Source organism: Cyprinodon tularosa, unplaced genomic scaffold (assembly GCF_016077235.1).
Source record: "Cyprinodon tularosa strain WSP-4 unplaced genomic scaffold, ASM1607723v1 ctg483, whole genome shotgun sequence".
In the NCBI taxonomy this organism is placed as follows: domain Eukaryota; kingdom Metazoa; phylum Chordata; class Actinopteri; order Cyprinodontiformes; family Cyprinodontidae; genus Cyprinodon; species Cyprinodon tularosa.
This window is the reverse complement of record NW_024039211.1, coordinates 365,824-436,315: the sequence shown is the minus strand read 5'-3', so window position 1 is coordinate 436,315 and position 70,492 is coordinate 365,824. Positions and strand designations below refer to the sequence as shown.

The window sequence follows — 70,492 nt, the reverse complement described above, 5'->3', positions numbered from 1 at the left end:
CATACAAGAGATGTGATGGTTTATGTTTTTAATGATGTTAAAAAGATATAAAAAAATGAAAAAATGAGGGTGAACTTCCCCTGCTGCAGCTCCTCCTGTAGGGGAGCATCACCTAGGAAACACCAATCAGGTTAGAGAACAGGAACCAGGAAGGCATGAAATGACACCAGGAAACTTTGACTATGAGAGCGTTGATGCTTTTTACTGAAATGTTTCCGCCAGATGTTTTTTTTCTGTTCCAACAGTTACTGAGACACATTGTTTCACTTCCATTTAACAAACCTCCCATAACCTACTTTGAATGAACCAGTAATTACATGAAATATCACTGTATTATTTATCAAATAAAGTATATTTTATGTTAAACTGTAAAACAGGTTTTAACATTTACAAAAAAATATATTTTTTAGTAATTTTGTACAAAGATTTTCCAGCACTAAGAAGATTTAAATTTCCAAAAGCAATAAATATTTCTAAACTAGTGTAAAGATTTTTCAATTTATAATAATTTGAGACAATATTTAAAGTAATACATGTTTAATAACTAAACATAAATCATTAACCTCTCGATAATACAAAAAAATCTCAACAGTTCAATGATCCAACAGAGTATAGCAGGATATTCCTGCCAGATGTCGTTTTGCTCCAATAGTCACTTCTTCTCTTAATGTTTCACTTCCCTTCATGAAGCTTCTCATGCATATCAGGCCAATTATAATCTACCACCTTAAATATTTCATTAACATTTTAATCATACATGTATTTATTTATTATTTATTGTAAAAACTTAATAGATGATATATATATCATCTATATATATATTGCCTAACTCATGGCAAAGCTTGAGAAGTTTTCAATTGTGAAAAAGGCCTATGTTAATTTAATTTCTAAAGCTTTTTAAACCGCTGCTAAGAAAGACTTTTAAAAATTGCCCACTAATATATATATACCGTATATATATATATATATGTAAAAATGTTTGTCAAGATTGTGATTATGGAAATAAAATAGTCTAATTTTTCTAATTTAGTCTTTTTAAACACTGAATTTAAAACATTATATATTTTTTAGACATATTAACTGATTCCAATGGGACTATTTTACTTCCACATGTAATGCTTCACAAACATATTAATGAACACCAATAAAATTAGGAAAACATTCTAAAAGCTGTTTTTCTTTAAACATATTATGGAATATCTATGTATCTAGTTATGATATGTGTAGATGTTGCTTCTAATTACTTTTGACACACAAATGGAACCCCATTTTATTATTGTTATTGTTAATTATTATTTTGTTGCAGAGCAGCAGTAAGAGTTTTATTGAATGGCAAAGAGGGCAATTCAAAATCCTATTAGTTTTACAGTAAAACAAGTAAATCGGAGGGAAAGAGTGTTATTAAGGAAGATTTGATGGAAAAATGGCCAAAAAAAAAAAAAAAAGGGATGGAGAAAAAACAATAAGGTGGTTTTATAAAATTCAGAAGATAGAAGGAAAAAGAAGAGATGGAAGACGAAATAGAAAGGAGGAGAGAGTGATAACAAGGTTAAGATTTGGGCATACAGGACTTAATTTAACACTTTTCAAAATTCAAAAGCATACTAGTGGCAAATGGGATTACTGTGGAAAATATGAAACAATTTATACTGGAATGTCATAAATATGAAAGCGAGAGAAGATAAATTAGGAGAGAGTTTGAGTGTATTAAGGAAAAGATTCATTTATTAGGAATTTTAAGGAACAATTTGGGGAGTAACCATATATAAATACTTGATTTTTAAAGAAAACTAAATTATTTCATAGAATTTGATTATAGAGAGGGTGAATGTGTATATGATATAGACGAGTAGAATACAAAGTTAGAATACAAAGTTAAAGTTTCCTTTTGTTCCTTAGAAATTATATGTTTATTAGTAGATGGTCCATCAAGAACCACAGTAATGCTACTAAATGTTTGTTGCCAAGCGCCAATAAATCCAAGAAGAAGAAGAAGAAGAAGAGTTTTACTGTAAACATAATGAAGTTGGGGTTAAAACTAGCATATATATTATACAATTGTATTATAGTTATTTAGAAATTTTTACAGTTGGTTCAAAAAATTCAAAGGGAAATGTGGAAATAGGCATATTCATTCCAGAGTTTAATTTATGTATATGTAAAAGATTAACAGACCTTTTATCTATATATACAGCAGAAATGGTAGCAATTATTATTAGTTTACAGTGAGTGGAGGAGGTCAGACCAGACAGGGTGTTGATTTGCACAGATTCTAAAGCTGCAATAGAAAGCATTCATTCAGGAGGAAATAATAGGAAAGACCTTGTATTAGAAATTCATTGGAGTTTGTTTAGGTTATTTGGGTATGGAATAGATGTTCGGTTCTGCTAAAAAGGCTTTAAGAACGAAGAATATAGACCAGATTCCATTTGGGAAGGGGGAAGGTAAATCAAAAATAAATAAAAAAAAGAAACAGAGTTATGGCAAATAATATGGGATGAAGATGAGAAAGGAAGAAGATTATATAGGGTTAAAAAATCTGTAATTGTTAGAAATTATGGAGAAAGAAGAAAAGGGAAGAGATAATTTATACTGGATTAAGAACTTGACATTTCTACTTGAATGACGTTTTGTTTGTACTAGGGAAGAGAAATAATTATATATATGAGGGTTGTGAAAGAAAAGAAAATGTCGATCATGTTTTGATGGATGGCAATAAATATGCCACTGAAAGAGAGAGGATGAGGAAAGTGGAAAAGGGAGAGATTGGAGTATTAAAGGAATTTTAGGGACAGATGGAAATAGGGAGGAAAATTTGGTTATTAATAAAGCATTGTTTTTATTTTTACATAACACAAAAATAAAAAATAAAATATAGTAGGTTCAACTATAGAGCTACACACTAATGTAAAGTAGGTGGCGGTATGCATTTATAAGCTGTTTGCAATCCGCCAATCTGACAAAGAAGAGTTTTATTGTGAAAATCTTCACCCGGAAAAGGTTTTAAACAGTTCCGCTTCTTGTTATGATGGTAGTTTAAACTCGTCTGAAGTAAATTTGTTAGTTTTTAGGGATTCGAACCATTTTGCCTTCACGCCGAACCGAGAAGTGACGGTTAGCTGGAATGCTAACGAGGAAAACATCTTTTGGAAATCGCCTGAAGTCAAGACAAACTGACTGTCTGGACGAATTTGAAGGAAATTTGGAGGTTGGGATAAAAACATTTGTGACTAGATTATAATGGCAGCTCAGGCAGTAGATGATGATATGGATAGTTATTATAAAGTTATTATAAAGCTATGGGTAGCTAGTGGCCGAGGAAGAGGACAATTTGAAGGGAACCAGGTTGTAAAAAAATTATTGAAATAGTTGGAAGGATGGAAACAAGAGTGTAGGTAAAGAGAATTTGAAGGAAGTAAAAAAAATAAAAATAAACATTAACTCAAGAAAGAAGAGAACATTAATCTGAGCCCAATATTAGTATCAGAAGAACTAAAAATGAAAATACAGGATATGAAATGGATGTGAAATGGCTAAAACATTGAGAGACAAACATCCAGGTTCGAGTGACTTTGCAGCGTGTTGCTGATGCAATGGAACGCTAGAAGTTTGTTAGGAAATGGATAAGAGTAAAAAAGGATTCATACAAAAGTTAAAAATAAAACCTGAAATTATATGTATTCATGAAAGATGGTTAAAGCCTACATCAGACTTAATTAATGAGTATCAGTATTTGAATAGATAGAAAGAAGGATAATGTATTTTTGATTCTTTTAAAGAGATGGTTGCAGTATAGAAGGAAAAACATTTGAGTATATTGGTATTGAATTATGGACAAAAGAAAGTAAGATTAAGATGATGCATTTTTATAATCCAAGTAAGAATTTATTAGTAAAATTACTGGGTGAGGTAATATTACAGTATAGTCAAAGGGTGGTATGGTATGGTGACTTCAATGCTCACATAGGACAGATGAGAATACACTGGTTATTGAGGAGGTAATGGAGTCTTAATATATTGTGCATTAATAACAGAGACAGGATGAGGTCTAACATAACAGGTGCAGAAAATGATATTGTTTTAACTTTAGTTTTTGATTCATTGTCTGGTCTGTGCAGTGGGAATGTGATAAAACCCGCAACTATTGGAAGTGAAAATTTCTATTATGATTGAAGTGGGATTAAATTGGAGTGAGGATGATTCTACCGGGTTGTTTCCTTGGTCTTTTAATAGAGCTGTTTGGACTTTAATAATTGAAGAAATGCATATGAGTGTTGACTTTGGTTCATTAAGTTGTACTTTCTGAAATTCTGTTATAGAAGCTGTTTAACATTCAATTCCAAAGAAAGGTGGGAAGAACAAGAGGAGGATTGTACCATGAAGGACCATGGAATGTGATCAGGTTATTAAATCTCTGAATAAAGATTTTGCATTTTTGAAAAGGAATTAGAATTACCTGAATCTTTTTGATTATAAGAAGAAATAAGCTTAGGTAAGAAAGGTTATAAGAAATACAAAAAAAATGTATAGGAAAAAAATATTGTAATTCATTAGGAAGAGAAACAGAAATGGGGAAAAAAGAAGAGAAGAGACTATGGTTATTAGGGCTGGGCGATAATTTAATAACGATATATATCGATCGATAGACGTGTGGCGCAATAGAAAAAAACAGTGTCGATAAAAGTTCGATAAAGAAACGCAGTTTTCCTTCCTTCTCATTGTAGCCTATCATGTAGGTTTATGCTAGTCACTACTTCCTCCCAACCAATCGCAATCGCGGACCCAGACACGCCGTCACAAAGCGCCGCCCTCTCAAACCACAACACAGAGCACATGAAGATGTCGCAGCAAGGAGAGGCGGAGGAAACTGTTCCAAAGAAGGTTTTTGTAGTTCGCCAGTTTGGCAGTATTTCGGTCATGGCAAGTCGGACAAAAAACAAACCACAGTCATCTGTAAAATGTGTAGGGAACCAGTGAAAACGAAGTCTGATAACACAACCAACTTTTTTTTTTATCATCTCAGCCGCTCACAGCCGCACGACTCCAACCTCTGCTTTACAGGTAGGGGTTGGTGAAACTCCATTCGCATTATGAAGGATTCAGCTTTCATTAAAATACTGTGTTAGTACAGGGACATAGTCAGAACTATGTGGTGATTAATCAATCATTGAAATAATTGTCAACTCATTTAGTAATCGATTAATCACTAAATGGAGTATAGAGACACTAAAATATGCCTTTAGCTGACAGAGCAACTCACTTAGAGCAGTAATGACATGAAAATTGTAAAAATATATACAAACATTTTGCATTTAAAATAAAAATAATTTTTTTTCTTCAATATGCTCTATCCAGAACTCCTCAACTGGAAAAGTTTAAATTTCACTTGGAGTAATTCTCTATAAAATGATCTTTTTAAAAAAAAAAAAAAAAAAACCTGCCCGCTCCAATTTAAAAAAACCGGCTCGTGCACACTCTGTTTAAGAGTTGCTGTTCTCGGAGACACTTGTTCTCACCGTGGTGAGAAAGGTGAGCTCCAATGACTGTCTGAAACTGTTGCTCACTGCAGATATATGAGGCTGAAAGTGCGCATAGTGAGAATGGCCTAATGCAGGGGTGTCAAACTGGTTCCAGAAAGGGCCGTGTGGCTGCAGGTTTTCTCTCCAACCAAGCAACAGCTCACCAGACTCCAGTAAACTCATCAAGGGAGTCCAATCTGAACATGATGACTTGATGAGATGAATGGAGTCTGGGTTGCTATTGTTTGGTTAGAAAGAAAACCTGCAGCAACATGGCCCTTTTTGGAATCAGTTTGACACCCCTGGCCTAATGTAAACATACCACCAGAATGATTGACAATTAGGAGGACCACTTATTTTGATGTTCCACCCAGAAATAAAATCCTCCACTATACCTTTAAGGAATCTTTGGCTATCTATATTGATTAATCGAAAAAATAATGGACAGATTATTAAATTTTCAGTATATTCATTAGTTGCAGCCAACCAATTATGCTGGGAGAAGGAAAGAGCAGACGATAAATCATTTGGTTGGTTAATTTTACCAATGGCTACAGAGTTGGAAATAAATCATTTAAAATTCAGTCCAACTTTGCCTTTAGTAATATCACCACCCTGGATTTTATCTGATGCTGTTGTAGACCTAACTATACTACAAAGACAACATAAAGATAAAACTTTTAAATGGAATTCAATAACACAAGAGTATATCAAATATTTTCATAACCACGTTTAAATTCATACAGATGCGTCCCAGAATGCATCTGTTCAAACAGGGGCAGCAGCTGTAGTTCCAGAAATCAAAAATCAATATGGGGAGGAAGCTAGATAAAGGCTTATCTATATATGCGGCAGAGATGATTGTAATAATGATGGCAGTAGAATGGATTGAGGAGATCAGACCGGGATTTGCTTAGATTTGAATTCATCATTAATCAGTCTATGAATAAATAATTCAGAAATTGACTTTTAGAGATTGAGCAAATACCCTATCGCATTCAGATGATGGGATTAATGATAGTTTTTGTTTGTTTGTTTGTTTTTTTAGGTTCTTTGGGTTCCTTCACATATATAGGGACAAAGTAAAATTAAATGGCTAATAAGGAAGCAAAAAAAAAAAAAACTCAAACTGAGTCAAGATGATATTAGAGTTGTAGTTAATAAGTCAGAGGTTTAGAGTATTATCAAAAGGAAAATTTAACAGAAATGGCAAGAAATGTAGGAAGATGATATTAAAGGAAGGTGGTTCTATAAAATATGAGGGAAGGTTTGAAAATTAGGAGAAATACTGGAACAGTATTCAGGAAAGGATCATAACTACATTAAGTTTGGGGCACACAGGACTTAAATCAACATTACATATAATTGAAAAACAGGAAGATGTGAATTCTGTGGGAGAAATTAGACAATAGAAGATGTAATGTATTAGTAGGAAATAGCAGAGGTAAGGTTTTTCTCATTTTTGTATGAGAAGTTTATTTACAAGTTCATATTTAACATAGGTGTTAAGATAACATAAGCCTAGTTTTGCTGGTAGATTTTTAAATATCTGTATTAACAGTTTTTTTAAGTTTATTTAGTTGTTGTTGTTTTTGTTTTTTTTGCCTAACAAATAGAGGGGTAGTTTTCCAAAATATAGCTTTAAACTTGAACTGCTGGGATTTAAAAGTAATGATTTTGGAACATGCAAGGTATTAATCCATTTCTGTGACAAAAATCAACATATTTGAAGAGAAGCACTATCATAAATCTCCTCAGAGCTTCAAAACTGCCAGTTTTTGATGTAGATAAACCCATTCAAGCATAAACTCAGCGTTTCTCACAATGTTTCTTTTTGTTTTAGCCATCCTGCAGTTGTTTGAAGTAAAACCTCCTCCTGATCGGCAGATGACGAGTTCTGGGCTGGACCAGGAGGAGAAGCTGCTTTCTCCTTGGAGACAAACTGAAGCAGACGCAGATGAGCTAACCTTCAGCCACAATGAGGAATTTGAACTGGCAAGGGAAGACTTTAAAAGGGATTTTAAAAACTGTGACTCTGTGCCGCAGGATTTTAAAAGTCTAATAAAAGGAGAGGTGAGTGATTTGGAGAGGCATCCAGACATGCTTCAGCTCAGCTGTTTTTTCTGTGCAGCGGAATTTACAACAGGAGGTCTGCTGACCATACACACATCAGGTCACACAGGAGAGAAGCTGCTAACCTGCCTTATCTGCAAGAAAACCTTCACCTCTGACTCAGAACTTGTTAACCACGAGTGCAGGTCTCTTAAACATCCTCAAAGTCGACCAGAAGAGCCGATTCCAGCTGATAAACTCTGCTGCTCTCAGTGTGGTGAAGAGTTCTCCACAAGCAAAGACTTAAACCTTCACCTCGGACTACATTTAGGAAGAAAACAGTTCAGCTGTTCCATCTGCAACACCAGCTGTATCGACCAAGATGCGCTAATTCTGCACATGAGGCTCCACACCAGACAAACCCAGTTCACCTGCCATGTCTGTGGGAAAGACTTTGCTTGGAGGAGGCACCTGACCAAACATATGGAGGTGCATAGGAAAAGGAAGAAGGTCTTCAGATGTAGATTGTGTGGTGCTGAATTTAATACCTATTATAGGCTGTCTAAACATAAGGCTGTTCATCAGACATCAGAGCTTCCTCAGGGTCAGATGGAGACTAATGGAGAGAAGGAGGCAGCTGATGGAGACGAACCGGCAAAATCAGAATCTGATTTGATAAAAGAGACAAACATGAAGGTTTCAGTATCTTTTGAAACTGAAAATGACTCTTTGACAGACTGTAGACAACTTCTGCTAGATTCCACCTCTAGCAGACCTAATTATGATCCTAAGACTGATGAGAACACATTTCTAATTGGACAGATACAGGAGGAGGTGAAGCAGGAGGATTCCAAGCCTCCACAGATAAAAGTAGAGGAGGAGGAGACAGAAATCGTCAGGTTCTCCTTAAGTCCTGGATCGATGAAGACTGAAGAAGACGAGAAGAAGCTGCTACCCCGTCCCAAGAACGAGGAGCAGAATATCCCTTTGGAAGGAGAACTTTCCGACTCCGACACAGACGACAGCGATTGTTGGAAGCCGAAAACAGGCTCAAACTCTGAAAGCGATTCTGGCAAAAATCCGTCCGGCTTCTCTGAAAACAAACCGTCAGAGTCTCTGGAACCCGAGAGCGACGACAGCGTCGACTTCTGGAAGGACTCCCAGAAGCCACGGTCGAACTCAAACCCGGTGAGACAAGAACCTTCGGAGAAGGGAGTGAAATATGTGACGGACTTAAAGCCGTACAGCTGCCCTCAGTGCAGCAAAGTGTTCCGCTACAACTCCTATCTGAAGATTCACATGCAGCAGCACACAGACAGGTACGTCTGTTCTATCTGTGGACACAGATCCACCTCAAGTTCAAACCTGAAGGTTCACGTTAGAATGCACAGTGGAGAGAAACCGTTCAGCTGCTCGGTTTGCAATAAGAAATACAGCAACAAGGCCAGCATGCTGTCCCACATGTCTGTCCACGATGCAGAGAGGAAGTACAACTGCGATAAGTGCAAGAAAAGCTTTGCGTGGTTCACGGAGCTCAAATACCATCAGTGTGTCGACGAGTCGCCAGGAGAACAAACGCATGAGGAGGATGCAAGCATCAATCTGAAACGACACACTTTATACATCTGAAATGGTTCATCTGTGGACGAATTGTTGCTTTATTTAAAGTATTTATAGATTTCAATTCTTTCATTTAAGATACATTTGTTAAAGAACAGAACAGAAGGGATAATGAAAAATGAAGATATTTAACATTTTTATGGCCTTTTTTTTTATTCTTGTGATAAGCAAGCTTTTGTTTGCAAAATTGTTAATCTTGGAAAAAAATTACTTTGTTGCCCTCACAAAGAAGCCAAAAGTTTGCATTAAAACTTGATGACTTGAGTTATTCTTTATTTATTGTGTTTTATTCACAACTGATCACAACTTTGTTTCTTAGTTTGAAAATTTGGCAAATTCAGCAACATATATTTGAAAAACACATTCAATAGTTACCCTTTGGTAAACAGAATGTAGTTCACACCGTAGCCTCTAGGTGGCAGTAACAACACTCTGAGTAGTGTTTGAAAACTGCTGCAGCGGTTCTGCTCTCATCTGGTCCCAACAAAAGTTATTTTATTGTTTGGAGAGCTGCTGATGAGCTAGAGCCTCCTCCATTTTCAACATAACAGTTCTAGAAAGGTAAACAAATAACATAATAATTTAGGTTTAACAAACGTATTTTTCTCATTCTATGCATACAGATGCATCAATTAGCTCCCCTTATATTCAAAAATATTTTGGATCAAACAATAGTTTTATGCATTCATGTGCGGACCAGCTGGCACGTTTTATATTTTCCAAACCTATCCAAATCATTTCCTTTATCTGCCCCAAGTCCCTGTCTGTCTTACATCCTCTACTATTGGTGCTCCAAAAATCAGCCATAAGCTGCAGCAGCAATTATCCACCCTGTTGCCCTGAAGGTTTGCAGACCTTTTCACCAACTAGCCAAAATAGTTAAGATTAAAGTGCACTACATTATTCTCACATGTCATTTGTGTATATATAACTGATTTTTTAATTTTAGTTTAGTTTAATATGGGAAAAAAGTCAGAATTCTGTCTTTAATCTCAGAATTCTGACTTTAATCTTAGAATTTCTGACTTTTTTCTCAGAATTTTTTTTACTTTTTTCTCAGAATTCTAAATTTAATCTCAGAATTTCTGACTTTTTTTCTCAGAATTCTAAATTTAATCTCAGAATTCTTTTTTTCTCAGAATTCTAACTTTAATCTCAGAATTCTGACTTTAAACTCAGAATTCTGACATTTTAATAAAATAAAAATCAGTTTTCAGTGGCCCTAATCCTCTTCTGAATAACCTGCCCCACAGACTGTTTTGAAGCTACTTTATGCATGAGATGAGCTGGTTTGCTTTTAAATAAAGATGGACCATTTTGCATATGTGGATATTTACTGATCATATCTGTTTTGTAAAATGGTGTGAGATTCATTTTTTTTTCTCTCTGTTGATAAATATTATTATGGGACTGCAGAAAATTGGTTTAAATTAATTGCTTCTAATGAATCCTCCTGAATGTATTGCTTCAACTGGAAAATTATGATAGAAGAAAACGCAAGTCCCTTCATGTTAAAAAAAAGCATAAGTGTCTGTATTTGTTTAGATTATTTGTTGTTAAAAAAGACAATAGACAAGTGATAATTTTCAGCCCATAAAATCACACTTTTTTCCCTCGGATATATGGGATTTTTAAGGCTTAAATGATGGAAAGTCACTTGCAGGGTGTTGGTGGTTAAAATGAACATAAATATCTCAATAAATACTAGGGAGGGTTAAGCTTCCCTGTAAAATTCTTAAAATCATTGACAATATAATATTTTTTGTCAAACTGGTACATAAAAACATCACATATTAAAATATTTAAAAAGACCACTAAAACATCTTAAGTGTACTGTGGGTTCAATAAACAATATGTTTAACACCTTACTAGGAACTCTTAAAGCAAAAAAAAAAAAAAAGCCTCACTAGAGTACATAATTTGAATACGGCTATGAGAAATTATTAGTCATATCTTCTCTGGTTCTTCTTTTGAAACCTGCTACACCATGTTGGTGTTTAAAAAAAAAATAAAAGTCTTTGTGAATAAATGAAAATAGCCACTCAAAATATGTCCAAGGTACACTAACAGATGCCGATGGAGATGACTTCCTGTTATCATCAGCTGTGAGTTTTATTTTGAAGGACTTGAGCTCTACCGGAAGTAGCTAATACTGCCTAAATAAAGCTAGGCTCATGTAGCGTCTGTCGGGTGATTGAACCAATCTTCGGCATTTTTAAAAGATGCTCTAGTGTGCACTGTGCACTGTTCATTTTTCATCATATCTGTAAAGCTTAATTTGAAATGACTTTTCCTCCTGGAAGTCTCAGAGCGTCGTGTGTTAGCTTAGCCTGTTAGCTGTGCTCAGACTGTATCACTTTTGATGGATCAGAGACACTTGAATGGAGATCAGACTGTTTCTCTTTTAGGCCAGAGAGATTCTTGTTGAGATTGCGTGAAAACCTGAGAAAGTTGAAGAAAGGATAACTAACAGATGGAGGAACCGACGCGCAGTGAGCAGATGGGCTCTGGTATTCACCCACAGCTCCTCAGACGTTTGCATGCAATCAAAGGCTGCAATAATAAATACATACAAATCAGTCAAAAATAACTGTTCAGTTGATGTAAAGACATAGGTAAAAAAGAAAACTTTCCTTTGTGAAAAGAGGGATGCTAACAGGAAAGTCACATTCTAAGGTTGGCTGCATGAAAGTTGAAGGATTTATAAATTGTATTTATAAAGGTGTGAATACAGGGTAGAGATTTCTCTGATATAAATCCAAGTAACTGCAAAGAAATGTTATAGGCTTGTCTAAAATTAGATCCCACACTTAAACACTGTAAGGAAAATAAAATTATGTGCAATTTACTATTTTATACTTTCTTTGTATTTGGCATAAATATATATTTCACATATATATAAATACCCATATAAACACCCTGTGCAATAACCCTTTATAATTATTCTACTATATATGTATATAAACTGTCATATGTGGACTCACTGTATATACTGTATATATATATAAAGCGCACCTTTTTCGTCCTTTGGCACCTTCTTCTTGATGTAACGAGTACATTTCTCCACTGTGAGATTAATAAAGTCAATCATCAATCAGTTGACTTAAGAAAATCGGTCATAAGTAAACTATTTCTTAAAGGCCTATTATTCTTAAAAACCTACATCTTAAATAATTCAAATCACGAGCAGATTGGTATGAAAGTCGTTTTCTTTCAAAAGATTTTCTATCAATCTGCATTTATTTGGTATTCTCAAGTGAACAAAAAATAATAAAGATTGACCAAACTTAAGATTTTTTATTCCACTTTTATAGTGAATATTGTTTTAATGACATGTCAGAAATCATCAGCTCCAAGTCCTTGAGGTAGGGAGATATCCTTGACTTCATTCCAGTCTTTTGATCCACCCACAGATTCTCTATCAAAATTGAAGTTGAGTCTGTGGTTGGGCTGCTCCGACGCATCATTTCCAGTCAGCAAAAAAATAAAATAAATAACATTTAGATTTAAATTTACAAAATGTATGACTTTAGGCTTGATTATAATTTAAACTAAAGAAACAATGCAGAAGCAGTCTATTTTATTAATGAAGAAAAGCTAATTAACAAAGTAAAATGAGCCATGATGAAAAATATTCCCTTTTTATGCTTAAAGGAATAGTACACCCAAAACATGATTAGCCTTCATTTTCTACTCACCCCCATGCTGAACAACACTCTGGAGTACTTTTTTGATATCTCAAATGCATCTGGAGATCTGGGAGGCTTCTTGCTGTCTGCTGACATTCAAATAATGGAGGTCTATGGTGCCCGAGGCAGAAAGGTCCATAAAAGTCCACAAAAAACGTGTCAATATTCCTCCATACGCGCCTGCGAGTTCACGACGCTACGGAAACCGCGGCAGACCAAACCAGATGAAAGTGCGCATTCAGTGTCTGCTCTTGATAATGCAAGCGTAGAAGAAGAAATTTGCTGCGAAGTTGAGGAAGAGCATGAGTTCTTTGCCGAGCTGAATGCACACTTTCATCTGGTTTGGTCTGCCGTGGTTTCCGTAGACTCGTGAACTCGCTTTTAGGAAATCCTATACACTACTGTTTATGCTCTAAAAACATTCTAAATGACTTCGTTTCAAGTAAATTATGGACGCTACCCACTCAGGACACTTGGAATACATTGGACGAGCAGTATGGAGGAATATTGACACGTTTTTTGTGGACTTTTATGGACCTTTCTGCCTCGGGCACCATAGACCTCCATTATTTGAATTTCAGCAGACAGCAAGAAGCCTCCCAGATCTCCAGATGCATTTGAGATATCAAAAAAGTACTCCAGGGTGTTGTTCAGCATGGGGGTGAGTAGAAAATGAAGGCTAATCATGTTTTGGGTGTACTATTCCTTTAAGAAACTTAAATTTAGATACATTCTGGAATCATTATGTTATTGATATGTTGTTTTTCTTGAGAGCTGTTTTTGCTGTAACATGTTTGTGTTTCCTGCAGACGTCCAGATGCTGTTGGTGATCAAAGAGGAGCAGAGCTGGAGTCCCACACCAGATCAGGAGGACCAGAAACCCCCACAGGTTAAACAGGAGGAGGAGGACACTGAGATCACCAAATTCATATTCGATCCTGTCCGTGTGAAAAGTAAAGATGATGAAGAGAAACCGCTGCTCACAGAGCTTCATCTCAGTCAAAAGGAGGAGAAAAGAGACTCTGATCTGGGTGAATGCTTAGAACAATATCCACAGGACAAAACTTCTGACTCAGAGACGGATGTCAGTGATGGAAACTGGGAGGAGAGCGTTCAGACGGCGTCGCGTTTAGACTCTGTGACCAATAAGGAGACCCCTGTTGGCTTTAACTGCTCTGAATGCGGCAAAACCTTCACCAGAAGACAATATTTGTCAGAACACTACAGAATCCACACAGGAGTAAAACCTTTCGTCTGCTCCATCTGCAGCAAAGCTTTTACATGGAAAAACGGGTTAGTGCGACACATGAGAGCTCACAGTGGAGAAAAACCTTTCAGCTGCTCATTCTGTGACAAAACTTTCTCCTCCAAAAAGAATTTAATGGAACACACAAAAGTCCATACAGGGGAAAGACCTTACAGCTGCTCCTTCTGCAAGGCAGCATTTAAACGAAGTCACACTTTAAAGGAACACACAAGAACCCACACTGGAGAGAGACCTCACAAGTGCTCGATCTGTGGCCTAAGCTTCAGATACAGGTCATATCTAGTTGTTCACGTAAGAGCTCACGCTGAAGTTAAACCTTTCAGCTGTTCTATCTGCAATGGAACGTTTAAAAGGAAGCTCTCCTTAGAGGAACACATAAGATCCCACACTGGAGAAAAACCTTTCAGCTGCTCAATATGTAATAAGAGTTACTCCCGCCAGTTAGGTCTGTCACGCCACATGAGATGTCACACAGGAGAGAGACCTTACAGCTGCACCATCTGTCAGGCCACATTCAGATGGAGATACGCATTTGTGAACCACACAAAGATCCATACAGGGGAATCATCTTAGCTGCTCAGACTGTTTTCAAAGCATCATTTGGTCTCTGATAGCTGAGTTTAAGCTGTTGTGGTTTCAACTATGATTTGCTAATTGTTAAACTGGATGTGAGAGCAAAGCATACAAGCGACTGCTCCCTCCTCTCATATATGGCGTATCATTTAGGGACAGAAGATAAATATCCAAACACTATTAAGAAGAAAACGGAAAACATTCAGAATCTTATAATAAAATAAGACCCAGAAAAAAGGAGGCACAGGCCTTTTCTTTTTGAAATTAAAACATATGATTTATTTTTAAGGTTAAAAAGAAAAAAGACACAAAACTAAAGTCAAATCTGGATATATGTGCTCTATTTTTTTTACCCAATTTTAGAGCATTTTCTATGAACTTCTATCAATTTAATTTAAAGAAAAACATTATTTTTATTATAAAAGAAAATAGGGATAGAATGCATTAAAATTGTTCAAATGAGTGGTACCCATCTTTTTCTTAGACTTAAACTTTATCGTCATTTTGTTCACACAGAGTATACAAAATGAATTGTTATTTATACAGATTCAAGCAGTGAATGAGCAGCAGCTTAGCAATGTAAAGGAACATTTCCATTCATAAAGTGCAGCAGTGATCAAATGTAAACAGTGTGGAAGAGACATGGTGCAACAAGGCATTGATGTCTAATAGAATTATCTAATATAATGATTTGACATTAACCTTGAGTCCTGAGGTGACAAGACATAAAAGGTAATATTTTTTGTTTACCAAAAGTGTTTTATTTGGAAGTGTCTTGACAAATCCCAAGCAAATCTCAAGCAAGCTGCTGACGTCTGTTTACCTGCATGAATTTTCAGTTAAAGTTGGTGAACCCATGAAACCTTTGAGGGGGGTGCCAGTGAGGCAGTTTTAGACACATAAGCAGGATTTTAACATAATTCCTGGGGGATTTATATAAAACTGACTTAGTTCAAAAACCAGGCTTAGCTGGTCATGTCTGGCTTATTCTGCTGTTTTTCTGGGTTTCATAATCCTGCCTCGTTCTGAGTCTGACTCTGTTTTTTGCAGACAAGCAGAGTGGCACAGTGGAAGTGTGCTGGGCTCATTAGCCAGACGTCAGTGGACCTAAACCACCATAAAAGTGACTTTAGGGGAGGCGGCCCAGTGGTTAGGGCATTGAGCTTGGAATCCTGAGGTTCTGAGTTCAAGCCCCACTCCCACAGTCTGCCACTCTGGGTCTCTGAGCAAGATCCTCAACCCCACACTGATCCCCGGGCCCTGCACAATAGCAGTCCACTGCTCCCCAAGGGGATGGGTTAAATGCAGAGTTAAATTTTTCCAATGTGAGATATAATAAAGTTCTATTATTTATTATACCCAGTAACTTAGCCAGGTCGGGACCAGGATTAGACTGATTCTGATTGGTTTAACTTCAGTCAGAATAAGCCGTCCATGTCTGTCTCTGAGTGAGTTTTATGAAGTACCTCTCAGATCTATTTACCATGTCTGATTCAAAGGTGTCCCATGTATGGATGTATGATATTTATAGAGAAATATAATAAACATTAATATGCAGAACTTATAGTGTTATTCTTTTTTTCTTTCCAAGAACAACTCACCCTGTTCACATTCAGCTCTCACACATCTTAAACATTTCTACTTCGTTCTTTTACAAAAGTTTTTCCATCCATCCATTTTCTGACACGCTAAAGGGGAACACCATTTTTTTTTTTACATTGGGCCCTTGATTTTACGATATTACATCATGTTCTACTCACCCATATTAGTTTTGTGTCATTTGGAGCTGTTCCGAAGATATTCGGTTTTGTAATCCAAGTAACGTCTTCCTATGGGCAACGAGTTGAAGGCACAAACTAAACCGTTCATAATTTATTCTTTATGGTACACAAGCAGTTATATTTTTTATATCTATATTTTTTTTAAACAAAGCGGAGTGTGTGGCAAAGAGATGACTTTTTTAATTGTCTCATTGCATGTGTATCATCTTTAAAGTGGCCCAAATTATGATACTCTGACCTCTGTCATTTAAAGGGCATACATGCCCTAAAAAATAGTTAATGTATCAGCAAAACTGCTGCATTGTGTGGGAGGCGTGGCTTTTAGGAGAAGGTGAGAAAGATAAAATATCTCTACCCTCTCTAAAGAAAATGTATACAATATATTTGTAATAAAAAAACAAAAAGAGAAAATTATTCACACTACTAGGTTTTGTTTCAGCAATAAATACTGATGTAAACTGATGTTATGGATATATATATATATATATATATATATATATATATATATATATATATATATATATATATATATATATATATATATATATACATATATATATATATAATTTCGTACAACTTTTTTGTTTTATATATATATATATATATATATATATATATATATATATATATATATATATATATATATATATATATATATATATATATATATATATATATATATATATATATATAAAATCGGAATTTGTGATCATTTTGATTAACACGTTTTTAAAATCAGCCATTTCATTTACATTTAAGAAAATCAGCTTATCTATAAAGGCACCCTGACTGCAATAAATGCAACAAAACGTTAGCGTTAGAGGACTTATTTCGTATGTTGTCAACGTTATCGTATTTACTTTTATTCTGAAGAACCGGATTTATACCGGAAGTGACGGAAGCTTTATAAACAAAGCCCGAGTCGATTGAGCGTCTGTTGTGAATCGGGGTTGAGGAAATCTCTGGCAGTCCCCAAAAATTACTTAATGGGATCACATTTTAATCCTCCTGGCGATATTTTTTTGAAATTACGTTTCTTCTTCGGAGGGTGAGGGTGTCGAGTGTTAGCCTAGCCTGTTAGCTGATGGAGATCAGACTGTTTCTGAAGGCAGAGAGATCATTCTCTGAAAACCTCAGAAGTTTGGAGAAAGGATAACTAACAGAGATGGACAGGTCGACACAAAGTGATGGTAAGAGTTGAACCTGCTTCATTTATTTCACCTCTCTAACCAGATGTATGTGAGTGTTGTAAAATCTGATTTCCTAATGTAAACATTAAAATGACTGGACTTTTAGAGGACTGTTCTGTTTTAATTGAGCACAACTAGGGCTTTAAACTAGAGCCACATCCACCCAATTACACTTAGGCATCAGGTGGGTGGGTGCCTTGCTCAGCGACACAGGGCTCGTAGCAAAAGAAAGCTGAGTTTGAATCCACAACTTTAGTGTAATTTTTATGGAGAACCAACTCTGCCATATTTAAAAATAAATAGTGATAAATAAATGCTCAATAAATAAATAAGCATACAATTAATTGCCCCTAAAAGTACAATACACAAAAAAATTTAGGTAGAAATGAAATTAAACGGTGAGACATAAATGTATGTATCTCTTTTAATTAGCTTCTTTATTTATTCGCCTTTGAATTTTTTTTTTTTTATTTATTTATTGTCAGTTATAATCTTCAACTTTATTTATTTATTACTGGTATTTATATAGATACATGTGATAATATTTTTGTCAGTTTTATTCTTCCGTTGTATTTTTTTTACCCTAATATTTCTTCAACGCTATTTATCTCTGCCATAAACCTTTTTTTTTTTTTTTTTACGAAACTTTAAACCTAAATTCTGAAATTGTCTTTAAATGTAAGCAATTTAAATGAACAGATACCATAAATATGAATAAAATAAGCTTCCCGAAATACCTCAAAATATAGCTGATGGTTACAAAAGAGGGATGTGATCAAAATGTAACTAGCTCATTCAGTTTAATATAAATTATTAAGGTTAATGCAGATATTCAAACTTGAATGGATTTCTGAAAATCCACAATAAATTAAACTTTTAACTCAGAGTCTTTTTCTTAAAAAAAAATCCTTAAAAAAAAACAATTAAAATAGCTGTTAATGTGATATTTATCTCTATGGCAGTATTATGTGGCAAAGTGTGAGTTCTGGTTAGTTGTCTTTTGCTTTATTATTTATTTATGATCATGTTGGTTTTGTTATTTTCAGACAGAGGTGTTTTTTTTGGGGGGGGGGGGGTGAAATAATATCCTGGAATGAGTGTTGCTGCTTGTTAATATCAACCTGAGCATGTTACCAAGGACTGATCTGTGTTTCTGTTTCCTGCAGACATCCAGCAGCTGCAGGTTTTAAAAAATGAGGCGCCGCAGGTTAAAGAGGAACAGGATGAGGCTGAGATAACCGAGTTTGTATTTAATCCTGTGAAAAACGAAGGTGATGAAGACTTAGCTCAGACTTTGGAGCTTCAACAATCCTGGTGTGAGGAGAACACGGTAGGATCTGAGTCAAATAATGACCAACTTCCAAAAGCTTCAGAGATAAAAGTCACTGATGAAACCTGTGAGAAGATCAAAGGACCCTTATTAGGTGATATAGATGCAAAGAAGCTGTACAGCTGCTCTGAATGTGGGAAAACATTCAATAGTAGGCCGTGTCTTGCGAGACACAACAGAATCCACTCGGAAGAAAAGCCCTTCAGCTGCTCCTTCTGTGATCAGAAGTTTAGCAGGAGGGAAAGTGTGACTCGACACATAAGATGCCACACTGAGGAAAAACCTTTCAGCTGCTCACTTTGTGAGCAAAGGTTCAGCAGGAAGGAAAGCCTGACCTATCACATGACCTACCACACCAAAGAAAAACCTCACAGCTGCTCCATCTGTAACAAAGCCTTCACTTCCAAAAGAAATCTGATGGAGCATGGGCGAATCCACACGGACGAAAGACCGTTTAGCTGTTCCATCTGTAAGGCCACTTTCAAGCGGAAATACACGCTAGTGGAACACACCAGAAGTCACACTGGACAGAAGCCATACAGCTGCTCAGTCTGCGGTCAAAGCTTCAGTCACGGCATAAGCCTGACTCGTCACATGAGATGTCACACAGGACAAAAACCTTACAGTTGCCTCATCTGTAAGGCTGCCTTCAAACTGAAAAACGCGCTAATGGAGCACACAAGAATTCACACAGGAGAGAAACCTTTCAGCTGCTCAGTTTGTAAGGCAGCGTTCAGGAGGAACCAGGATGTTGTGAAGCACACCAAGATCCATGCAGGTAAATATTAACTGAGGCAAACTGATTAATAAAGAGCATTACAGTAACAAGGCAATTTAAAGTGCTTTACGTGGAAAAACACAGAGAAAAGTAGATGATGGCATGGATGGAGAGGAAAAAAAACATTACATTATTATCAATTTATGGTAATAAATAACATAGATAATTAAAGTGATGCAATTATAACAAATTAATAATAAAAATGAAAGAAAATCGGATAAAAAACACTTAAACTAATAATGCTTAGATAGCACAGGCTTAGTTCACTTTAAACTAACAGGTTTTAAACTTCATTCAAAGCAACATTGGGTTTTAGCACATTTACAGTTTCTGGTAGTTTGTTTCAGACTAGTTAAGCATATGAGCTAAAAGCTGCTTCCCCATGCATGCATGTACTAATTGACTTTTTAGTTAGACCTGTGAAGACACCATTATAATTACCAATTCTTACAAAGATCAATGCAAGGCAAGTTTATTTGTCTAGAGCAATTCAGTACATGGACAAATGAAAGTGCTTAAAGGTCTGAATCCATCAGATTTCAGCCACAATCAGTGGTTTCTAGCTTTAATAGCTGAAGCTGTGAGCTAACCCTGGCTCTCTCTTCCTTCGATTCAAATATTTTGTCCTCAGTTTTGTGTTTATTCAGATGGAGAACATTATAGCGCATGTTGATCTGTTCTAAGCATCTAGTCTACGCTCTGATGGCTTCATGGACACCTGGAAAAACTAATCCATGTGTTTAGTTTTAGTCGAATTGATTACTGCAACAGTGTTTTCACAGGTCTGCCTAAAAAGTGGATCAGATTGCTGCAGGTGATCCAGAACGCTGCTGCCCATGTCCTCACTAAGACTAAGAAAGTAGAGCACATCACAACAGTTCTAAAATCCTTCCACTGGCTCCCTGTATCTCAGAGAATAGACTTTAAAATACTTCTGTTAGTCTATAAATCTCCAGCCTGCTCTGCATACCTAGAACCAGAACTAAACATGGAGAAGCAGCATTTAGTTCCTATGCTCCACTTATCTGGAACAAACTTCCAGAAAACTGTAAAAGTGTGGAAAGCCTGAGTTCCTTCAAATCAAGACTAAAAACACATTTGTTTAGGATTGCCTTCAACTGTTCTAGTTAAACAGTTCAACTGAAACATCATTAGTTTAACTTTTTTATTTTCTTTAGTCCAATTGTTTTTAATGTTCTTTTTTGTTTCTGCATTTTTTTCCCTACTTGCTTTGATTCTGTTTTATTTTCCTATATTTTAATCATGTAAAGCACTTTGCATTGTCTTTGTACTGAATTGTGCTATACAAATAAATTTGCCTTGCCTTGCTTTGTAAATTATTCATTTTTCAAGGTCCTGTTGAAATATTAATCCTTTAATCCTGGAAATGATCTTTAGTTGATAGAAGGCGAATTTGTTATTGTGTTTGTGAGCGTCTGAGTCCAGTCCTACCACCAGATTATGAGCCTCTTGGGGTTTTTTTTAGCTGTTATAGGTTAAGCAGTTTGCTAGTTTAAAAAAGCTCTTCCTTCTTTCCAATAGGTTTTTAGTTTAGTTTGGATTCAGCGGAAGAAAATGAAGACACATCTATTAAAGGATTTCCTCAGTACATCAACTGTGAGCTTGATTGGGTTCATAGTTACCTTAAAGTATGCAATAGCTATGGTAACTTATGCTGTTATTTAAGGCTGAAACAATTAAATGAAATAAATAAATTATTGAAATTATTGTCAATTAGTTTAGTTGTTGATTAATCGTTAAATGTAGTGTAGATGCTCTAAAACACATCTTTAGCTGACAGATAATAAATACTTTGCATTCAAGATTAAAAAAAAAATGGTTGCCTGCAAAATGCTCGATCAAGAACTCCTCAAGTGGAAAAAATACCTTTCAAACACCGCTAATGGATCTTATGATGACCAAACTATGCAGTCTGTTAATTTTAATGGTTTATTCAATGAAACACAATGTATTTATGCTAATAAAATAAGTCAATATCTTTTCTTGAATTTGATCAAATGAAGACGAACTACATATAGTTTAGTTGACAAACAAATTATTGCCTCTTTATTCTCATTCTGTTGAGGAAGCGCTGTGCAAGAGATTAAATATTTCACTTGATGAAACTTACCCCAGTCGGCCTCGGGAGATGGCCGCTCACACTAAGCCTGGTTCTGCTGGAGGTTTCTTCCTGTTAAAAGGGAGTTTTTCCTCTCCACTGTCGCTACAAGCATGCTTAGTGTGAGGGATTGCATCTGAGTCAATGAGTCGATGCAATCAACTGGTTTTCCTTTGATAGAGAACTTTCAATCAATTTGACTGTATTATCTGGTTGAACTGTAAAGTGCCTTGAGATGACGTGTTGTAAATTGGCACTATATAAATAAACTGAATTGAAATGAACTTGATCTCATTATGAACATGAAACTCTTCCATATTTATTGTCTGCAGGTGTCCAGCAGGTGTTGGTGATCAAGGTGGAGCCTTCTTTAGAGGAGACCTACTGGATTCCTAGACCAGAACATGAAGTCTCTGTGATGAACAATGATAATAAAAAGGAACCTCAGTCTTCAGCACTTCTTCACAAACAAACCTTGGAGAGCAGAGAATTATTGACCCTGGAGCCAAATCGGGATCTAAAGAACGACCCTGCTAGTGAAACACCATGTGAGAGAGATAAAAAGTCACACAGCTGCTCTGAGTGCAATAAAACGTTTAAACACCGGGCGGATCTATTGAGACACAATCGGGTCCACACAGGAGAGCGACCCTTCAAATGTTCTGTTTGCAATGCAGCTTTTAGAAGAAAATACACATTGGCCGAACACACAAGGACCCACACTGGAGAGAAGCCATACAACTGCCCCCTTTGTGAACAAAGCTTTGGTCGCAAGTCAAGTCTGACCTGCCACATGAGCTATCACACGGGAGAAAAACCTCTGCTGTTCGGTTTGTAAGGCGGAGTTTAGGGATCAATTGGATTTTGTTGAACAAACTCTATGTGTTAGTTTGGTTTAGTATTTCACTTCATGCATTCAGTTTCACAAAGGCGAACCAATTTGAGTTTGTTGTCAAAAACCACTTAGGAAAGACACCAGAGATACGGATGGGTAATTTTTGGACTATTTATTGTAAGTGGGGAAAAATTAATCCTGATGTGTTTCCTGTGTTCCTGTGAAAACAATTAACTATAATTTATATTATATTTAATGATTGTAGAAATCAGTATTTCTTCAAAATATGATTAAATAAATGTATTACTTTCTGATTAGTGAAACAATTACACCAACAAATGTATGTTTCTTTCTTTCTCTCAATTCTTTAAAGACAAGGCTGAGAACTGAACCTTATTCTTGAACAGCCTTTGTGCTAAAATTACTGCAGGGTGGAGTCCAAACAAGCAGGCTGCTCTGTGCTCAGAGGAAAACGGTAAATGGCGCCTAGCGGTGGTGAATATTGTAACTGCAGTTTATTATAATACAAGTATGTGAATAGTTCTGTCTGTAATTAATAGTCGGTAGACATTTAAGCAAAGATTCCAATATGTCTGCAGTGTGGGGACTGCAAATCTGATATTCATGACTACAGCGTTGCTGCTGAAGCTCCTCAGAAATGTTATTAGCACCAAGAACAGTAGTGAGAAGTTTGGTCTGCTAGGTGACAGAGCGCACGGGACGTGAATGCCAGAGAAGGCTGGACCTGTGCGAATCCATAGCTAAAACTCTTCTGGCCTCTTTATTTTCACAGCCCTCGAAGGATCCAGTCCAGGTAGCCCGGGTCCTTGGAGGATGCAGCCTCGGAAATCTAACACACCCAGTGAATCATGGGATACCGAAGGCTATGTAGGATACACCAGACCGTCCTTCCAGACGAACAAAAAGAAGGCTGCGTTTGCCGCATAACAGTTAGTCTTCCATTCCGAACAGGCTTTGGCGCCGCGCTATGAATTAATCGGCCGATGAATCGGGCCTTTGGAGGACGCAGCCCCTGAATTCGATCGCAGCAATGATGTTGTGACTAAACACCAGATGCTCCGTGCTCAGAGGAAAATGGTAAATGGTGCCTAACAGTGGTGAATATTGTAAGTGCAGTTTATTATAAATTGATGAAAATAGTTATTTTAATGGTCATTGAGTCAGATATGTGGCGGATAATGTTTGGTTTATTGAAAGGCTATTGGAAATGGGTTTGGCTGACGTCTGAGCTCAGATTCTAAAATATCTGCAGTGTGTGGACTATAAATATGATACTGTACTGCTGCTAAAATGCCTCGATAATGTTATTGGCACCCAGAACAGTAGTGAGAAATTTGGTTCTTTGCTTGATTTTAATGTTAACTGTCACTGTTGCGAGGCAAAAATGCTTTACGGTCGGTGAATGACGAAGAAGGCTGGACCTGTTTGAATCCACAGCCAAAACTCTTCCAGCCTCCCTATTTTGATGGACTTCGAAGGATCCAGTCCTGGTAGACCGGGTCCTTGGAGGATGCAGCCTTTGAAATCAAACACGTCCATAGTTCTCTGGTCTTCTTCTTTTGGACTAATTTTCTGGGGTACGGATCGGGCTGAGCTAACACTGCACTTAATAAATATACACAAGTACACACACACAAACAAAAACTTGACTGATCTCAACTAAGCCCTGACATAGAGCCCTGTGCTGTTTAAAAGGACACTGATACCCTTGCTTGTAAACCCCTACCCGAAATTATTCTTCAAAGGAAACTTTTTCACGTGCTTTTATCACGTACGTTTACCGTCATTTTGACTTTCAAATCAGTACAGTTATAGCCTTCATATTGACACCCACTATAGAATCCGTATTTCTTCTAAAAAAAGAGTAGTTTTGGCACATAAAGGGTGCTCACTAAGAATCCTTCATGTAACTAATGGAAATAAATTAAAGCACTTGACGGGAACTGGATTTTATCATCTGCTTACAGTGCAGAGTGGTGTGTTTCTTTTATCTCAACGGACACATAGATCTCAATTAGACCAACAACTCCAAAGGGTTCATAGAGTATAATATTTCCTCTGAGGTATGTTTGATCTTCTTTGACTCTACTTAACCAGTAAAGCTGCACATTTTAGGGAGAAGGTAACATTGCAGCCTTTTCTTAGATTTGGAGATACATCAACATTGTATGGAAAAGGACCAGCAGTAAGTTTATGATCATTAAGGAAAAGAGTAAACTGGTCCCTACATGTTTGCGAAAAAAAATATTTCTTATACAAAAAGTCAGAGAGACCTTGTTATCATTTAATACAACTTTATGTTTCTTTAATTAAAACTTTGATGGAAAATCTTCCTGGTGAGATACATCCTAACAGTGCTTTGATCATCAATATATTAAGGAGATATCAGCTGGGCTGATGCCATCAACAGCTTTGATTATAAATGATAAGAGTTGGGCCTGTTTTTCAGTGCTTAGTCCTGTTTCGCTCTAAGACATCACTATGGGCTCAGAGCCCATCTGTAAACTGTTTCTCTCCTTGACAGAGCCACCTATGGAGCTTGTTAAAGTTACCTCTTCTACAGTAATATAGAAAGTATCTATAGATCAGTGCTTCTATGTTCGTTTTTTTTGACTACTTCTATCTCCTTGAACCTCAGTCAACCTCGGCAGAAGGCCACTTACACTAAGTCTGTTGCTGCCTGAGGTTCCTTCCTGTTGAAAGGTAATTTTTCCTCTCGGTTTTTCCTGAATGCATGTATGTTGTGAGGAATTACTGAAGAATCAGTGACAAAATGCAAGTAAATGTTTCCTGTTGCCACACGCTCATACAGGAGGAGTGAATCCTGCAAAGTCAATAACTTGATGCAATCAGCTGTTTTTCATTAGATAGAAAACTTTTTACAGATCAGTCTGTATGATGGTATCCAACCTGTAAATTGCCTTAAGGTGACATGTGCTTAAAATTGGCACAAAACAAACTGAATTGAATCCTTTCAATTCAATTTAATTTCCCTTTAGGACTAATAAAGTATTTTTAAATGGAATCACACTCATGTTTATGTCTATTTCCATTTACTTTATTTTTTTTAAGTAAAATTTTTTTGTTGTGCATTAATGCTTGTCTGCCCAAGTCTGTCTCCGAGATTGACTTATGATCTTTTCCATGGTGGACGCTGTCTTGGTTTTCTATTTTTTTAAATAATTTTTACAACCTCAACAAGGTGTTTACAGGCTTTGTGTGTTGAATTTCCAGGAAAGAGATTAATCACTGAAATGAGGCTTGTATTTCAGAGAAACCTGTTTTCACACATAACTGAAAACAGCCCTGTGAACACTTGTATGCACTGTATCTCAGAGGACGTCTGATGAATGCAGTGTTAATATCACTGCCTCTAAATTTGTATTTCATAATCAGATGAATAAACCTCTAACAATGTCACGTCTTATTGTATTTGTATTACTTGAATGATGCAGGTTTACAGTTGCTAAGATCACCGTTCGCCTTGAAATTTTTATTTATGCATTAGTGGTTAACCTTACGGAAGAGGATTAGGGCCACTGAAAAAATTAAAAAGTAAACTGATTTTTATATTTTATTTCTGTATAATATAAGAAAAAAGCCAGGATTCTGAGATTAGTCAGAATTCTGAGATTAAAGTCAGTGAGAAAAAATTCAGAAATTTTAAGAAAAAAGTCAGAATTCTGAGAAAAAGTCAAAATTCTGAGATTAAAGTCATAAAGCTGAGATTAATATCAGAATTCTGAGAAAAAAGTCAGAATTTGCTCAGAATTCTGACTTTTTTCCCCATATTAAACTGAAGTAAAATGTAAAAAATCTGTTTGGCCCTAATCTTTTTCCATATAACCTAAACTCATTCCCCTGTACAGTTGTGAGGGGATTAAGATGTGTTTATATTAAAACAATTTAAACACTCATGAGAATCAGACATGCAGTTTATTTCAGATAACAGCAGTGAGTCAAAAAACTTAAACCCAGTAACAGTGATGTTATACTGTTTCCACAGAGATTCTTTGCAAAAGCAACCCAGAAATGTTCACTTTTTCTATTTCGAACCAAATAATCCGAGTTTTTATGATTTTTAAAATATACAAATATATTAGATTACAAATACACAATTTCACATAGTGTCAATATTTAACTTTCAGCAGATTCTCACACGTCTGAATTATGACTGGGACACTGACAACTGACCCCATGCTTTTAATAAATCCATAACCTCATACTTCTGGGCTGAGTTACAATCATTTAACCAAGTATAAAACATACTTTTCAGGAAATCCACATTTCTGTTTTACATGTGTTTTAATTGTTCTTATGTAATGTAATTTTAAATATTGTGTTCTCATGAACTGAAAGCTGAAAAATATCCAAATTAAGAATTAAACAGTCTATAATTAAACTTTATTGTTTCACCATGGTAATTGAGTTACCAAATTCAATTCACTTAGAATAGAGTTCAACTTTTAAATTTTATTGTTTCAAGTACAAATCAATGAAATGTAGTTCACATTTATCCAGAAGTGCTATACAGGATATAAATATTTATTTGAGCAATATTCTAGCTTAAAGAATGGATCAATGTCCCGACACAGGTTTGGCCAGTATTTAGCTCGATCCATCCTCATATCATTTCTGACCCACTTCCTGGCCTTTTGTCAAAATACCAATTCCTCCCAAAACCTAAGAACTGATCATGTTGCCCACTGTGAATTCAACTGCAATTAAGTGATAGCGATTAAATAATATAGCAAAGGTCTCACCGTCCTTCATGCAATTATCGACTAGTTTGTGTTGGTTAAATGAAAACCCAATAATAAGCAGAAGCTGCAGCATCTTTACTTTACTAGTTATTCACCAGTGTGGTTTTTCACGTGTTTTACACAAGCACTTTTCCATTTGAATGTCGCCTGACAGACAGGGCAGCTGAACGGTTTTTCCTCTGTGTGACTCTTCATGTGACGCTTCAGGCTGTTGGACTGTCGGAAGCTTCGGCCGCAAACAGAACAGCTGAAAGGCTTCTCTCCCGTGTGGGTTTTTTTGTGTTCTGTCAAATAGGCTTTTCTTTTAAAGGCGGTTTTGCAGACAGAACAGCTGAATGGTCTGTCCTCTGTGTGGAACCTTGTATGTTCCATTAAAGTTACTTTCAGAGTAAAAGCCTTGTTGCAGACGGAGCAGTTGTAGGGTTTCTCTGTAGTGTGGTGCGTCATGTGATAGCTTAAACTCTCTTTCCTTCCAAACTTTTGTCCACAGACGGAGCAGCTGAATGGTTTTTCTTCAGTGTGGCACCTCATGTGACGAATAACATTTTCCTTCCTGTTAAACTTTTTCCCACACACGGAGCAGCTGAAAGGTTTTTCACTTGAGTGACATCTCATGTGAGACGTGACCGACTCCTTCCTTGAGAACCTCTGACCACACAGTGAGCAACTGAAAGGTTTCTCTCCACTGTGCGTTCTCATGTGTATCACTAAGCCTCGCTTCCAGGTGAAAGCTTTGCTACAGATGGAGCAGCTGAACGGTTTCTCTCCGGAGTGGATTATGTTGTGTCGTACCAAACACGATCTGCGTTTGAATACTTTACCACACTCACCACAGATGTGGACTTTTTCTTTTCTCTCACAAGTTCCATCATCAGCAGGAAATGTATTTCTCACAGAGTCTGAACCAGATTCGCTGCTCTCCTCCCAGTTTCCATCACTGACGTCTGTTTGTGAGGAGTCAGAGGTTTTGTCTTCCTTTTCGGTTTCTGAACACTCATCTAGTTCTGGTCCTTCATCGTCTCTGTTCTGCTCAGCACTGTGATGAAGCTCGGCGAGCAGAGCTTTCTCTTCATCATCTTCGCTCTTTATAAACGCAGGATCAAATATTAACTGCATGATCTCAGCATCCTCCTCTTCTTCTTTAATCTGTGGGGGCCTCTGGTCCTGCTGCTGCAGTCCGGGACTCTCATTCTGCTCCTGAACTTGCAGCTCCTCTTTGATTATAGACACCTGCTTGACATCTGCAGTAAAAACAAACATGGATACAATAAAAGACAACATGAATAGCTAGGATATTACCACAAGATGCAATTCATTTAATTAGGCAAAATTAATCTAATGAATTAATAAATCCAAAATGTGGCTTTTTGACTTTCCCTTTATAAGATTTTTAGTTTGGAAGGATGATGGTACAGGGGTAGAGCTAGTGACCCATAAACGGAGGCCTTAGTCCTTAATGCAGCTAACCAAGGTTTGAATTTAGAGCTGTTTTCTCCTGTTTTTTTCTTTTTATCTTTCCATCTACTAATAAATAAAACAATGGTCACTAGACTTTATGCTGAAAACAATAAAACCAGACCTACAGTTTATGGTCATCCAAATCTCCCAGGTAGACTGTTCTGTTTACACCTGTTTTCTTCACAATACGGATATTGGATAGTATTTGTTGACAAGCTTTAAAAGAAAATGACCCTGTCTTGCAGAAGTGATCCCGTTATTAGGAAATTCACAAATTTCCTGTTTCATGCATACAAACATTGTGTTCCTCTTAAAACCATTTCATATCAATTTCCTTAAATCATGCCATATATTTTCTTTTACAGTTAGTTTTTAAAAATATTTTATAATGAAAGAAGTAAAAAAAAAAATAAAAAAAACACATTGCAACTTATTTAACAAATTTGTCTGTAAACTTTGTATTTTCTCTATTCTGATATATATTTGGGTCTTTTAACCTGATTATGATGCCTGATAATCAACTCAAAATAATTTAAGTTCATATATGCTAATAATTTTTTTTTTTTTTTTTTAGAAATGAAACTACTATTACTACTACTATTACTACTATTTACTTCCAGATTACAGAAAATTACAGGTAAATCCACAGGGCTGGTCAAAGGATGTTTAACTAGTTTTTGTATTCATGTGGTTATATTTCTCAAACGACATATGCAAAATCTGAACAGGTTTAATAATTAAATAAGGTTTTTCAAATTAGAATTAACATTCACTCTTTATTTACTACAGGAGAGTGTTTTATTTTTTATGATTGTGTTCTTCTGTTTGACTGATAGCTGATGATAAACCAGGAAATCCTCCACAAATATGTGCAATCTTTCTTAAGTTTATGCTCAATCTACTTTTAACAATGAGGGATAAAATTTTACGTCTGTAAATTTTTTATTACCTTAACACTTATAAATGAAGATAAAAGTCTGATTTTTCACATCCAGATCCTTTAAATACACTGCATATTCAGATAAGTAGATTTATGTGCTAGTAATTATAAGAAAAAGTATAATATTGCTTTGATTTACTTTTGTCTTGTGTTTTAGGCTTTCTTATTTGACATTTTAAATCATAATTTGCTGACAGTTTAAGGAAAAAGGATGGTTACCATGGGAGTCAATCTCCTCACTGTGTTCCTCCATCTGGCACTTTGTTTCCTCCTAATGGTTTATTCCACAATCACAGGAGCAAAGTTCCTCCCCTTTAACTCCTCCAGAAACAACATACTTTACTGACAGTGATTACTGTGTTCCCTACAGATGACTGAAGGCTGATGCTAACGAGCTAAGCTAACCTTAAGCTCGTCTGATGCTCCGCACAGAAATCTAATATGAACGAATAATAATTATTCATACGTGATGCCAAAAACCGCACTGCTCTTCCTTTACGGAACACAAAATAACATAAGGTTGAAACGTCAAACTGGGTAAACAATTATATTTTTTAAAACTACCAGCTCCAACTGTTAGAAGATAATCACTTCCGCTGGTGAGATCATTGTCCTTCAAAATAAAAGCTTCATCATAGTTAAATCAAGCTTGAGAAAAAGAACTGGAGAAAATAATACTTCTAAGATAATACTAATTCTAAAATTATACTTCTAACGATATTATGGTATCGTTTCAGGACAATCTTATCATAGTTAATAATAATAATAAAACAAAGAAATGTGCGTGTCTTTAAACCCTCTGTGATACAAATGGTATAATCACTGTTTACCTCTAAAAAAAAATATAAAAAAAATGTATTTCCAAAAGAAAGGAAATGTTTCAGTGATAATTTTACCCTAAAGTAATGCAGTTTATAATTTGAATATATTTGATAACCAAACTGAATGTTAGCAGCTGTACCTCTGTAAGGTTGGATTTCAGTACTGAAAAGCTTAAATAAGGTCATTTATATATATATACATACATACATACATAACTTTTATGATCTAACTTTCATCCATTTCCAAAAGCAAACAGAAAGCAGGTCAAAGACTCTGACACCATTTTCTATACCTACCTTTGCTACAGTGATGCCAGGGGTTTGGAACCCATCTCAAGCAGTTATTGGGAGCAGGATAGAAACCTATGAAATCTAACCTTCTGGTTTTTCATATGCAGAAAGCCCTTTGAGTGCCCAGAGAGAGCCAGTAAGTATAACAGTGGTCCATCTAAGACCATAACTACCAATGACCCAACTGTATAATATATAATTTTTATTTAAAGATTTCATTTTTTCAATCAGCTCCTCAGTGCCACCAGAAAATATTATTACCCCTTAATTTTAAGTTGCTTTTATTTATTTTTTACAAACTTAATCATCATCTTAAAAAAAGACAAAGGTCAAATAATGACAAACAAAAGCAATATATAAGATTTTTCTTTAAGACTTTACAAACAGTGCAAACATAATAGGCACATAAGTATTCACACCCTTTTCTATGACCTACAGTAAAGGAGTAGCTGAGAAGTAGGTGTTTTGAACACCTTTATTAGACCTCCACCTGGGGGAAATTCAGTTGATTGAACATGAAACACTTGTTAAAATTGTTTTTTTTTTTCTTTTCTTCTTCACAAAAATCTATCAGAAGTAATACGATCATCCTATTGGTTCGTTAATGTGAAAATTGTTTAATTGGAATACTAGAATACTGCAAGATAACATCAAATATACAACAATAAAACAAAAGAAATGTGTGTAGAATGAAAATATTTTAAATTCAATGAGTCCAAATCCAGATTAACTTATTTTTCTGGGGGGAAAAAAGATAAATGACAGTAAGGTAAGTGCAATCACAAAATATAAACTTATTCTTAATTATATATATTTTTAATCTTCATGCAATTTTAAACTAAGTTACACGAACAAATGTTGCCTTCAGTATTTTACTCACTTCAATTAAAACTAATGCCACATATACAGAGATCAGTGGAGTTTATTTCAGATGTATAATCAGGTAAATAACGCTCATCAAGCTGACTTCTCTTTAGAAAGTTAAAATTAAACAATGTATTTTCTGGCTCCATATTTTCCGTCTCTTAAAGGAACTGCCACAAACAACTTTTAAGGAGTTCAGCTCCTTGCAGCTGCCTGAACAGACACTGATGTCCTTTAATCAATGACAGCTGAACATTTTTATTTATTTACTGGTTATGAAATACTTCACTCCTATTTCTGCTGCAATGTGTCCCAATTCATAGGCTTCCACCCACACCATTGTTGTTCCTTCCTAGTTCCTGTCGTAATAATAAAAAAAAATATCCTGATTCGTACAATCAACTTAAGTTTTGCATTTGTCGTGCCAAGATCAAAACCTGCCTATAACCTAATTATAAGCTATATTGATTTGTGACAAAGTAACAATATATTCTGTCTTTTCCTTTCAATTTAGTTTTTATCTGATTGGGCTAGTTATAAGCTTTGACAGATCATGATTCTATCGTAAAATCAAACAAATCTCTTTCAAATCTCTCAAATATGACCTAATTTTCAGGTAGTTAGCGATGACTAACATAAAAGGAAAAATGAAAATTATAAAATAACAGAGAGGGAGCAAAATTACTTCAAATTTTCTCCTTCAAAATCTGCTGTAACAGAGCAGCTGATGAAACTTTTTAACAGACTTATATCTAATCTTACCGTAGCTTGTATGTGAAGCCAAAAAGCTATTCAGCTCCATGTTTTTTTATATGCTTTACACAAGCATTTTTCCATTTGAACTTGACATTACAATAGGGACAGCTGAAAGGTTTTTCTTCAGTGTGTCGTCTCATGTGGCGCTTCAGAGTTGAGCTTTGACCAAAGCTACGGCCACAGGTTGAGCAGCTGAAAGGCTTCTCTCCAGTGTGAATCTTAATGTGAACAGCCAGGGAGGATCTTTCTTTGAAAGAGGCTTTACAAACAGAACAGCTAAATTGTCTGTCCTCTCTGTGGAACCGGGTGTGTTTTATCAGAGTAACTTTTGAGGTAAAAGCTTTATTACAGACTGAGCAGCTGTAGGGTTTTTCTGATGTGTGGTGAGACATGTGATTTACCAAACTTTCTTTTCGAACAAACTTTTTCCCACATACTGAGCAGCTGAAAGGTTTGTCTTCAGTGTGTAGTATCATGTGCCGGGGTACACTATCACTCCGCTTGAACTTTTTCCCACAGACTGAGCAGCTGAAAGGTTTTTCCTCAGTGTGACTTTTTGTGTGCTGCTGTACACTAGCTTTTCTTTTAAACTTTTTTCCACAGATGGAGCAGCTAAAAGGTTTTTCTTTTGTGTGACTTCTCATGTGGGAAGTTACAGTTTCCTGGCTTTTGAACTGTTTTCCACAGTCTGAGCAGCTGAAAGGTCTCTCTGTAGTGTGGACTTTCATGTGTCGATTCAGATTCTCCTTGTTCTTGAAACTTCTTCCACAGGTGGAGCAGCTGAAAGGTTTCTCTTCACTATGTGTTCTCATGTGTTGCACAAAACCCCCCTTCCATATGAAAGCTTTGCTACAGATGGAGCAGTTGAAGGGTTTTGTTCCTGTGTGGATTATGTTATGTCTTAACAAATTTCTTCTGTGGCTAAATATTTTACCACATTCTTTGCAGCTGTGTAACACCTCACCTCTCATACATCTTAGATCACCAGTTCTAGTTTCTATGGAGCCCAAACCTGACTGAACTTCACTGCTCTCCTCCCAATTACCATCACTGACATCAGTGTCTGAAGAGTCAATAGCTTCATCTACGTTATTTGATCGTAAAATGTCTTCCTGTCCGGTAGAGAGTCTGTTTTTGTCAGGCTGTTTGTGATGGAGCTTTGAGAGCTGAGGTTTCTCTTCATCATCTTCACTCTTAACAGATACAGGATTGAATATGAACTGCGTGACCTCAGCATTGTGCTCTTCCTCTTTAATCCGTGGGAGTTTTAGGTCCTTCTGGTCCAGGCTGGGCCTCAGGTTCTGCTCCTCAGCAGGAAGCTCCATTTTTATCAGCCTAAGCTGCGGGTTGCCTACAGGAAACACAAACACAGATGGCCTTAGCAATCAATTTCCACTCAAATGTCTTGCAGGATGTAATATTCTTATCACACTTTGAATCCCTTTTCTAGACTGACATTGATTGACAAATTCACATGCTGTTGTGCAAATGGATTATACAACAGATGGAAATCAAGACACACTAAATAAAGGAGTGGTTCTGCAAGTGGGCACCACAGTCCCCTTTTCATTACCTATGCTTTCTGGCTGATGTTTGGGTCACTTTTTAATGTTGGTGATGCGTTCACACTCATGGTAGCATGAGACAAACTCTACAACCCAAAAAAGTGGCTCAGGTATTGCAGATGATCCAGGATGGCACATCAATGAGAGCTGTGTCTGTCAGCATAGTGTGCAGCGGCTGGACGAGCTCCCAGGAGAAAGGCCAGTACACCAGGAGATGTGAAGGAGGCCATAGGAGGGCAACAACCCAGCAGCAGGACCACTACCTCTGCCTTTTTGCAAGGAAAAAGAGGAGGAGCACTGCCAGAACCCTGAACAATTACTTCCAGCGGGCCACAAATGTGCATGTGCACAACCAGTTAGAAACCGACTCCATGAGGGTGGTATGAGGGCCCAACATCAGCAGCAGGACCACAACCTCGGCCTTTTTGCAAGGAGGAACAGGAAGGAGTACTGTCAGAGCCCTGAAAAATTACCTCTAGCAGGCCACAAATATGCATGTGCACAAACGGTTAGAAACGGACTCCATGAGGATAGTATAAGGGCCCAACATCCATAGATGGGGAATGTACTCAGAGCCCAACACCCTGCAGGATACCCTGATACGCAAATTCGCCATTGGTGCCCTGTGATTAAATCAGGTTCACACTGAGCACGTGACAGACGTGACAGGGTCTAGAGACACAGTGGAGAGCATTCTGCTGCCTGCAACAGCCATCAGCATGACCAGTTGGTACTGGGTTAGTAATGGTGTGGGGTATGCTGCCCTCCATTTCTTTGGAGGGCCGCACAGCCCTACATGTGCTCTCCAGAGGTAGTATGTTTGTCATGAGGTACTGAGTTTGTTAGATGCCTTGTGAGACCATATGCTGGTGTGGTTGGCCCTGGGTTCCTCCTAATGCAGGCCAACGCTAGTCCTCCTGTGCATGGAATTTGTAAGCAGTTCCAGCAAGATGAAGGCATTGAAACTATGGACTGGCCCATCGGTTGCCCAGGCCTGAATCTGACTGAGCACATCTGGGACATCATTTCTCGATCAATCCACCATCACATTGCACCACAGACTGTCCAGGAGTTGGTGGATGCTTTAGTCCAGGTCGGGGAGGAAATCGGGAGGAGATCCCTCAGGAGACCATTAGCCACCTTATCAGGAGCATGCCCAGGCATTGTAAGGAAGGTCATAGAGGCTTCCAATATGGAAAGGGAAAAAAAGTTTAAACAAAGTTGCAAGAGATAAGTAGACCCCACCATCATGGGGCGGTCACCCACCGAAACAGTTTAGAACCGATCATAACTATAGATGTTAGTTAAAAAAAAGGCTTTCTAAAAATAGAAAAACCTTTACAGCAACCTGTTATTGAAATTTCACCCAACATAACAGCTCTTTTGGAACATAATAAAGGGGATCAATACAATATTTCTCTGTTCCAACTTTAGTTTCATCAAGGTTACAACTGATACAGGTATCTCTCTGCTTTTCATGACCGATACCAATATAGATTCAGCTAATGAATGAGCCACACTTAGGTCCTGGTAGTATGAAGTGCAAAACTCCGCTTTGGGGCTGCTCAACATGAATAAAAATCGCACCAAATTAAATAGATTTATCGGCTATTTTTAATCGGAAAAATGTAAGTAACAAGCTGATAAAAAATTCAGTAAAATCGGTCAATACTTTATCTGTCCAATAAATACCATGCACCCCTAGCTGTTAGCCTCTTGTTGCTCTAAGCTTGATAATTTGTTTAACTCTCTCAGAATTGCAGCAATCCAAATTCAGCACTCTGCTGACCCTGTTTTGCATTTTTTTCTTCCTTGGTATTTTAGCTGAGTGGTATTCAACAGAATAATTTATTGTAACAGGAATAATTACATTTTAATCCGTTTTAGTATAAAGTAGATGTGTCTGTGCTTTTTTTTTTTTTTTACAAGTGATCTGGCATCTCTTGGTTGGTGATTAATCATTTCTTTTTAGTTAACAACTTGATTGTATAAATACATTTGAGGTTTTGTTACTGATTAATAATTACCATTAGCAGTTATAAATGTTTAAGTGTGTTAAAACAAAACACAGGTTCACAACTGGTTTAATACCCACATTTAATTCTAAATTAAGTTAATAAATGTTAACAAAACTCATTAAAGGCTTGTAGGCACTAGTCACACTTATCTAAAATATCTATTAATTGTGGATATTTTTAAAATAAAAGTCAAAGAAATTCAAATTTTTAAGTTAATCTATATTAACAATAAAATGAACCTAATTGCACAACATTCTTAACTGCTTATGATGTTGAAATTTGGAGCTAAAATTATATTTAAATAACTTGCACAATTTTCTCAAGTCTCACTTTCTCAAATTAAAGTTGGTCTGTTGACTTTTAAGTTCTGCTGTTAAAGAAAAACAAAAAACTTGCTGATGATGATTAGTGTTGCGCCGATGCCATTTTTTGGCCCAGATACCGATACCAGGCTGTGTAGTATAGGCCGATACCGATACCATAATAATGTAAAATAATTACCATCATGGCTTTGTCAAGCTGCTGCCTACCTTTGTGAAGCAGGAGAAAATCTAATACAAAGGGAATCCAGTAGAACTTTTTATTACCTACCAGGAGTGGGTGACAATAGTTGAATAAACTTATGGCTCTCAAAATGGTATCGGTGCCCTATTTGTTGGTACTCGCCGATACCGATACCACCATTTTAGGGCAGTATCGGGGCCCCGTCCGATACTGGTATCAGTATCGGTGCAACACTAATGATGATCATTATTTTACTATTGTTTGTAAATACAGAGTAGAGGAATATAAACTATTGTTGAGGGAAGATAACCAAGATAAATAATCTGTGGAAAAGGAAAATGCACTGACTTCAGTTTATACATCGTCTCAGATGCCTAAATTTTAAATGCCCGTTTGAGTAAGGACTTTTTTCACCGCACGAATCATCACTCAGTCCAAGTTTAAAAGGTTTATAAGGGAAACGCAATAATCAGTGTTTATTTAAAAATATTCTTGTTAGCAAATAGTGTTGCACCGATACCTTTACCAGTATCGGGTAGGCCCAGATACAATGGTGGTATCAGTATCAGCAAGTACCAAAAATAGGGCACCGATACGATTTTGAGAGCCAAAAGTTATTTAACTATTGTCACCCATTCCAGGTCGGCAATAAAAAATTCTACTGGATTCACTTTGTATTAGTCTTTTTCCTGCTTCACAAAGGTAGGCAGCAGCTTGATAAGCCATGATGGCTATTATTTTACATCCAAGTAGTATGCAGTTCTTCATATATATATACACAAACATCAATTTCAAACAGATAGTATCGGTATGATATCTTTATCAGCCAATACTGCACAGCCAGGTATCACGTATTGGGGAAAAAAATGGCATCGGCGCAACACTACAGCAAACGCTGATGCAGCTGAGCAAAAAACTGCTGTCATTAAAGACATCTGCAGAAGTAATGTAACTTACCACCTGGAAACCGGTAGCACACATGCAGACTGGAAGACTAAAATCAACCTGTACCAAAAGGTTTTCTAAGGCCGCATATTTACCTCGCCCTTTTTGATTGAAAACAATTTAAGGGAATCGATCATATTTTCTTACATTAACTAAGGTCCTAAGCAAGAAGCTTTGTACTGCCGTTTCTTCTAAGCTATGGTGGATGTGTATCTGTGATCGCCGCAATAAGTGAATAGTGCTATATGAACAGCGCTGGCTGTTGGGAAGTAACTAGGACCAGGAACATGGAATATTTGAGCAACTCGCTTAGCGGGAAACAGTAGTCTTAGTCTTAGTAGTCCCTGATGAAGAGCGATTGTTTAGCTCCTAAAAGCAATGCTGAACTGTCATAGGTCTGTCAGTATTAGAAATTGAACTTTATCTTCTGTTTACAGCCAGTGTAAAACTGTTACAGGCACTATTGTATGCCTTTTAGTGGAAGGAATTGTGTAAAGTAAATCCCTTTATTGCCCCACAATGGGGAAATTTACTCTATGCATTTAACCCATCCCCTTGGGGAGCAGCGGGCTGCCATGGTGTGGCACCCGGGGAGCAGTGTGGGGTTAAAGGTCTTGCTCAGGGACCCAGGATGTGGGGATCGAACCGGGTACGAAAGTTGTTTTACAAAGACCTTGCATAAAATAACAGAGGCTTCTAAATAAAGCTAAATGATTACGTCTTTCAATTTCAATAATAATCTATATGGAGTGATGTCCTTTCTCCGTTGATTCTTCAATTTTAATTTGTTTTAAGGAATAAGCCTTAATAAACTAAGCAAATGATTTTACTGCAAGATAATATAAAATACACTATTCATATAAAAAACATGTTTATAGAAGAAAAATTGTTTTAATCAAATGACCCCTGACTGCAATAAATCAAAAGGAAGTAACTTCAAAGAATAATAATGGTAACATAGCACTTATTTTGAGAAATTATATTAAGTTTAAATTGGATCAATATGATCACAAAATAGAAATTAGACCATCTTCATTATTTACAAGTTCTGTTTTATTATTATTCAATATAAAGCTAAATCATACAAATGTATTTGGATTCAATATTTTACACACTTCAATTGTAATGAATACTACACATGCAGAGATCAGAGATGAAGTGTTTATTTCAGATGTAAAATACGCTAAATAATGCTCACCAAGAAGAAGACTTTTCTTAAGAATATCCAATAGCAACACAAAACATTTTTAAGAGTTCAGCTCCTTGCAGCTGCCTAAACATCAACACTGGTGTTCATTAATCAGTGACGGCTGAACAGTGTTATTTATTTACCCGTGATGAATGGCTTCTCTTCAATGTCTGCTGCAATTTGTATCTTCACCAAATTGTAGTCCCAATTCATAGGCATCAACCCACACCAATTTTGTGCCTTCCTCGTTCCTTTTATATTTAAGAAAAAAGCAATATTGCTTTGTGAAAAAGAAACAATAATAGTCTGTCATTTCCATTCAATTTAGTTTTGAACTAATTAGACTAGTTATAACATAAGCTATGACAGATCATGACTCTATGGCGAAACCAAACAATTCTAACAATCTCCTGGTTTTATGAATTGGAGTCATATTCCCTCCTTTTAAGGCAGTTAGCTATAACAAACAAAAGTTAAAATAACTTTAAATCAATATTCAATGCGTAATTAAATTTACGAATATGGGGAAGGAGCAAAATCACCAAACCTTTTTTTTTCAAATCTGCTCTAGCAGAGCAGCTAATGAAACTTTTTACAAGACTTATATCTAATCTTACCGTAGCTTGTATGTGAAGCCAATAAGCTATTCAGCTCCATGTTTTTTTATATGCTTTACACAAGCACTTTTCCATTTGAACTTGACATTACAATAGGGACAGCTGAAAGGCTTTTCTTCAGAGTGCCGTCTCATGTGGCGCTTCAGAGATGCGCCCTGACCGAAGCTCCGGCCGCAGGTCGAGCAGCTGTAAGGCTTCTCTCCAGTGTGGATCTTAACGTGAACAGCCAGGGAGGATTTCTTTTTGAAAGATGCTTTGCAGACAGAACAGCTGAACTGTCTGTCCTCTCTGTGGAACCGGGTATGTTTTATCAGAGTTACTTTCAAAGTAAAAGCTTTATTACAGACAGAGCAGCTGTAGGGGTTTTCTGAAGTATGGTGAGACATGTGATTTATCAAACTTTCTTTACGAACAAACTTTTTCCCGCATACCGAACAGCTGTATGGTTTTTCTTCAGTGTGTAGTATCATGTGCCGTGGCATACTCTCTCTCCTTTTAAACTTCTTCCCACAGACTGAGCAGCTAAAAGGTTTCTCCTCAGTGTGACTTTTCATGTGATGAGTTACACCTTCTTTCCTTTTGAACTTCTGATCGCAGATGGAGCAGCTAAAGGGTTTGTCTTCAGTGTGACACACCATGTGCCGATTTAGGTCCTCTTTCCTTTTAGATTTTTGTCCACATATGGAGCAGCTAAAGGGTTTGTCTTCAGTGTGCCGTAACATGTGCCGGGTTACATCTTCTTTCCTCTTAAACGATTGTCCACACACAGAACAGCTGAAAGGTTTGTCTTCGCTATGACATACCATGTGAGAAGTTAAGGTTCCCTTCCTTAAGAACTTTGCTCCACAAATGGAGCAGCAGAAGGTTTTCCCTCTGGTGTGAATTCTCATATGACAACGTACATTTTCCTTTCTTCTAAACTGTTTCCCACAGACAGAGCAACTGAAAGGTTTCTCTTCACTGTGTATTCTCATGTGTTGAGTCAGGTCCCTTTTCCATATGAAAGCTTTGCTACAGGTCGAACAGCTGAAGGGTTTTACTCCTGTGTGGATTCTGCTGTGTCTTAACAAATTTCGTCTGCGATTAAATGTTTTGCCACATTCACTACACCTGAGTAACTGCTCACCTGTTTCGCATCTTGCATCATCTACGGGAAAGGTGTTGATCTGTCCAAAGTCTACAACTGATTGAGGGTCCGTGTTCTCCTCGAAGTTTCCATCACTGACGTCCGTCTCTGAAGAATCTGAGGCTCTGTGCTCATCTGATTCTTCACCCGCAGAGTCTGTGTTCACCTCAGTCTGAGTCTTATGAAGCTCTGAAAGCCGAGGTTTCTCTTCATCATCGTCCATCTTGACAGGAACAGGACTGAATATAAATTCAATGATCTCAGAATCATCCTGTTCCTCTTTGATAACCAGTGGCTTTAAGTCCTCCTGATCCCATTTGGGACATCGATTCTTGACATCTACAGGAAATAGAAACAAAGACCAGATATGAATAGTTATATCGTGACTAAAAAAGCTGTAATGTGTGAGAGATGATATGAGTTAAAATAATACATTTCATTTTACAGCTTCAGAGGGACCTAGTCTCATTCTATTACTTTTTAAAATATTTACAGCAATATCTTCCTCTGGTTGCATTACCACATCCTGCTGCTGTAGTATTTGTTTTTGGTGTGTTATTTTAGTTTTTGCTCAATTTGTTGGTTATAAAAATAACACCTGTTGACTGGAGGTACAATAATGTACATGCGCATAGTTGGTAAACAAGCTGAACCAATGGAGGCGAGCTAGCGTAGAACTCCCAGCAGGGTTAAAATAATGCAAAAAAAAAAGTTTTCAAGCTGGACAAGCCTTAAATAGCACTCAGAATAAGGTGTAAACTTTGTTTTTCCTTTAGGCAGGGCTAAAGCCGCATAGGCCTTTTTGATATCGCTGTGAAGTTGATGGATAGGTAAGAGCTCAGTAGTACTTATCCTACTGATTATATAGCTATACTTGGTCTCTACAGTCTACATACAAATCACGTCATAAATAGATAGACTGACTGATTTAAATAAACAAAGCTGCTAGACACCAGAAGCCTTCTCAAGATAATATTCAAATAAGGTCTCAACAATGCACTTACTGGAAAATGGCCTTTATGCTATTTTATTTGCCTTAATCCAAATGGAAATGTTTTAGCCAATGATGTTTTAATTATTTATTTAATTCAAATATTTCTTAGCTTGATGCTGTGTCACCTGGTTTGTTAGGGATAGGCATTTTCTGTTTCTGTGATGTTGCTCTGGGTAGTTGCTGTAGATTAATTTATTTAATTTATAAAGGTTGGCATCTAACCCTGCCTTGCCTTTGCTTCAACGCATGGCATTGGAGGACTTACCGGCTCCATTAATTAGCTGTGTCTAGATAGTTCCATAATACTGCTGGCAGATGGCGCTCAAGTCTATTTATGTCTGCTCTTTCTGACTAGTGCAGGAATTCTATTTAGGCCCAAAAAGTATTGCCAAAAAAACTATAAGGACAGATACTTGATGTATATCACATTATTTTACCAAGTTTGAATAGTTTTTGTTTAAGCATATGGAGTAATTATGTCTAAGGAATTGCACGGCAAAAACTGATTTAAAATGAGTAAAAAAGTATTAAAATAAGTTTATTCGCCCTCAGTTTGAGTATGTATAAAATATGATATGCCAAGTGAGTGAGTATTTCTGCCCATACAGTAAAATAAGATATAGATTAAATGCAGTTTGTTTTTTTCTTATTTTAAACAAAGGTTCATGTATCCCTTTGGCAAATTATTTTAACTACTCAAATCAAGAAAAAAACATGCACTTAAATTTCATTTTTAGCAGCACCTAAAACTGCCTGTGGTTAATTTTTTTAAGTATTTGTAAGTGTTTCAATACCATTTTATCTTTTTATATAGCAATGTTTTATTTAAATTTTGAAATATTATTCAGCCTTTATTTAAAGCTTTCTGAATTTAGTGGGGGAGGCTGTTTTTGCAAAGTGAAAGCTTTGTTGTGAGGCGTTGCCTCAGGTTGGTCCTCTGTTTCTATAAATTTTCAGGTACTATAAAAATCACAACAAAATACCTGCTAGATGCTCTTAACTTGTTATTTATAAATTATTTTATTTTATCAGCAAGTGATATTGTGACATCATTTCTTTGTAACTTTCTATTAGTATTTGAAGACTTTGTCAGACAAGGTTTTACAACATCTAGGACATTTTGCAGGGTTTTGTGTGTGAAACATTGTGATTGCTAATAAAGTCTAGTTTTATATACCTTTTTCAGGGGATTCTAGGATAATGCAGCTCAAGGTGGCTGCATGTTCCCTCTCCTGCTGCTCTAGGGTGGCCATTTCTATAGCACCAAAAAGGAGGACATTGTGCGGCATATCAATAAATTACTAAGGTGTACATAAGAATCGGGTAAAGTCACATTTATAGCACAATTCTTAGTAGTTTAAAGAGGATGCTTGTGTAGCTGAATAGAACAAAATATTAAAGAAATGTAAAAAAGAATTGGTTCCCAGCATTTGTATTTATTTAATACATCGTGGTGTTTAAAAAGTGACCATTTTTTTAACACAATTAATTTGCGCAGAACTGCTGCAATTGATCATAAAGCAGTTGTTTGGAAAAGAAGCTCGAGAAAGAGCTAGAGAATAGGACGATGCAAACTGCAAAAAGTGGCTGGAAAAGAGGAATTCATGACATGGCTGCAGCCTGTCGAGAGTAAAGATGATTTCACCATGTTCTCTATCTATCTATCCATATCTATCTATCTATCTATCTATCTATCCATATCTATCTATCTATCTATCTATCTATCTATCTATATATATATATATATATATATATATATATATAAACTTGAGTCATGGAACTGTGCTTACAGCTCCTTATTTCATGTAAACTAATAACTTGTGTACATGATACTTGTTGATGGCATTAAAATTATTTCTAATAGCATTAAAAGAGCATTAAATTAGAGTTCCTCATTCCTGTATAAAACCTGTGAACGCTTAATTGAATCTGACATATTAAAAAAATCCCCATCATCATCCAGCAGATGTTCAGTTTCTGCCCAAATATTTTCTTTCTGTTGCCGATTTTTGTAACAGGGATAACTAGGATCATACATAGTTTGTATGAACTCTGTTTATTCTCTGCTTCCAAACTCATCATCTCTTCATCCATTCCTGCAATAAGAATTTTCTTTTAAAGTTGTGAGATTCACTCTAGAATCTCACAACTTCTTCCTAGTCTGTTGAAGCACCAATAGTCTGCATCCAATTATTTAATTAATTGCTCTTAGTTTTTGGGAATATATACAAACTATGCTCTAATTTCTAGATACCGATCTGTTTTTACTATAATTTAATTTGACAAACCGGGTCTTCTCTACATTCTTTTTTCTGTTTGGTGCGATTGCAATAGCGGGTCTTGATCTGCACGGACCGGAGGGGAGCAAAAAATAGCTCAGCTCCGTATTTTGACGGTGAAGGACGGAGAAGACGTACGTGGGCGGTGACGAGCGGAGGATGTGGAACAGCTCTCATTGATTTACATGACAGACAAGTACTCCGTACGTGAGCGGGGCGGAGTGCTGACGGAGTATGTGGAATCTGGGGGTAAAGGAGGACAAATACACGTCCGGCTGGGTGCAGCGCCGGACGCCGGACAGTGCAATGAAAATCCTGACTGTCCGCCCTAAAGCCGGACATCTGGCCACCCTATGCTGCTCGCATGTCCCGCATCTCGGTCTAACATCATCGGATCTGTCGCTTTGAGACATCTGATATGTGGTCGCATTTCACTGCTTAGAGAGTAGCTACGTGGTTGGAGGAGAGACATACAGCAGCACTCAGTGATTATTAACCAGCAGCTACTTCGATCATTAAGTAAAAGTTAGGAGACAGGTTGGTTAAAAAATTAGAGATGCCACCAAGAAATCAGTTCGTTAGACGTACAGAGCTTTTTCAGCTAAAAAAGGCAACAGATTTTAAGTTTAGACAAGTTGGTATTCTACATAAGAAGCTTGAGAAAACTTTATTTCTTCTTCTTGACTAGTTAAAAAAAATCTTGGCTTCTCAGAGGACCATGACTCACAGTTACAGGTTAAGATGTTTTTTTATTGTACAGACAGAATCAGACACCAGAGCTTCTACATATCTGGAAATTTTGTTTCTGGCCACATCATATTAGTACATAGGTTCATAAATCTTTTTAAACAGAGCACTGAGAGAAGTAGGGAGAGCTGCAGATTTAAAGGTGAAACAGATTTACTGGGATATGCAACATGCAATAAAATATATCTTACCAGAAACTCTACTAGAAGAAAATATGCTATGCTATATTTTAAATGCAGCATATCCAATTTTGTTCCGGATGGAATTGAAATTGTACTTCTAGGGATGCATGATATCGATTTTGGCATTGGAATCGGTCTCTCTTAAATCTATAGATATAAATATCAGTGTGTTGTGTTCTTGTGTTCTCAAAAATAGGAAAGCGTTCAACAAATAGATGTTTAAGCTCATTTTTGGAAAATTAGCCTAATAAAAGTCTAACTGTAGGTCCATTAGCCACCACCCGAGTGTCCCCACCAACTTTTATCACAAAGTTACACCCTCGCGGTGATGGTAGCCTGGACACCGGAAGCCCCGTGGCACCCTTACGCTGACCCCGCCTCAGAATATGATCTCACTGTGTTTATCTGTATTTTCATTGCATTGTCCCTTAGAATATTCACCAAAGTTAATTTAAATACAACCATAAAACAATAAAAATACCTCAAATATTTACCAACAGAAAGCAGAAAAAAAGTACCTAATGCACTTTTAACTACTTTATGGTGGTTTACCATAAAACCTCACAAGAAGAAGATCCATTTGGGAAAGGGGAAGGTAAATCAATAATTAAAAAGAAAGAAACAGAATTATGGCAAAAAAAATATGGAATGAAGATGAGAAAGGAAGATTATATAGGGTTAAAAAAAAATAGCTGTTTTTATTTAATTTTAGATTTGTATTTTTCATTGTAGAATGCTAAGTGTTGTGTTTTTTTAGGTAGACAATTTTAAGATCTGTCCAAAAATAGCCTTTTGGCTAATTCTGGTGCATTTGCAGGAATGCTTTTTAATGTACACTGTCCCTGTCAAATAAATTAATTAATTAAGTCAAATTTTAGGGACAGATGGAGATAGGGAGTAAAATGTGGTTATTAATAAAGCATTGTTTTTATTTTTACATAACACAAATTAAAAAATATAACAGATGGAACTATAGAGCTACACACTCATGTACAATAGGTGGCGGTGTTCACTTGTGAGTTGTTTGCAATCCGCCAATCTAACGAAGAAGAAGATCAACATTTCGTAGCACTACCGCCACCTACAGGTATGGAGTTTTGTTCTACTAATACATCCAGAGAAGCAAAAACTAAAAATTAAGTAAGTATACAGGAGCTTACTAACATGGCCATAAGGATGACTTGGTTCATATTTTTCTAATTGAAAGACTGTTTTCTCATATATTCCATCTTAGTGTCCAGGTTTATGCACCAAAAAAAAAAGCAAATAAATTAAACAAATAATTTACTTAATAATGTAATGTGACGCGTGGATATTAAGACGTTTTTTTTTTTTTTTTTTTTTTTTTTTTTTTTAACCAGAGCTGGGAAAAGCAGATTATCACCTTGAAAAGAGGAGCCCATCTGCTGACTCTGTGCTGGTTCTTCCATCTCTGCTGTCTTCCCTCGAACTCAGGGACCTTCTAATGTTTTCACACGTTTAGAGAAGAAAGTTTTCTCTCCTTATACTCCAGCAGATAAACACCACCCGTTTCCATTATGCTCCGTATTTGATTTTCTCTCATCTTCAGTGCCGATTGTTTGCTTAATGCTAACAGAATGAGCTAACAATAATAGCTTCTGCTGCTTCCGGTAGGACTTTAACATCAAAGTTTATATCTTATTATATCCCAAAGAAGTCAAAAACCACGACCATTTTCATAAAGGTTTGCGTGATTCGCTGAAGCTAAAATCAATATAGAAACTTCGCCTAGAGAAAAGTAAAAAAGGTTTTCTTTCCATGGGTTCTGCGGTTGACAGATCGCGTCAGTTAGGGAATAATGGCCTTCAAAATAAAAGCTCCACAATCTTCTTTTTTTTCTATTACGAGAGATCGCAAGCAACTTTAAGGTGCACACCGCCACATACTGTACATGAGTGTGTAGCAACATTAAATCAAATTCTATTTTTTTTATTTTGTATTCTATAGATAAATAAACAATGCTTTCCTTAATTAGTGAATATCCTTTATATTTCATTCATTTCCCAATATTCCTTTAAGACTCCATTGTTTGCATGTCCTTCCAACCATTCTTCTCAATTTTTCCCTTTCATGTTCATACATTTTACATTTCATCAGTACATGTTCTACATTTTCTTTTTCTCCACATGAATATTTTCTAAAACTGCTTTGGAATCAGACCAGCACCTTGTCTGGTTTAACCTCCTCTACCCATTAAGCTTAGTATAACTGCCACCATTTCTGCTATAATCTCATGCCAATCCCACATTCTCAATTAGCACTGGCCGCCCCTAATCAGATTTATTCTGAACAGATAAATACTTTATCCATAATCTTGATTCAATATTAAATTTAAAAAAAGGAGTAGCAGTTTAAAAATCTATTGAAGCTCTCTATGTTTAGATAAATCCCTTTTTATCTGTTTGAGATCAAATAAAAATATGAATAAAAAAGAGAGAAACTTTTTGAATTCCTTAATTTATACAAGCAACGAATTTTAGTATCTTTATTAAGCATGGTATGTATGTGCTCTTCAATTTACTTTTTAATTTTTATAAGAATAATTCATGTAAAACATTGAATTTTATAAAGAGCACTAAGAGCACATAAAAAAAAGGATTTTAACAATCTTTTGGGGAAAAATTGTGTAAATAGAAATAGTAAAAACCAAGAGAAATACAAAAAAACTAAAAGAAATAAAAAAGAATTTTTTTTTTAAGAAAGATTTTCAATACAAAGGGCCATTAGCAGTTAAAGAACCAGCATTTAAAATTATTACATTATTATAAAATATGAAAAAGAGCTGAAGTAAAACAAAAACAATCAAAGATGTCAATATGTTGACAGCTGATTTTTAACACAGGCTTCTGAACAGACTTTATTGTATAACTGCATGGTTTTCCAAACTCATATTTTATAGTTTTTCGGTCTTTTTTAAAGCCATTGCAAGAAACTGATGTTTAGTGCTTGTTTTATACAATAAGCCTTAACTGCCATCTGGTGGTGAGAAAAAGGAACACCAGTTAATACTGACCACAAAAATACTGAATACATGTAAAGAAAATGTTTTATAAGAAAACCTTTATTGTCCTTTAAGGGGGAAACTACTGAATAAAAAAAACTTCACAGAAGTCTAAGTGCTTAAAGTTGTACAGAAGAATGAAGTGAGACCTCTCAAATATGGGGAAAGCATTTTTTGTAGTTGTTAACAGGAAAAAGGGTTATTAGGTATAAATGGAAGGAAAATAGAAAAACAACAGCTATCTAACACAACTATAGAAAAAAAGTACTATAGAATAAAATTATTTAATGACAAATCCCCCCTTAATTTCAATACTAAATCAAATTAAATTTTTTTTTTTCAGAGACTTGAAGGCCTATTTTGTGTTGTTTGATCACATCGAGACTGCATTTGTTCTCATCTGTAAGTTTAGATATCAATTTATGATGATGAAGGTTGGACAGGAAACTATTATCAATAGCACATCCACCCTTGTGAACACTTTATCAGGTGAACATCTAAAACTACCTTCAAAATATTGCCCAGGATTTAAAAAATGTATTAAAAGAAATTAAGGATAATATTTAAATTAGTTTTTTTATATCATGCCAATTCACAACACATGTCATCTCAAGGTACTTTACTGTACAATAGATCATCCAGTCAAATTGATTCAAAGTTTTCTATCTAACGAAAAACCAGATGATTGCATCGACTCATTGACACAAACCAATCTCTCACACTAAGCATGCATGTAGCGACAGTGGAGAGGAAAAGCTCCCTTTAAACAGGAATTTCACAGTGTGATTATAACTAGTTTTAAGGGTGAATCTTACATAAAATAGATAAATCTTTGTTTAAATTCTACTTTGTTGTTTAATACACTACATGAATCTTTTTGCAGTGCACATTATTAATGAGATCAGCTCTAAATGACTATTATTCATAGGAAGTGTAACAAACGAGCAAATGGAAACATCTGTTCCTAGTTTCTAGCAATTTTCTTTGAATGTCAAACACATTTCCGATTTCAATCAAAGGTCCCACTGGAGGGAAGAACATTAGCAATGAGAGCTGGGTTGGTTTTGAGGGCTAAAATTACCACTGTTCAATACATGAATAAGACACAGAAAACAGGATTAACATGTCACTGAAAACACCTCCTGCACATAAATAAACATGTATATACAATCAAATAGTCTGGATGTTTCTATCTTTAAATAGAAAATTTGCGTTAAATCTCAATTTATTTATTAATTGTGTGACAATATGGCCAACAGTTAAAGAGGTCAGAGTGTGGTCTGAAGGCGCCATGGAGAAACTCCAGGACTGTTTTGAATGCTCTGACTGGAAAATTAGCGTTAAATCTCAATTTATTTATTAATTGTGTGACAATATGGCCTGAAATTAAGCAGGAAATTTATTTATTAAAATATTACAGATTTTTTTTTTTTTTTTTTTTTTTTTTTTTTTATACAGTAGAGCCATTGTAGCAAAAGAGAATGCTATTGGTCAGGAGCAGAGAGAAGCCAGGCAGAGTAACTGATTAGATGCTGGAATTTGACCATGATACATCTTTAAATTATGTTATAATGGTGTTTTGCACAAAATGAGGATTTATTCAATTTAACAATAAATATATATTGTTTTAAGACAAAATTAATCAACATTTTCAACATTTACTTATTAGATTTACATTCTGCCACATAAAAATACTAAGCCATGAAGACTCTATACCAGGCTATCTCTGAGCTCCAATCTGCACACAGAGGGTGTTTTCATCATTGCTGGGGATTTTAACCAGGCTAACTTGAAGACTGCTCCCTAATTTTATCAACATGTTGACATTGCAACTCGACATTTTAGACCTGGTTTACTCTAACATCAAAGATGGATTCAGAGCAGCCCCCCGCCCCCACCTCAGTTTATCAGATCGTCTCTCTGTGATGTTAATTCCTGCATATAAGCCCCAGCTGATTAGGGCTAAACCAACAGTTAAAGAGGTCCGAGTGTGGTCTGAGGGCGCCATGGAGAAACTCCAGGACTGTTTTGAATGCTCTGACTGGAAAATTAGCGTTAAATCTCAATTTAACGCTAATTAAAGAACACATAAAACAGTTGGTTTTTGTGTGTTCTGCTAAAGTTTGTTTTCTTTTAAAAGCTGCGCCACAGATGGAGCAGTTGAACGGCCTTTTCTCTGAATGGATTTTCATGTGATCCATCAAGGTTATTTTTAAAGTAAAGGTTTTGCTTCAGACAGAGCAGCTGTATGGTTTTTGATAGATGTGATGAGTCATGTGATAGGTTAGGCTGTCCTTCATGCCGAACTGTTGCCCACAAACAGAGCAGTGTGAGGGTTTCTTTTCAGTGTGGTGTCTCATGTGTCACTTCACGCTTTCTCTACGGCTAAACTTTTTTCCACAAATACAGCAGGAGAAGGGTTGTTCTTCAGTATGACTCCTCATATGAGAAGTAACATGCATCTTCCTTCACAACCGCTGACCACTTTACGTATTGATGTGCTGCACCAACACATGCTTTTAAGAAAAAGATGCGTTACAGACGGTGCTGCTAAAAGGCTTCTCTCCTGTGTGGACTCTGATGTGCCTCAAGAGATCAGACTTTTGGTTAAATAATTTACCACATTCAGTGCAGCTATGTACTGTAGCTTCTTAACCGACTCATATTTCAGACCTGTAACAGAAAATGTGGTATTAAGTTCAAGTCCAATCCTGCTTTTGCTCCATATTTCCCCTCCAAGTTTCCATCACTGACATCCGTTTCTGAGAAACACATTTTTTTTGTTTTCCTCAGGCCAACTATTATGATCCAGTTTGAGGATTCTTTTTTACGGAAGCTGAGAGCGGCCGTGTCCCTCCCATACTTTTCTACAGTGGTTTTCCCAAGAACACGAGTTAATTAACAAAAGTTGTTTTTTCGTGATAACAAGATGGTTAGTGTGTGTTAAAACTGATTACATCCTTCAATACCACAACAGCGGGAGAGGTTTTATAAGTATAAGTCATGGCAGTCTTCTGTAAATCGGTCGCTAGTTTCTGCTTTCCAGACATCGAGTTTCTGACTGTTAACTGCAGGCAGTTCTATCTGCCCAGAGAGTTCAGTGTTGTTAGCAATACGGCTGTTTATGTGCCTCCCAGTGCAAACACTAAAGAGGCCAAGAAGACTCTATACCAGGCTATCTCTGAGCTCCAATCTGCACACAGAGGGTGTTTTCATCATTGCTGGGGATTTTAACCAGGCTAACTTGAAGACTGGTCTTTTGGCCATATTTTTCATACATAAATGTCGATTTCAATAAATGACCCCATCTTTCAATATTTTTATGAGTGAGATACTTTTATTAAAATAAGGACTAACCCATTGTAAAAACCCTAGAGCCCAATAAATGATGCAATATATTGAGAATTTACTTTAAAATTCAAGAGTCCTTCTGTGTTTTGTTTTTCTTCTTTTCATTTTATTTAATTATTTTGTTCTACGATCTGATAGTTTTGTTTTCTAATTGTATATAGGTTCTCTATATGATTCTATTTGTTATATTATACATATTCTACTCTTAAGATATTCAATTTACAATTTTGTATAATTGCTTTGATATGCCTTGTTATGCTTTGATTCTTCTTCTTCAAAAAAAGAAATTTTGCATGACCTGCCAGCGTTACATGCTTTTATTTTGGAGGGAATCAGGAAGTGCTTCGTATCAACGGAAGTGATTCCCTTGAGCTAAACAATCGTCCTGTTTTCCGGTAGTTTCTATGGATATAGCAGTCAGATGCAGAGATATCGAGGTTAGCCTTTAAGCAGCCAGGGCACGCAGTTTGCGGAATCTGAGAGGCGAACTGATATGGGAGCAGGTTGTGTTTTTATGCAACGGTTGCTCTGAAGTTGCAGTTAAAATGTCTGAATCTCGGAGTTTTTCAGCGCTGGAGAATTTGAGCCCAAAATCCTCTGATCAGTCAGTCAGAACCAACGGTAACCATGTTTTCCTTATTGAAACCCACCTTCAGGTTATTTAGTTACCTAATATGGAAGATTATGAGATACAACTGTATATATATATTATTTATTTCGAAAGAAAAATTAAACATTGCTTTCTAATCCAAATGTTTTGTTTGGGAATTGCAATCTGGTTACATGAAAGACATCAGGGTTGAAATTTCAACCCTCGATATTATTCAACTACAGTTGAAGAGACAAAATAAAGCATAAAAAGTGTGTACAAACATAACACCTTATTATAAGGTCTAGTTTACAACATACTATCAAAATAATGTATTAATTAAAATGGACTTTCTGGGATTTAAAGAAAAGCAGAACAGAACATGATGAATATTGAAATAATATACAAAATTTCCATGGATTAAAAACTGCAACAACAAAAAAAAAAACGAGGGCCATGTAATAAACTTTACTATACTTCACTATAGGGGCAGCTTCATGCACAGGGTGGGAGTTTATTAGGGATGTTACTTATTTTATTTTTGTAAACAGTGCAGAACCAACAGCCTGATATATTGGTATCCCTGCATCTCGAACCTTTTGTATTTTTCACATTAGAATCAACAACTTCATTTTATTTTCTATGAACTTTACACAGCAACAACAGAAAGTTATCAAGAAGAGTTGGAAGTACCATTACAAACAAAATAAATATCTAGCAAGTGTACCTCTGTTAAAGTCTAGAACCAATTGTTAGTATAACCATTTTTTACCCTGTTCTTTTTGCATAATAGTTTTAACGTAGATCTCTGCTGTTAAAATGCTATAGTTGGAAATTGCCTCTAGGATGTTTTTTTTTTTTTTTTTTTTTTTTTATAATGATTCCGTAAAAATTAAAAAAATATCCACTGGACTTGGTTTCCAAGATTTGAAGACGTTTCGCCACCTCTCCAGGAAGCTTTCTCAATTATAATGATTGGATTGTCTATGACCCAGGCACGTCCCACCAGGGGGAGGCCCAGGACACGCTGGAGAGACTATGGCCCCGTCCACACGAAGTCAAAACGAACACGAACCGCTGATATTTTCCAAAACGTTTGCCATAAAGACGGAGACGTAAAATAAATGTGAGCGTCCACACGAATGCATGAAAACGCTGCAAAATGTATGCCAGGCCTGTAAGTGGCGCTGTGGTGCCAAAGCAAAAATAAGCGACGAAATGTTGGGCATGCGCACTAATATTTATACATGGTTGCCCTGCGGGTCCATTTTCGTGGTTCAGTCAAATTCAGGTGCTGAACTATGTCGTCGATATTGCTCTGTTCTTCCTGGAGATATTCCAGAAGAAGAAGATTCTGTTGTAAGCTCGACAGCAGGGTGAGTAGCATTAGCAGCAACGGCGCCATTGTTTTTGTGATACTGTGTCGCGCATGCGTGTTTAGAGGCGACGCTATGACGCATGCGTGTAAAAAAAAATATGCGGTTAGAGCGTAAAGATGGAAACGCGAAAACGGCATTTCAGAATCTTCCCACTCTGAAGGCTGAATAAAAAAAAGATCGTTTACAGACCCCCGAAACGCCGGCTTCGTGTGGATGAGAGGCTGGTTTGGTGAGAAATTTGTGCGTTTAGGCCAGGGTTCGTCTTCGTGTGGACGGGCCTATGTTTCTCGGCTGGCCTGGGAACGCCTTGGGGTTCCTCCAGAGGGGCTAGAAGAAGTGGCTGGGGAGAGGGAAGTCTGGGCCTCCCTTCTTAGGCTGCTGCCTAAACATCTAGGCCAAAAAGTCTGGTTTGGTTTTTTCTCTGACCAGAGCATTTCCTCCCACGTTTCTTTTTTTGTTTGTTTTTCTTTTTGCCACTTATCCTAAAAGCCCAGATTTGAAGTAGGAGTTATCAACTATGTGCTGAATTATTGTTTTTTAAATCTTAAAGTTTTTAAAATAATAATTTCAAATCACAGTGTTAACACTTCTTTCATCTACTCTCCTGATGAGAGTGAAATGATGAATAATTAGACAAGGATTGAACTACATGTTTACCAAGAGTTGCTAGAATTGGATAAGTTAGTTAATGTTGTTTCTCTATTTAGAAATGAAGCAGCTTTTATAATCAGTGTTTTATTTCCTGCAGATGTCCACCAACTTTTGGTGATCAAAGAGGAGCTTGAAGCTGAGGAGCAGATTTGGAGTCTTAACCTGAAACAGGAGGACCAGAAGCCTCCTCAGATTAAAGAGGAACAGGAGGAGGCTGAGATTATAGAGTTCACATCCTTCAAGATTGAAGATGAAGATGAACAAGAACAACCTCGACCTTCGAGGCTTCATCACATCCAGACTGAAGAGAATAAAGACTCTTTGGAACCAAAACCTGTTGAATGTTTCGAATCACACCATGAAGAAGAAAGTTCAGTTACTTCAGAGACGGACGTCAGCGAAGGAAACTGGGGGGAGAGCGGCGAACCACAACCGGCTTTAAAATCAGGTGATCCAATCTGTGACGTCGAGCATAAACTGCACACCTGCAGTGATTGCGGCAAAGCATTCAGCCGGCGGGAACGTCTGTTGAGACACAGAAAAGTCCACACAGGAGGCAGACCTTTCAGCTGCTCCTTCTGCGATGCGACTTTTAAAAGAAAGTATACTTTAGAGCAACACCTTAGAACCCACACAGGAGAGAAACCTTTCAGTTGCTCCATCTGCGGTCAAAGCTACCGACACAGCGTGAGTTTAACCCGCCACATGAGAGGCCACACTGGAGAGAAACCGTACGCATGCTCTTTTTGCCAGGCCACCTTTAGATGGAAGAACACTTTTCTGGAGCACACTAGGATCCACACAGGGGAGAAACCCTTCATCTGCCCCATCTGTAACGGGTCGTTTACATGGAAAAACTCTTTTATGGAACACATGAGAATCCACACAGGAGAAAGACCCTTCAGCTGCACTATGTGTGACGCTACCTTTAAAAGGAAATTTACTTTAAAGCAGCACATGAGAACCCACACAGGTGAAAAACCCTTCATCTGCTCCATCTGCGGCCAGAGCTACCGACAGAACGCGTGTCTGAACCGTCACATGAGGACTCACACAGGAACCAAACCTTACTCCTGCTTTGTCTGCAACCTTACTTTTAAATGGAAGAACACTCTAATTGAGCACCAGAGAATTCACACGGGAGAAAAACCTTTCAGCTGCTCCGATTGTTCTGCAATATTTAGAAGGAAGCAGGATTTTGTAAGTCACAGCAAGGTTCACAGCGGAGAAAAGGCCTTCAGCTGCTCAGTTTGTGGTGAAGGCTTCACTAAAAGCAAATATTTAAACTCTCACATGAGAATGCATGAAGGACAGGAACCTGTCTGAAAGACTATATATCCAGTCGGAAAAACAAACTAAAGGACAATATTAACTGTGTCTAAAGGAGCAGATGAGACTGTTTGAAAAAACTCAGAAGAATAGTTATCATGTTTTTTAAAGAATAAAACCCCCTTGATAAGGAAAATTGAATGGATATAACTAAAAAAAAAAAAAGTTCACTGATAATTAGATATGTTTTTTCTATTATCTAAATGTAGATCAGAGTTTTTCAAGGGCTGTGTACACACAGATTCGAAGAAGAGGTCAGTCGAACTATTATGTTATTGTAATTCTAAGCTGTGCCAGTGTGGGGCGCTGTAAGGTTGCCACAGAGCTATTGATCAATAGAACCTGTTAATTCATCAATAAAATAAAACCTTCTGATCAAAATCTGAGTTCGCCGTAATTGGTGCTTGTTTAGGGAGAAGCCGGACCCTTGTGGGCTGCATGGGAAAACACGTCTGGTTAGACAGATAGAGGTTTCTAACGCAGTAGCTATGGGAGGCGGGGTTAAAGGTTCCCCATCTGACAGCAGGTTTCAAATGATCCGATTCTGCCGCTTTGTCTGAACAGGAATCCCTTTCTGATTCTGAGGTTTGTCAAATAGACCCACCTTAACTGTTTTCGTAGACGGAGCCAAAGGTTTTGCGTCCTCCACGCCATCGTACACCACGCCACTACATTCACGCACATTCTGTGACAAACAGCAGGTTCCAGTCTTGCTTATTGTGAAGCTAGTTTTATCTAACTGCTTCCCACTAATTTCACTAATTTAACTCTTTTTATTCCATTTGCAGATATAGACAGGTAAAGAATCTTATAAAACATTTAGAACATTTTTATTTCTCAATGAAGGGCTCATAAGCAGCTCTATGTAACTGCAGGTGTTCAGGCTCACTGTTTGATTACCTGGAAAACCAGTCATCTGATTCACAAAGAAAGGTTAGAAACTTTATAAACTAACTCCAGCTCTGAACATCTTTTTTATCTGAGACCTCAAATGGCTATTTTACTTTTTTCATAATTTTTTAAAAGATTATTTCTTTTAGGAACTAGAGGTTGTTATGTTTTTATTTCTATTCTCTTTTGCTGCATTTTTAGGTTTTCCCCTTTGATTACACACATCTCTATGTTGTCTTGGAAGTAAACTTTGCAAAAATTGTTTCACAAGGAGCTTTAGGAACAGAAATATTGACCTGTCAGCTAAACGTCTTCTTTTCATATTAATTGATGAGGCCAGTTTTATTTTCATAGACATCCATAATTTGTTATAATATAGCTCATAAATCCTTGTTAATTCAGTTGGTAAACAATAGCTGTGTTTTTATATTTCATCTTGATTAGCTGCCATGTCTTTTTTTTTTCCACACACATTATTTATTTGGGCAGTGAATTAGTATTGTGTTTAGACTACAACTCAAATTCATTTAAATCATAATGAAGTGTTGACTTGGTCAGCTTTTTTCTCTTTTCTTATAAATATTCTTTGATATTCTTTATCTGCTATTGCTAATGATGTTATGTTGGGTTGCCATGTTAAATCATGTTATCTGCATTCCATTGAGGAGGACTTATATGCTCGTGCTTTTGCTTGACCCAACTTGTCTTTGTTTAAAATGATGACAGCATCTTAATTTGAATTAATTAAGGAAACATTCAACATCAGATTGAATTCTCCTCAGATAGAGATTTAATCCTGTTATTCACAATAAGACAATTAGTTGGGGGAAAATAGTGTTTGTATATAAAGCTGAACTCAGGGGAAACACTGGAGGTGATAAGAGTGAAAGCAGTGACCCCTTGTGGCAACATTAAGACACTGCAGTGAGGTTGAAGTTTGTTTTTATTTTTGCAGCTGTGGTGTTTTAGACCCAAAGGATATTTTAACTATGATTTAAAGAGTGACTCCTGTTTATTCTGTTGTTTTGGTTAAAGTCTAGACCCTTCTGATACATTTTTTTTTCAAAAGTATGGATACTTCTTATCTTTTTTTTTTTCCCCAACTTTTATTGTATTACACTCTCACAAGTACAGAGCAATGAAAATTCACTCTCTGCCTTTAACCTATGCCCTTTGGGGAGAAGTGGGCTTCCATTGTGCAGCTCCCAGGGAGCATTGTGGCGTTAAGGGTCTTGCTCGGGGACCCAGAGTGGCAGTCTGTGGGAGTGGGGCTTGAACTCGGAACCACTGGATTCCAAGCGCAGTGCCCTAACCACTACTGTAGGTCTCCACATCTTCTTGATATGTTCTCATGTGTCTATGAAGGTCTTTTCCATGTGTCTTTTCCATGTCCACAGCAGCATGAAAAACAAAGGAAGTTGGCGGACATGTTGGGGGTAATGTTGAGGAGAATCTATGATCTGGATAGAATAGAGGATAATCTACTAATCTAAATCTACAAAAATGTGGCTGCCAGCCGTAACAGACATTATGTATCTAAAGAATCCAATATGGAATGCTATAAATATAATAAAACACAATAAAAATATTGACTCAAACAGATGCAAGGCACTCTTTAATTAATTAGCTTTTTTTATATTTCAAATGAAATTTGACAACATGCACAATTTTTTTTTTTTTTTTTTTTTTTGCTTTTTAATGTAGAAAATCAAAAAATACGTTGAAGTTTGTGGTTTTGACTTAGGAAAATATGTTTTTCTTTAAATGGTCTAGGGGTAAGAAAACACGTATTGAATCTATGATGTATTAGCCTGCTCCTTATAGTTCAACCAGCGGTCTAGGTGTCGGATCCAGTAATTACTACATCTTATCTCTGAGGACTGGAAGCTGGAAGCTAAATGCCATCCTGTTTCTGATTCCGGTTGATAAAGCTTCGCCTGTCTGAACAACGTATTAAAGGTTCTCTTCATCAGACCAGGCTCACTATGATTGGACGGTTCAGGTAATGGAAGCACAGCGGGAGGTGAGCATTTCCTGAAAATGATGACATTTATACAGGTTCCTCCCACTATAATTAGAAATTTGCAAATCATTTACGTTTCTGAGCTGGGCATCATTTTATGTCAGATGAAAATGATTAAAAAATAGCTTTTCAAACATGCAGCCATAGTTAGACACTTTCTACACAATTGTTAATCCAACCAATGAAGCAAATATTATTTTATCTTATAGACACTTAATTAATTTCTCAATTTTTCCCCTCAATTGTTTTTTAACAGGATTGATCAGATATTTATGTTCCAGAATTTTCATCCTTTGATTCCAGCTGTGACTGAAGAACAGCTTCAACATCTGTTCTTCACCACATTCTTTTCACTTCCTGTGGGAAGTATTCCAAATGGCCTTTTGCTGTTAAACTGTCTAAACAACATAACTTTAGACAAAGCAAAATATGACATTTAATTCTCTTAAAACACAATGAAACATATGTATTAAAAAAAAAGATTTTAGTATTTTTTATCCAGGCTGTCCTCTTGAGGAAATGATTATAAGATATGAAAAAGAATTTCAGGCATACATGTTCTCACTGTCCTTTATACTGACTACATCCCATATCGTTTCTTTCATTCATCATGGAAAATACAACATGATGTATGGCATACATGATAACATAGCTATGGTGGCCCTGAAGTGCAAACCACATCAACAAATCTTAAAAAAAAACAAAACAAAAAAAACACAACATATTCAGAGACAAAGTTTTCAGCCACAATGACATTAACCTAATAAAAGAGGTAGATATTAGTGGGAAAATTAGACCTCACTGATTGGACAATGGCACCGTTTGGCTCTAAACCAGAAGTAATGAGCAAGCATAAGCAGAATCACCTCCGATTTAAAATCTAAACTTGCAAAAGACTTCATGATTTCACACCAGTGGCATTGACATCTCTTCTTATTTTGAGAAATTGTCATGAGAGATGTTGTTAGACGTGATGTAGGATAAGCTGGACTCTCTCCAGTTTGCTTATAAGGCAAACAGGTGAAGTGGACCCACTCTGGGCCTTTTGATTTACCCTTTTTTTCAGCTTTTAATTGCATCCAAACATATGTTTTGGCACCTAAGTTAAAGAACTTTTTCAATATTGATAGAGGTTTTTGGACGTTTTTGAACAGAGATGTGAAAACGAGTCAGAGTGAACGTTGTTTTATCTGAGCCTCTCTTTTATCCTAATAGGTCTCCCCAGGGCTGTGTCTTCTCACGCCTTTTATTAGCGTTATAATCTAATGACTGTCAGAGTCATCAACAACTACACTGTTAAATTTGGGATATTTCTTTTATTGTGTACTTCTTAGCAGATAAATCTCTAAACAGGCCTCTGTTGTCAATTACTTTTCAAAATAGAGTGGATAATCAGTTTGATATATTAACATGAATTAGTTTAGACTTTGATCCCTCCAATGGTGATCAATGACCAAACAGTGTTCGATGGTACGGTACAAATACCTGGGAGTAGCTATTGAAAAGAAACTGAGTTTTAAGTAGCATATGCACTTTTGTTGTAAGCTTCATAATTGTAAGGTCTATTTTGTTTTCATGATGTTTAATATTTTTTTTTTATATTGAATCCGTTCTTACTTTTGCTTTTATTTGTTGGCTCTGGTCAGTTTCCTTCAAAAATCAGAATTGTCTTTCTACTATGTCTATGTTTTTGTTCTGTTTTAATAATAATAATAATAATTAATAATAATAATTTAACTTTATTGTTCTCATATTTGAGACATTTACCTCTGCATTTAACCCGTCTCCTTGGGGATATGTGGGCTGCCACTGTGCGCCACCTGGGGGAGCAATTGAGGTTAAGGGTCTTGCTCAGGATCCAATAGTAGAGGCAGTGGCATATCTCTTAATGACATGAATGACCTTAATTTCCTTTATTTAACCAGGTAAACCCCTTTGAGATCTGGATCTCATTTTTAAGGGGGACCTGGGCAGAGATCTGCAATACACTGCAACCTGGTTACAAAAATAAAACCAATTAAAGCTACAGTGTGTAATAATTACAGGGATATACAGTCAGAAATGTAATATATTATACATAACTATGTTATTTATCATCATCTACGAGCTCAGCCTCTTAACCTTAATATTTGCGTTGCCTTAGAATTCGTTATTTATAATTACATAGGAGCGGGTCTCGCAGCCATGGAGGCAGACATCTTTGCGCTACGGCAGCGCAGAGCCAACAAACTAGTGATTGCGAGATCGCCCATTACGCTCGAAAGTAACTACGGCAAGTTGAAAGAGATGAACTGAGACGGTACTGAACAATAGATGGCAGTATTAAAATTATCTATGTAAACAAACCTCATCACTTGAGAAGGTAGGTGATGCGGACGTCGTGGAAGACATTTTGTCCCGTAACGCTCGCCGTACTGTTTGGGGGGAGAAGCGGTGGGGGGGGGGGGGGGGGGGGGGTGTTCATGTTGCTGCGGTCTGCAGTCTGGACGTTAGATGTCGCTGAAAATTACACACTGTAGCTTTAATTATGCACAAATATAAAACAATAAAAAAAATTAAAAGCAGTGACACTGTTTCATAGAAGCTTGTTGTCTATCTTTAGGAACCGCTCAAAATAAGTCCAATGAAATAGTGTCTGACATCTTGAGCTACTGGAGCTGATTCCACGCTGTAGGAGCCAACACACTGAATGCTTTCTTTCGTTTATCAGTTCGAACACGAGGAACCTTCATGGTTACATGTCCTTTAAGAAGCTTATGACCATTTGACTGATCTCCGTCTTCCTCTGTGGGCTGAATTCTCGGTTACCGTCAGGACAGAAAAACAAATATGCTATATTATAAAAGAAACAAACTGAGAAAATCCTTTATTCCTGCTCCCATTAGCCTGGTCAATTCCAGGTCTACATAATATTCAGGACATTTATTTTATGTTCGTGTGTTTTTTTGTTTTGTTTTTTGTAACTGCTGTTTGCACAACAACTCACCCCCTGGAGATGATAAGTTTACTTAAACTTTGGCCCCTTAGAAAGTGGATATTTGCTTCCAGGAGGGGGCGGGTAAAGACAGCCCTAGGAAAACAAAATTAATGAGGATTATTCAGATTTGCATGGATAAACTGAAATACCACTTTGTGCATGATTTAGATGGACTAGTATGAGTTAAAAGCTCAAAGTTAATATAGCATATAGGCTCTGTATAACCAACATGCCATCAGCTTCAATCCTGCAGCTGCTGCTTTTTGGCTTTCAAAGAAACCAAAAGAAAAAAAAAATCACTCTTTGAAACTAAGAACTCAGCCTGGCTCCTGGTGAACTCAGTATTTTCAGTTCATCCACTGACCTCAGCAGAGACCGGTTCTACTTTTAAAATAATTTTTGTTAAACATTCCTTATGCTACGCTGACATTTTGGGTCCTCTGTAAGATATTTTACACGTTTGCACTTTAATATGTTTTTGCCAAATGAAGCTTAAGCGAAAATTCAATCTGGAAAACTCTTATCAGCTTCCCCTGAACCACCTGCGACGTTCCTTGTTCAGCTCCAGCCAATCAGCTCGGGGCTGCACTTTCTCCAAAGCCAATCATCTAGCAAGATCCCCTTCATTCAGCTCCTGGCCCAGCTTCTCTCTCCCGCATGCAAGTAAACTTTCACCCACCATCAGCCCATCTCCTCCCTCATTGTCAGGTTATTCTCAGTCCCATCCATCCTCTGGATTATTCCCCCACCTGTGTCCCAAGGGAACACTACTCTAATCCTTTCCTAGGTTACTCATCATACATATGTTGATTCACAACATCAAAGTCTTCTGCTTGGCCCAAGCACCAAATAACTTATTTAGTTTATGTCTTCTTCTGCTTCTGTCTCCTTGTACCCCAGATGGCCGCTCAAACTGAGCCTGGTTCTGCTGGAGGTTTCTTCCTGTTTTCGTCTCTACTGTCGCTACATGCATGCTTGGTGTGACTGATTGCAGAGAGACAATGAGTCCATGCAATCATTAGATAGACATATTTTAAAGAATATGATTGTGTTACCTGTATAAACAAATGTCATATTTTCTAATTGTCTCTCCAGGTTGAAAAACTATGACCTGTTCAGAACTGAATCCACCTGCTATATAAAATAAAATGGTCACATATGTTTGAGGTAAAATAAGCATTAACAATGCTGTAGAGATCAGAAGCAATAATAGAGGTCATTTGTCACTTTAAATCATTATAAGCTGACTAGACTCATTAAAGAACTAGACCTTTACATTCTTAGATGGGGTGCTAGTCTTTACAGATTTATGCATCTAAACTTAGTGATGAGTTTAATGTCTCTATATGTGAAGGTTCCCTAGATTTTTGGCATAAAGCATTTTTTATATATATATATTTTGACTAAAAAGTGAAATTAATATCTATATAATTTAAAAAATAATTTTGAAATTTAGCCTTACTTATGATGTATCACATACACAGAGCTGCCAAAAACAAATGCTGTCATTAGGATAGAAATTCAGCATGTTGCAATAAGGGAAAATTTAATAGCAGAGCAACACTAAACTGAAAACAGATGGTCTGTAATCTAAATGTGCAAAATATGGATTTAATCTTCAGATTGGATCATAAAACCAGGTAAATATAAACATATAAACGTATTTCTATAACCTAATTTATTTATTTACTTTGAGTTCCTTAAAAGTTAGAATCTAAGAAACTCAGGAATCTAAAAACATGTTTTTTTCTTTTTTTAACTTCACTGAAACAAATAACTTTAACCAAATTATGTTTTTATTGTGCTGCCATTTAATCCATAACTATTTATGGTCATCAACCATCCAACAGAGCTAAAAGATCATGCAAAAAGAAATTACATAAATGTGATTGTGGAATTAAACAAAAACGAGACGGATCATAAAAACAGTGAACTTTGTACTGAGCTTTGTGGTACACCACCATTTATTTAATTGCAAAAAAGATAAAGATTCACAGGCTAAATCATACATATCAGCAGGGTAAAGAATATTTCAAACAAACATTTCTCTCTATAACATTCATCTGTTTAAAACAACTTTATAGGACAGACAACGGACATATTTAAATTCCAGATTTATGTAAACATTAATTCACAATAAATAAGGGGGAGACTAATAACTTAAAACCTGAATTAAAGATTTGATGCTGTTTATAGTTTAAGCATAAAAACAATAGTCCACATTTATGTGTTAAAGACACAATGATTTAATGCTTCAACAGTCTGTGTTTGACTCGTCAGGCAAATAAATTACCTAAGATGTGGTATGAAAATCATAACATCACTAAAGTCCAGGAGCTGTATGAACAATCTTTATTAACAAAATAAATCACTCTGTATTACAGACACAAAAACTTTAAAACAACAAACACGCAGACAAATCTAGGAGTGTGTGTCAGTGCATACTTTGATCTTTGTGAGAACAGTTAAAGTCCGTATAACAGAACAGACCTGATTATATGTTAACGGTTATATTTCACCTTCTTATGAGGGTGGAAATAATAAAGGGAGTGAGGGATCAGTAGCAGCGCAGGAAGAAGGTGTTGCAGGCCGTTCCTCTGAGGCAGTCGCAGAGCCGTCCAATCCGAGGTCCGTGTTTCATTGCACAGCGCTCGCCTACGTCACACTAAGAGGACAGATAACATTTATTTCCAAAGGATAACATCTATGTTATATGGTTGAACAATCTCCCACTGTAATTTTTTTAAACAATTAATGAAAGGAGCTATTATGAACTACTGGCTCATGAATTCTCTGCTTTAGTTGTTCACATATTGATGATAAAATGTTTGTGTTATCAAGCTTGAAAATGCTGTATTTATTAATGCAAGGTTTCAACAGAATGATTTCATTTTCTGTTAGTGTTGGTGCAATTGATTGTGGGTGTTTTTGCAAAGAAGAATGAATGAAACAAGAAATGTGACATTAAACACATTTCAATAATAAACATCAAAGAACTCTAGGCTGAGTTATACAAAAAACTGTCAAAGATACATAGGAAGTTATCAACCTTTTTGTCCAGCTGGTAATATTGGGATGACAGTTGCTGCCATGTCAGTTTTGAAAGCAATCAGTCATGTTCTCACCCTGGGAATGACGCTCGCCTTCTTCTCCACAGAGAGACCAACTCTGCTGTCAGCTTCATCCAGGAGACCCTGCAGAGCTTCAGCCTGCTCACGCAAACGCACACAGTGGCACAAACATGTCAGTAACACAAATAGACCTTGTTAACACCTGCAAGTGGCATCTGTCTGAGGTGTTAAGATCACATATAGGCAACTCAGAGTATAGGCATATGGGCATAGACACAAACCACTTAAATCAGTCTTTATATGAGCTTTAAACATACATGATTGCATAATTTGTTTCTGTAGTGGCGGCAAGATAAGGGACAACGTTCCTGGCAGACAAAACTGCAAGAACTCCAAAGACAGGGCTGCAGAAATTTATTTTTATTTTCATTTTATTTTTTGCAATCCTCTTATCTTGTAAGTTAATTATTAACCTCTCATTATAATGGCGGAATTTACTTCTTCAGTACAGCAACCAGCAACCAGAAGCATACTTACCTACAATGACAGCAAACCAATTGTTATGCATGTTGCTGAAATCTTGTGCATTGATAAATGTCTTTGCAATTGTTGCAAAGCTAATATTTAAAACATGCTTAAAAATGAATAAAAAAATTATTTTGGATTTTCTTTTTTTTTTCTTCAGTTTTTTTATTTCATGTTTACCGGCGCATACTTTATATTTTGGTAACTGAGGTGGTCGAGTTTAAATGACAGTTTATGACAAAATGTGAGATGTGGTCAAGCTTAACTTGGAGCCGCTTCTCTCAGACTAAATATACAAAGAAGTTAGGTTTAGAAAAAATCCTAACAATGTACACCAAGGAAAACTTGTTTATAACAGAGTGAAACGTTCTTATGAAATGAACCAGGACATTCTGAGGGTTTTCAAAACCCAAAAACTGATTTTGATTTTGCATCAGCGTTCATGAGTTTCATGACCTTGTAATGATCTTTACTGATCTTAACATGATCAGAATTAAATAAATCTGAATCTTTGTCTAAATATTAACTAATAAACCAACATTTTAAGCCTTAGATCCCAATCTCTGTATATGCACATGCAGTTTAGCTAACGTAAAAGGGACTTATTTAAATGTTTATTTTGTAACAAATGGAAGATGTCTAAACATCTTAGTCCAAAGCTACTGATTGACTGAAATAATCTACAATTTTGATATTTTTTACAGAATAAAACTAATTTGATCAAAGCAATACAAGCGTTTATTTATAACTGATTTATAGTTTTATATATAATATGTTTTAACAAATCATAATATGCAGCACCAGGCTGGTAGATGGCAGGGTGTTTGTGCTGAAAAAAGCATTAAGATCGCCATTAGAAACTCAGACTGTCCCTTTCAGCAAGACCCTAAGCTCACAATGTCCCCCATGCACTACTCAGTTGTAACCGACTACTTAGTGTGGCAGCACTCTGCCATGGGAATACAAAGGGATATTAAACTTTATACTTTATTTTCGATAATTTTTTTACATACAGCTGCTGATTAATTAAACTGTTATAGAATAGTTTTCATTTACTTCGTACAGATAAACTTTTACAGTGAGTACTGGATTTATGATGTAAAATTAGTCTTAACAGTTCATACAAAACTTTATTTTGATAAAGACCTTTTATTTTTAAACATATTTTGACTTGTTTTGTTTCTTTCAGCACATGTTTGCATTTTAGTGTGTTTCCTTATTTCTTATCATTAAGGAAAATTTATCTTGTAGTTTTACTGCTTGAACCCATTTTGAGCATTTTCTTTTAAATGTTCATATGTTCATTATTTCATTGACCCTTTTACTATATTCTAATTTGCAAACTGATCATCCTGTTATGTTTTTGCAAATTCCATCTTTAATTGATCTAACATAAATTAATAAGGTAGTTTAAACTTGAATATAAGTTATAATATGCCCTCTTTAAATTATTAAAAATAAATCATACATTATGAATTTACCAAAACTTTCACACAAGATTAACCGGACAGTTTTCACATATTTTCCATTTATGCACATTTCACACAAAGTCTTACTAACCATCTTCACTTAAAAAATATTTTGTTTTATTGGACTAGATTTGTTCTGCTAAGACTAAATATTACACCGTAAAAAACTTTTTAGTAGGGTAAAGTACCACAGTTCTGGTCTGAAGGTGGAATAAACTCACCAGTTCAAGTCCAAAGGCTGGCACATCTGATGCAGAGGGCAGCTGGTTCTCAGTTGACCTTTCACCCCGACAAACAGATGTCATCACTGAAAGGAAGACGGACAGGTAGACGACCACTCGTAGGCTTTCCATCTCCAAAGACCTGTTAGATTTCCTAAAAAGTCAAGAACTAGAATGAAAACCTGCAGATTAAAGACACCAATGCATAGCTTTTTAATCCGTAAATCACAGCTTAGAACCTACTTTAAATACAGCAAACAATTTAAAATGGCTCAGAAAGATATTCTCTTTCTTTAATTTGTGGCGTCTAATTTCAGCTCCGCAGTACTTGATAGGATCTTTCTGTCTTTAAGTTTTCTGCTCTTCACCTTTTTCCTCATGGCTCCCAGCTTCTCCCGCTCCTTTATTTATACCGTCTCCCCTTCCCCTTCCTGCTGCTCCTCCTCCTGATGCTCTGATGCTCCTCACTCAAATTATTCATGTATTCAGCTCATCAGAAAAAAAAACCTTCCTTTGATTGAGGGTTTGAGGCTTTTGAGCAATGGGGGATCAGAGAGAGATGATCATTTGCAATGACTGCTTATCTATCTATCTATCTATCTATCTATCTATCTCATGTGGATTAACATATTTCTAATCAAATACAAGTAAAAAGTAGCTGCTAATAAATTACTCTAGTGAGAGTAAAAAATTACTTGCTTAAAAAGGCTACTCTAGTAATGAGTAAATGTTTCACTGTTCAAAATGAAGTAAATCAGACAGACCATAATATCAAGATATGTACAAATTCTGTTTTGTTTTAAAGACTAAAACAGAGTAATGAATATAAATAAAAAAATATATATATATAGCATATAAAATCATACCTGAAAGTATAAACTATTCATGGTGGAACAGTGTACACTGCCTCAAATGAAAACATATATATATATATAGATATATATAGATATATATAGATATATATATATGTTTTCATTTGAGGCAGTGTACTCTGTTCCACCATGAATAGAAAAAAAAAAAAAATATATATATATATATTTTTTTTTTTTTTTTTTTTTTTACTGTATATTACCTATACCACCATGTCTCAGCAGATGAAAGTAACATTAAAACAGCAAAGATTGTGTACAAATAAAATACTTATTTTAGTGAAAAATAAACTGCCTGCCTATGCCTGGTGTATTTTAGGTTCTTTTTTAGTAAAATTGCTCACAGTGGATAGAGTACTCAAAGTTTTTACTGAAGTAAAAGTTGCTATAATTCAGTAAAATGAAAAAGTATGTAGAACGAAACTACTTCTAAATCAATATTTTTATCAAAAAGTTACTCCAGTAAACAAACAGAGTAAATGAAATTACTTAATACCCCCCTCTGCTAGCATATCCAAGTTAACTTACTGAGTGGGATCGGGCAAACCATTGCTGGTGTGATAATTAAATCATGATATGCAAGGGAATAGAAATCAAACTAATTATATATTTTTTTGCTTTTACAGTTTTATTTTATCTATGATTTAGAAATTAGGTTGTTGTAATTTTAACTTATATCATATTGAGTTAGGATAACATTTTTCTTCTCTGCTACATTTACTGCAAATGACAAACAGATACAAACAACATACATAAAAAAAATCCTGTTAATTATGTATTACTAAATGTAATATTATATTTATACGCTATGTTGTGGCTTTTTTTCATAGTCATAGTCCTCAGGTCAGGTCTGAGCTTAATCATGACGCAGGAGGAAAAGGTTTTTGCCCTTTTCCTCGTCTGATTTGCATCGCGCTGCGACCTGCAGCTCGACAGGTTCGCTACCTGCTTTCATCTCAGCTTTCATTAACAGCTAAATGTCATAGCAGTGAGAAACTTCTATCTCCACACTGGCTCAGCTGTGGCTGCCCTTACATCAAGCGATCCATTTAAGGCAGAAAAACATAAAAAAAAAAAAAAACGAGTAGCTCTGACTCGACTAAATGGGAAACTGACATCTTGAATCCACATTTTCAAGCAGATGATTGAAGGAGAATTAGGCCTAACTGATCAGCTGTTATACAGTATGGGAAGGAAAAGGAAAGATAATTAAAAAGTAAACCCAGAAATAGCCTTAGTGACTTTTAGTTGTGTTTCCATTGAGAAATCAAGGTCTTGGACCCACACAGTTAACATTCAGCAGAGTATTTCAATTCATTCCTATGCAAAAAAAAGTTCCTCTTTACAATAAAACAGACTCACAGCTCTCTGCAGCTTCACTATCGTCGGTTTGCATCTGAGCTCCTTTTTTGTGGAATAGAGGGTTAGTAGAAGGTGTGAAAACAATTATTTCAGACCTTTTAGTGCATCTTCAAGCTTTATTGATTCCTTACATTGGGCTGAAGCTGTTAAAATCTGCAACACTTTTAATTAAAGCTTAATGAGTGCTATCATTACAAATCTCTGCAGGAAAATCCCTTGAAACATTCACCTTAATTGAATTTCAAAAGTCCAAATGTAAACACTCTTTCAAGCAGATGGATTAAGTCCAATGATAGTTTTAAACACATAGAATGGTTCACCCTTGTGTACCTTCTAATTTTTTTCAGGTAAAAAAACCGACAAAACAAAAATGCTTCTAACGAATTTTTTTGCTACAAACTTGCTGACATCAGGCTGAGGTACGTTTGGTTCAATCTTCACCTTTAACTTTCAGCCAGCCTGACATGTCGGTATGTTTTTGGTCATTTTCATGTTTCAGAGTTCTTAAAAATGAAATTAAAATTTTCACACTTGTGCACAATCCTTTACAGCCGAACTTCTGCAGACTCTTACAAAGCAGCTATATGTCCTTTTGTCATTTAACAGAAAAAATATATCTGTGGACCCCTTACGCTTCAGAGGCCACTACAATCTTCTTTCTGATTTGCACAGAAAACTCTTTGCAACAGTGAGTTGCAAGGAGTTTTTATAGGAAATAAAAACTCTTTGCAACTCACTGTTGCAAAAAGCATTTATAGGAAATTGCAATTTTCTAAAAAATGTTACAAGTTCTTCAGTTTAGTTTTTATTATTTATTTATATATTTTTCAACTTGAATAAAATTGATATGTGAATTTTCACACCTTTTCAAACCCACAGTTAAAAGTTTCTCTAATAAAAATATGTCTTTATTAAGTTAACTGTTATCTATTTAATGAAAATTAGCCAAAGCCCGATCGACGTAATTTTAAATGTAAAAATTTTGTTTTTCTTAATAGTAATGCTTTAGTTTCTTAAATGTGTTTTAAACTTTTTTTTTTTTTACACATCAGACAAAAGGAAACTGTGCAAAAGTCGTTTCTAAGTTTTATCTGAGTCAGAATTAGTATAAAAGCTACAGTCAGAGATAAATCTCCAGCCGACAGTGGAGGCTGAAGGTGACGTCACGAACGCGCTGTTTATTCAAGAAGAAGCCGGGAAGGAGAGGATGCAGTGACCTCCAGCTTCAACGGTTCAGCTTCTGTCACCTTGAGAAGAAAAATGAGACCTGCAGCTGCAGAAGAAACCCAACCAACTCTAACAGCAGCACAGGATTTATTCACTTTAAAACCCCACATAAAGTTAGAACTTGCCAGAACCAGAACGCATTTCAATAATTCCCCTAAAAACAATCTCTTCATAAAATTTAGACCAATGATTCTTAAAAAAGATAAATTTAGATCAATAAACTCAGAAAGAGAGTTTAATTATTTTTTCTTCCTTTAATTTTAGATTTCAGTCCCATCCAATGCATCTTGCAAGGCCTTTTATACTTTGGGATATGCATTCAAAGCACTTCACTGGAGACTGTGCGGCTAAATGTATAAAAAAAAATAAAAACATGCTGGTTTCATAGATGGAAAATTCTCCTTGAGAACCATTAAGGTGGTGATGAAGAAGCTTCATATGCTTACTGTTCCTGTTTATATGGTATTCCCTGGATCTTCGTCCAGCCTTGTTTGTTGTCCAGTTTAACCATCATTTAGAACTACATCTATGCCCAGAAAAATCTAATTATAAAGAAGATTGAATACAATACAATCACAGATATAAAACAAATATTCAGTTCAAAAATGTCATGAATCTAAGAAAGCTAAACTAACTTTAACCCTATAATGCCAAATGTATCATATGTGATACATACGGTTTCTGAAATGTTTTGCTTCTGACA

The 70,492-nt window shown here is 36.2% G+C and overlaps 7 protein-coding genes across 15 annotated transcripts; 4 read left to right on the top strand and 3 right to left on the bottom strand.

The window, feature by feature from the left end:
- The first annotated feature begins 3,009 nt into the window (after positions 1-3,009).
- On the top strand, positions 3,010-9,455 carry LOC119794580 (zinc finger protein 271-like). Of its 2 annotated transcripts, XM_038302187.1 has the most exons (3): positions 3,010-3,208; positions 4,320-4,402; positions 7,363-9,455. In XM_038302187.1, the coding sequence occupies exon 3, from the start codon at positions 7,407-7,409 to the stop codon at positions 9,198-9,200; it is 1,794 nt and encodes a 597-aa protein (XP_038158115.1). In that variant the 5' UTR covers positions 3,010-3,208; positions 4,320-4,402; positions 7,363-7,406; the 3' UTR covers positions 9,201-9,455. The 2 variants fall into 2 exon arrangements, with proteins under 2 accessions (XP_038158115.1, XP_038158116.1); XM_038302188.1 differs by lacking the exon at positions 4,320-4,402.
- Positions 9,456-9,673: 218 nt separating this feature from the next.
- Positions 9,674-16,277, top strand: LOC119794579 (gastrula zinc finger protein XlCGF8.2DB-like). 4 transcript variants are annotated; one of them, XM_038302186.1, is made up of 2 exons: positions 9,674-9,752; positions 13,690-16,277. In XM_038302186.1, exon 2 carries the CDS (start codon positions 13,698-13,700, stop codon positions 14,718-14,720), a length of 1,023 nt encoding a protein of 340 aa, XP_038158114.1. In that variant the 5' UTR covers positions 9,674-9,752; positions 13,690-13,697; the 3' UTR covers positions 14,721-16,277. The 4 variants fall into 4 exon arrangements, with proteins under 4 accessions (XP_038158114.1, XP_038158110.1, XP_038158112.1 ...); XM_038302182.1 differs by lacking the exon at positions 9,674-9,752 and adding an exon at positions 11,435-11,701; XM_038302184.1 differs by lacking the exon at positions 9,674-9,752 and adding an exon at positions 11,724-11,867.
- Positions 16,278-17,388: 1,111 nt separating this feature from the next.
- On the top strand, positions 17,389-22,875 carry LOC119794534 (zinc finger protein 501-like). The gene is made up of 3 exons (XM_038302153.1): positions 17,389-17,691; positions 18,858-19,799; positions 22,251-22,875. Exons 1-3 carry the CDS (start codon positions 17,667-17,669, stop codon positions 22,754-22,756), a joined length of 1,473 nt encoding a protein of 490 aa, XP_038158081.1. The 5' UTR covers positions 17,389-17,666; the 3' UTR covers positions 22,757-22,875.
- A 3,812-nt stretch (positions 22,876-26,687) lies between these two features.
- Positions 26,688-30,543, bottom strand: LOC119794567 (zinc finger protein OZF-like). The gene is made up of 2 exons (XM_038302162.1): positions 30,155-30,543; positions 26,688-28,778 (listed from the first exon to the last, which is right to left on the bottom strand). Exons 1-2 carry the CDS (start codon positions 30,186-30,188, stop codon positions 27,625-27,627), a joined length of 1,188 nt encoding a protein of 395 aa, XP_038158090.1. The 5' UTR covers positions 30,189-30,543; the 3' UTR covers positions 26,688-27,624.
- Positions 30,544-32,615: 2,072 nt separating this feature from the next.
- On the bottom strand, positions 32,616-46,598 carry LOC119794585 (zinc finger protein OZF-like). 5 transcript variants are annotated; one of them, XM_038302193.1, is made up of 4 exons: positions 46,218-46,593; positions 40,632-40,970; positions 39,032-39,139; positions 32,616-34,018 (listed from the first exon to the last, which is right to left on the bottom strand). In XM_038302193.1, the coding sequence occupies exons 1-4, from the start codon at positions 46,261-46,263 to the stop codon at positions 32,700-32,702; spliced, it is 1,812 nt and encodes a 603-aa protein (XP_038158121.1). In that variant the 5' UTR covers positions 46,264-46,593; the 3' UTR covers positions 32,616-32,699. The 5 variants fall into 5 exon arrangements, with proteins under 5 accessions (XP_038158121.1, XP_038158122.1, XP_038158125.1 ...); XM_038302194.1 differs by lacking the exon at positions 39,032-39,139 and having other exon boundaries at positions 46,218-46,590; XM_038302197.1 differs by lacking the exons at positions 40,632-40,970; positions 46,218-46,593 and adding an exon at positions 39,506-39,692.
- A 4,980-nt stretch (positions 46,599-51,578) lies between these two features.
- LOC119794562 (zinc finger protein 501-like) lies at positions 51,579-55,306 on the top strand. The gene is made up of 2 exons (XM_038302158.1): positions 51,579-51,827; positions 53,923-55,306. Exons 1-2 carry the CDS (start codon positions 51,752-51,754, stop codon positions 55,149-55,151), a joined length of 1,305 nt encoding a protein of 434 aa, XP_038158086.1. The 5' UTR covers positions 51,579-51,751; the 3' UTR covers positions 55,152-55,306.
- A 7,677-nt stretch (positions 55,307-62,983) lies between these two features.
- cart4 (cocaine- and amphetamine-regulated transcript 4) lies at positions 62,984-66,707 on the bottom strand. Its single transcript, XM_038302179.1, has 4 exons — positions 66,575-66,707; positions 66,332-66,485; positions 64,171-64,254; positions 62,984-63,710 (listed from the first exon to the last, which is right to left on the bottom strand). Exons 2-4 carry the CDS (start codon positions 66,461-66,463, stop codon positions 63,603-63,605), a joined length of 324 nt encoding a protein of 107 aa, XP_038158107.1. The 5' UTR covers positions 66,464-66,485; positions 66,575-66,707; the 3' UTR covers positions 62,984-63,602.
- Between the last annotated feature and the right edge of the window lie 3,785 nt (positions 66,708-70,492).

Excerpts from the sequence above, each read along its gene's own strand:
- LOC119794580 (XM_038302188.1), top strand. The coding sequence starts at position 7,407 with ATGACGAGTTCTGGGCTGGACCAGGAGGAGAAGCTGCTTTCTCCTTGG.
- LOC119794579 (XM_038302182.1), top strand. The coding sequence starts at position 11,665 with ATGGAGGAACCGACGCGCAGTGAGCAGATGGGCTCTG. Across the intron at positions 11,702-13,689 it reads CAGTGAGCAGATGGGCTCTG|ACGTCCAGATGCTGTTGGTG; the intron begins GTATTCACCCAC and ends TGTTTCCTGCAG.
- LOC119794534 (XM_038302153.1), top strand. The coding sequence starts at position 17,667 with ATGGACAGGTCGACACAAAGTGATG. Across the intron at positions 17,692-18,857 it reads CAGGTCGACACAAAGTGATG|ACATCCAGCAGCTGCAGGTT; the intron begins GTAAGAGTTGAA and ends TGTTTCCTGCAG. Across the intron at positions 19,800-22,250 it reads GCACACCAAGATCCATGCAG|GTGTCCAGCAGGTGTTGGTG; the intron begins GTAAATATTAAC and ends TATTGTCTGCAG.
- LOC119794567 (XM_038302162.1), bottom strand. The coding sequence starts at position 30,188 with ATGGAGGAACACAGTGAGGAGATTGACTCCCATG. Across the intron at positions 28,779-30,154 it reads TGAGGAGATTGACTCCCATG|ATGTCAAGCAGGTGTCTATA; the intron begins GTAACCATCCTT and ends TTTTTACTGCAG.
- LOC119794585 (XM_038302193.1), bottom strand. The coding sequence starts at position 46,263 with ATGGAAGAACCAGCACAGAGTCAGCAGATGGGCTCCTCTTTTCAAG. Across the intron at positions 39,140-40,631 it reads TGATGCAAGATGCGAAACAG|GAACGAGGAAGGCACAAAAT; the intron begins GTGAGCAGTTAC and ends TAAATATAAAAG. Across the intron at positions 34,019-39,031 it reads AGAGAAGCCATTCATCACGG|GCAACCCGCAGCTTAGGCTG; the intron begins GTAAATAAATAA and ends TGTTTCCTGTAG.
- LOC119794562 (XM_038302158.1), top strand. The coding sequence starts at position 51,752 with ATGTCTGAATCTCGGAGTTTTTCAGCGCTGGAGAATTTGAGCCCAAAA. Across the intron at positions 51,828-53,922 it reads TCAGTCAGTCAGAACCAACG|ATGTCCACCAACTTTTGGTG; the intron begins GTAACCATGTTT and ends TATTTCCTGCAG.
- cart4 (XM_038302179.1), bottom strand. The coding sequence starts at position 66,463 with ATGGAAAGCCTACGAGTGGTCGTCTACCTGTCCGTCTTCCTTTCAGTG. Across the intron at positions 64,255-66,331 it reads CAGCCTTTGGACTTGAACTG|GCTGAAGCTCTGCAGGGTCT; the intron begins GTGAGTTTATTC and ends TTGCGTGAGCAG. Across the intron at positions 63,711-64,170 it reads AGGCGAGCGTCATTCCCAGG|TGTGACGTAGGCGAGCGCTG; the intron begins GTGAGAACATGA and ends CTGTCCTCTTAG.